This window comes from Mustela putorius, unplaced genomic scaffold (genome assembly GCF_011764305.1).
Source record: "Mustela putorius furo isolate JIRA1106 unplaced genomic scaffold, ASM1176430v1.1 tig00003845_pilon_pilon_pilon, whole genome shotgun sequence".
Lineage (NCBI taxonomy): Eukaryota > Metazoa > Chordata > Mammalia > Carnivora > Mustelidae > Mustela > Mustela putorius.
Genome location: NW_025421998.1, coordinates 37,400,511 through 37,472,599, shown reverse-complemented (window position 1 = coordinate 37,472,599; position 72,089 = coordinate 37,400,511). Strand labels below are relative to the sequence as shown.

General features: G+C 41.3%; 1 protein-coding gene across 1 annotated transcript; it reads right to left on the bottom strand.

The window, feature by feature from the left end:
- Nucleotides 1-13,060: 13,060 nt before the first annotated feature.
- On the bottom strand, nucleotides 13,061-48,733 carry COL1A2 (collagen type I alpha 2 chain). The gene is made up of 52 exons (XM_004767862.3): nucleotides 48,303-48,733; nucleotides 45,766-45,776; nucleotides 45,161-45,175; nucleotides 44,499-44,534; nucleotides 43,256-43,348; nucleotides 41,704-41,760; nucleotides 38,677-38,721; nucleotides 38,536-38,589; nucleotides 38,387-38,440; nucleotides 38,023-38,076; nucleotides 37,558-37,611; nucleotides 37,004-37,057; nucleotides 35,202-35,246; nucleotides 34,856-34,909; nucleotides 34,713-34,757; nucleotides 34,297-34,350; nucleotides 33,687-33,785; nucleotides 33,523-33,567; nucleotides 33,321-33,419; nucleotides 32,850-32,903; nucleotides 32,585-32,692; nucleotides 32,167-32,220; nucleotides 31,968-32,066; nucleotides 30,959-31,012; nucleotides 30,394-30,492; nucleotides 29,970-30,023; nucleotides 29,455-29,508; nucleotides 29,250-29,303; nucleotides 28,912-28,965; nucleotides 27,875-27,919; nucleotides 26,494-26,592; nucleotides 25,223-25,330; nucleotides 24,476-24,529; nucleotides 23,496-23,549; nucleotides 22,764-22,817; nucleotides 22,611-22,664; nucleotides 22,407-22,514; nucleotides 21,967-22,020; nucleotides 21,042-21,095; nucleotides 19,901-20,062; nucleotides 19,194-19,301; nucleotides 18,424-18,531; nucleotides 18,015-18,068; nucleotides 17,820-17,927; nucleotides 17,608-17,661; nucleotides 17,117-17,224; nucleotides 16,608-16,661; nucleotides 16,377-16,484; nucleotides 15,805-16,063; nucleotides 15,212-15,396; nucleotides 14,274-14,516; nucleotides 13,061-13,551 (listed from the first exon to the last, which is right to left on the bottom strand). The coding sequence occupies exons 1-52, from the start codon at nucleotides 48,370-48,372 to the stop codon at nucleotides 13,405-13,407; spliced, it is 4,104 nt and encodes a 1,367-aa protein (XP_004767919.1). The 5' UTR covers nucleotides 48,373-48,733; the 3' UTR covers nucleotides 13,061-13,404.
- Between the last annotated feature and the right edge of the window lie 23,356 nt (nucleotides 48,734-72,089).

Sequence of the window (72,089 nt, the reverse complement as noted above, 5' to 3'; positions counted from 1 at the left end):
TTTATTTTTTCCAATCACTAAAACAGACTTACCAGAGTGATATATGTGTTTCAGTGAGAAATTTCCTTTATTACATGAATGCATCTATGCATTTTTTATGAATGGAGCAGAGAGTATATTGCTATAATAGGTATTTTAATGAAATTTTAGGAAAGTGCATAAAGGATAGGAATTCAGGGGAGCTCAGAAGGCATCTACTAACATAATTTACTATAGACTCTGCATATTTACACAATCCATATCTAGATAGAACCTTCTTTTTTCTTTTGACAAGTACATTTTAATGTCCAGTTCAATATTAGGAGGTTGCTTCTGTGTCCTGTTCAATAGTCCCTAATAACACTGCTTTCCTGAGGTAGACTAGTAGAATTCTGTTGATTGAGACTTCCTGCACTCCACGTATGTTCTCGTGTTTCTGTCGTGTTTAGCAGTAGCTTGTTCTTTTGATACAGAGATTGTGCATCAAATGCTATATACTGCTAAGGATTTGTAATAGAATAAGGCTTGGTTTTAAGGATAGCATCTATGTTTTGTGAGTGCCAGTTAAAAACAGTCACTATTATTTTCTGATAATGAAAGCAATAAATGTTCATTTAAATTTTTTTTAAATACAGAAAAATAAGAGAAGAACACTTCGACAATACTCATCATCTCTTTAGAGATGATGGTTATTCAATTTTTGCATATACTCTTTCTGGATCATGTATGCATATCTGTATAAAATGAAAATTCTAAAGCAGTCTTGGACTTGTAGATAGTGATTTTATACAAATAACCATTACATACATTTAATTTACGTGAATTTTACTCTGTGTGCATATGAGAGGACAACAATTTAAATAGATTTTTAAAAATTTCCCCTTCATTTTGTTCACAAGTATATGCCCCAGAATAAGCACGAGATGGGTGATAGGAACTTACTGTTTCCTTAGTCTCTGTGTCTCAATTCCTGTGTATCTTTTATGGTATGTGCATCTTGCTATAGTAACCATGACTCCAGTGGTTAAAAATACATACTTTTTCCTATAACAGGGTCTAACCTCAGACCAGCTGCTTTGATGCTCAATCACAGACACAATGACCTATTCTAATGCTAAAAAGAAAAGCTATGATGCAGTTATGTATTTGCTCTCCAACCTGGAGATTTTCAAGGGTAATGTTAACTATATGAGATTTTTTTTTTCATCGTGATTTAAAAACCTATCTCCTGCCTGAGAGGCAACTTCACTGTAATCTACTTGTTTATTTTAGTATATAGTTATTAATTCACCCCATATCACTAAGTATTCCTGGAGAACATTCTTCATAACCGTATTGCAATCCATCATCTGGATGTGCCATATCTACTCTAACCAATCCACTATTATTAGACATTTGGTTAATTTCCAATCTTTTGCTATAATAAGGCTATGACAACTGTTGCGCCTGAGATGTGATACAAGAGTCGATCATTATTTTTGTGCAAGTACTTATGCTGCTGTAGTGTCTTTCCCTTAGGCCCTTCTATTATGTTCATGCGGATAGGATATAGGAGGCAGAGAATGTGATTTCACCGTAGCCAACTGGGGATCAACTTCAGTGGAAGAGGAGGTAGTCAGACATACATTTATGAGTACAACCTTTTGGTGTTTCTTGGAGACTCCTTACCAGGACACCTTCTGTTCAGATGACTGGATTGGCACTTAGGCATGCGAGCCAGTTCAAAGAGTGGATTTGCTGTGGCTTTTTTGAGAGCTCCCGGGTTCTGGTTCCTTCTGTCAGCTTCATGCTGCAAATAGCCATGGCATTTCTCAAAGTTTGAAGACTTCTGTGATTCATGGGCTTGTCTCTCACACGAGTATAGTGCTCCCTCTCCAAGCTTAGGTTGCTCTGGGCAGCTGCATGAGAGGACAGCTATGTGCTTAGATTTGGACAAGGGAAGAAAACTAGAGTCTCACTCTTCATACAAACTCTGCTTGCTCAAAAGTCTTTAGAAAAATTAAGGATTCATTTCCTAGGATACATTCCAGGGTATGGAATAATAACTGCTCAAAAGTACAAAAATATTTTTAAGGCTTTTGGTACATACTGATAAATTGCTCCCCAGAAATTTTGTACTGATTTATACTCATGCCAGCTGTACATAAGACTGATATTTTGGCTAAAGCACTATTATTTTTAAAAGAAGGATAGTCATTGACCAGTTAAGATTGTACTTTTTGTTTCTTTATTAGACAAGTTGAACATTTGTTTTGTATATTTAATGACATTTTGTTTTTGTTTTTGTTTTTCAGAATTCATGTTCTTTGCCCCCACCACCCAAGTTTTTTTGGTAATAGGTATGTGTTTTTTTATGTCTAAGAACTTTTTGTGTTTTACATTCTTATCTGAAGACAAAGTACTCAAACCACATGAAATAAGGTACATATTTTTCAGGAGGAAGAAGTGACAGGGAAAGAGTGAGAGGATAGAGAGGCTGCATACCTCCAAATAGAGATGTTGTTTATGGCCTTTCATACCCTTGGCCTCTTGGAAAAATCACCCCACCTATGGCTTCTGATGCCTAGGTGGCCAGGTGTTATACCACATGACATTAATGATCACCGTTGATGGGATGTCTACTCAAAGGTCATCAGTTAGTAGGCTGCCAGGGGATTTATGAACTGCACTGAAATCTCTTCCTAAGGAATTAGGACAGCAAGGGGAAAAAAAAAGCTGCTAATTAATAGTAGATCTAAAAAGACAAACATGTGGAATATGAATGAACCAGATTAGTGGGAGAGCTGCAGAGAAAAGAGTCACAAATTCCTGCTCCTGAGATCTCTAAAACCCCCTTAAAAAAAGAGGCACTTTCCAGCTCCAGTTTCAGCAAAGCTGTTTGCCTTTCCCACTCTATGTCCCTGCTGCATGAGCTTCCCTGAGTCATCTCTATTATTCACAATTAAGTGAACTTGAAGAAACAGAATGATTCCGAGGCAAAGTACCTGTGCTACAGATTTAATACTATCTCAGTTAGAATTCCATACATATCTCAGCAGAGTCATTTTTTAGTTAATTCTTTGATTTAATAATTTGTTCAGCATAAAATCATTGAGCATACAGTCTATATTAGATTTTGGGCTAGGTGATAAAGGAGATATGGAGACGAATCAAACAATCTCTGTGATCTTGAAGTATACGGTTCCATCATACTTTTCTACATAGTGTGGTCTTTCATTACTGCAGAGTGTCAGATCAATGGTGGCCAACTAGTTGCTAGGCAACTTGAAAGATAGGAATACAGATCTGAGGCAGCTCCATTCTGATATGTATTTTTCTTCAAAATGTTTGTCAAGAACTGTGGAGGGTCTGAAATTTTCTCTGCTTTAAAGCTGAGATGTTAGCCAGCTACAGTTTAACAAATGCTGGCAGAAGACATGCAACTTCTAGGTCAGAGACAAAGGAGATGTTACTCACAGCAAGGCAAGCAGCAGAAGCTTTATGTTTGCTTCCAGTTCCCTTGCCCCCAGGGCCTGTGGGGGCAGTGCAGAGCAACCCAGCTGGACCCACTTCAACAGAGGAACACAAAGCATAGGGAACCCGAATGTTTTACAGTGGACTGCAAGCAAACCTGCCAGACATTTGCCCTGTAGGGAGACATTATCTTTATTACATTGACAGTAACCTGTTCTCCACTCTGGAAGGAGACACTGAATCCTTCTTTCAGGGCTGTTCATTATCACTCTATGAACATCCTTGAGAAGATAGTCCAGAACAAATGTTATCAGTACCTTTGTCTGCAAGATATTTTGTGGCATTGTCTCCCTACAATATTTTTTCTCTGGTGAATGTTTTCGGGCCATTTAAATTTCTGGTTCTTGTTTCTACTAACTCTAAGTATCTCTTTACTCTAAGATAGCCTTACAGTCCTCTGTTTTTGCTGTTCACTCTATATCTGTTTACTAGGTGCATGAGTTAAAGGTTTTTGTTTTATGTAATAGAAATCAATTTTCCTCTAACTTAAGTGAAATAGATAGTGAAAGGATACTGGGTTATTTCATAATTCAAAGCACAACCCAAAACCTGCTATGGTTCTATGATCTCATCAGCAGAAGTTTATGGCCACCCCTAGAGTGCTGTCATTAGCATGACTCAACTTCAGGGGCTCCCAATCTCTGTCATTCTCCACTCCAAGTTTTACATTCTCAGGGAAAAGGAGTCAAATGGCCCAGGTGGCTACGTATCTGCCTCTTCTATTTTTTCAGTTATGGAAGAGGAAAGGGCCATAAAATCATAGGCCTACTAAATCTTAGCTGTTCCCAAATTAGGAGAGATCATTTTTCTGGGAGCTTTGGAAGCCTTCCCAATTGCTTTCTGCTCTGTCTGGATTTGTTTTGATTGTTATTCCATTGCTTGTAAGAGAAATATGGTTATTGTATGCAACTTCTTTTTTTTAAATCAATTAAATACAGTTTTGCTTTGCCTATTATTTTCTTGGCCATCTCCTGCCATTTCTCAAAAAAAATTTTTTTTTGAGTCATTTTCTAATATGATCTAAACCATTTTAGTGATTCAGGAGTTTTAGACAAATATAGGTAGCTTCTAGTGGTTGGAGACCAATTGGACTATCTGTCTTTTCTTGTCAATCTTATTATTAAGTGGCAGGCTGCTAGTAGAGCAAGGCTTAGCTCAAATTTTGTTAATATTAAATATTAAGTAGTCATTTATCTTAACAACCATTATTTCAACAGTAAAAATTTACTTTTCACATCTTTTATGCTAATTAATATATCCCCGATGTAGCTTTCAGCGATGCCCATTTGAAATGGCACAGCAGCCGCCTCTAAAGCTTGGGTTTTCCTAAGTAGGGTATCTCCAAGTTCACTCATCAGCCCTGGAGTGTGAACTAATATTACCTTATGCCCACACACACATACATACATGAGTTGTCCTGTGGAAGTATTTTTTAAAGTAAGTTACCAGACCACAATATAATAGGTCAGAATTTAGGCATTTAGTCATGCACTCATGCTAATTTCCATACTCCTTTGTAATTAACATTCCTCCTGACTGGATTAATTGGGTTTGCAATAAGTAATCACATTTATAATACTGCAACTGTTCCCAAATTAATTGCTCACCAGTTCAATGAGCCATTACATGTTCTCATTTAAAGCAGCTTAGAGCCCATGATTTTAGAGCTGTGGCCCTAAACATTTCGGGGAAAGGGTCACAGAATCATCTTAGAATATGTCAGTAATACAGTGACACAACTAAACCAGTGGTTCCCAAACTTTGAGAATACATGGGAATCACCTCAGTGATAGTCATTAAAAATGAAGATCCCTTGATTCCCCCCAGCAATTCTGGTTAGGTAGATACTGTACGGGCTCTGGAAAACCTTTAAATTGCATACCATCTTCCTAGAAAGAGGCACATTTGCACCCACTTCCAACTTCACCAGTGATCTTAAGGGAGCATTTCAGAACCCTGTGGCATTAGTCAAGTACAGTTTTCCTTACCGCGCTGGCTGCATATTACAATCACAAAGGGAGTTTTAAAACAATATTTCAGACCAATTAAATTATAATATGAGTGGTGTAGAGTGACTAAACTGTCTTCATGGTTTTCTCCCCCAACCCAGAATGGAGATTAGAGGTTTTCCCCAATGGATCAATCTATTTTACTGAATTAGATTCACTTGACAGATACCTAGCAAAAGTGATAATAAAAAGAAGCCCACCTACCCTGTAAATCTTACAAAATACACAGTTTAATTTGTGTATTGGTGAGAAGGCCCATCATTTTTGGCATTGATTTGTCTTTCTCTCTTCAAAGATTCAAAGGATTTAGTGGACTTTGTACTCTGTTTGATAGATAGCCCTCCCAAGCTTGGGAGAAGAAAAGCAAGACTCTTTTTATAATTTATGGTGACAAGGTGAGTGTTTATTGTGACATTTTAGTTGAGGATAATCTAAGAATACATGCGGAGCTTCACATTAGCCAATGTGAATATACTATATTGTAATATTTAACGAGAAATAAATATTCATTATGAATAAACCCAGAGAAAGGGTTATATAGACAATTTTCTAGATGTTATCTGAGTAAAGTCTTTTTTTACTCTTTTGATTAGGAGCATATCTTATGATGAGCAAAGTAGTTGATGGAAACTTTAATTTAGTGACATTGATAAGGCTTAAATTTTTTTAGACTTTTGTGTTATAAGGAAGAGGAGACCTATAATCAGGGATAGAAAAACCATGTTGGAAATGACTATAATCCAACTTCTTTGAAGGATCCACTTATAATAATACTCATATAGACATTCAAAGCACTGGCTATAATAGGTGATTTAATGATGTTTAAAGCCCTTGAGTAAATTCATATAGGCCAAGGAATTTCCCCAAGGGCATGGATTTAGTAATTACGATCATCGCTTGTGCTGATAACTCTTGAGTTAGAATTTCTGCTGCCAGAGACAAAGTTTTAGAAACTCGAATTGTGAAAATTAAGTGTCAGGAGTTTGGCTAATTCAACATGTATGTATGAGTTGTAGTCCATTGGTGTACAAGAACAGGCTTCCAAGCAAGCAAAGTGCCATTGTCTCTGCTCAGAAAGCTTTGTCTCCCAAATCGGAGGAACCTATTAGCATACAGCAGAGCCTAGTTGAATTAGAAAAAAAATTTTTTTCCAGAAGTTTTGTGTTTTTACTGTTGAGGTGGGATTGTTTTTTCTTCATAAAAAATTGAGAAGATTTTCAGGCTTCTAATAAAAGCTCAGTACTTTTTTTTTATTATGTTATGTTAGTCACAATACAGTACATCATTAGTTTTTGATGTAGTGTTCCATGATTCATTGTTTGCTTTTTTATTGGATTGTGGAGATGGATTCACCAGAACTGTGAGGGATTGGAAGTTTGCTGGAATCCATTTGTCGTGGGAGAAATGGAAGTGTCACCGAACTGAGGATGTGCTCGCGGTTTAGGCCACTGTCCTCAGAGAAGCGGGCGCTTCTGGAAGGGTGAGGGTGGTGCTCCAGGCTGCAGGGAAGATGCAGTCTTGCGGGGACTGGGGCTGAGGCCACAGTGGTGCTGCCTGCTCACTGCCCACCCACCCCCCACGCCGCTGTGCCTTCCTGTTTCCAATCCCAGCCATCCGGTGGGCAGTTAGTTCATCGTTATCCCCATCTTACAGAAGAGGAGATGGTGGAGACAGGGCTCATAGGCAGAGAGCCCTGCCACCCAAGCCCCTGTTCTTTCCATCACATCCTGTAGTGTCCATTCTGTGTAATCCCCAGACTCCTTGCTTCACTCCCGGAGTTACGCACTGCCTTGTGGGGCAACGTTAGTAGCACTGGACAGCTCTGCTCACCCAGAAGGCTATTCTCCCGTTCTCCCCTTGAGCTTACATTTGCCTACTTGTGACTTCCATTTTACCAGCTCCATGGGAGAGAGATTAAGGATAGATTTAAAAGGGTAAAAAAGGCGGGAGCATTGAGGACATGAAGGTAGGCTGCTACAGAAGCTGGAGGGAAGGCTGTGTGTCTGGGCAGACAGGAAATAAGCACAGGAGGCCATTCTATTTTCAACTCTGAAATCTGAGTTTTCTTTCTTGGATGGTGTGCATGTGGCTGCAGTCGAAGACTGGGGTGTTCTATTATCCAGTCAGCAGGGGGAGCAGTGAACTCAAAGTGACATCCTGTAGGGAGAGAAAGGCCATCTACTCAGCTCGGTGGTGTATGAGTAGGTGTTCTTATTCTGCCTAGCATTAATAGAGTCCATGAGAAAAATTGTTTCTGCTTCTCCCCAACCCCCATGCTGTTGATGATTAATTAAGTCATTGGGCACCAAGAGCAGTGCTACACTAGAAAAATTTTATTTTAGTGGCATTTTGTATTTGTGAATTTCTTTAAATATGTAATGAATTACAATTTTAAGGATGCCTTCTAGAGTCCATGAGGATTGTTAATTCTGGCAAAAATTCTTATAGCTTGGGGAAATAATAGCTCTGTTTAGAAAGAGCCAGATGAAGAGACATTTGGTTCTGGGGGGATTTGAAGGTCCCTGAAGAACATGTTCTAGTTGTCCTTACAGTCTTTTTATCGTACCAGGAATTACAGTTTCTTTGTGGTTAAACTTCGTTTAAAAAAATTAACATATGCATATTTTACCTAAAAAGAATAACTCATTAATCAGTCTCCATTATTGAATTTGTTTGTTCTTATTTGTTTGTGGACAGGTGCACTTTGATATTGGAAAGTCCAACTCTGGGTCGTAAAGCATCTGTCAGGCCTGTTAAAACGTGGGAGAGAGGGCCCATGGCAGGGAAGTGGGAGAATGAAAGACAAACCTCAATTTTAGTTTTTTAAATTTTTTTCAAAGATTATTTATTTATTTGACAGAGAGACACAGAGAGAGAGGGAACACAAGCACGGGGAGTGGGAGAGGTAGAAGCAGGCTTCCCGCCGTCCAGTAGGGAGCCCAATGTGGGGCTCAACCCCAGGACTCTGGGATCATGACCTGAGCTGAAGGCAGACGCTTAACAACTGACCCACCCAGGCGCCCAAACCTCGATTTTAATGTGGGTCGGGGCTGGTTGGTTCTCCCAGGCCTTAGAACAGGAGAAGCAGCATTTTCCAGGTGTGAGATCCAAAATGAGATATGAAAGTCATAGTTCAGGAAAGCCCAGGGTTTATTAAATAAGTAATCTGCCTTTGTGCGGTAGTTCATAAATGATTTTTGGTTATGAACCCTTTTGAGGCATCTGAAAAAAGTTGAGGATCCTTCCCCAAGAAAAATACACATACACAAAATTTAACACCCTATTTCAGGACTTCACTGATGTTCTGCTTCCCCCGAATCCCATCGTGAATCCTTGTTTAGGGCACTAGTCTCTCTAATAGAGGGTAGGGATAGGCATGCCAGTGGTGTGTAAAATGATCTATTAGAGTATGGAATTTCCTGTTTGTATTTATTTTCTCTCTTTTAAAGGCTTTTTTACCCCATATAGGTTTTACACTGCACATCGTATATTAGCACTGTAGTACCTAGTATGTGCATAACATTTATATATAAATAGAGTAACAAAATTAATTATAAGGGCTCACATTTTTTACTGATGGGGAGGCATGCTCAAAATTGATTGATTACCAATTTGAAGAGTGGTGCTAATTGAATTTAAATTTTCGACTCTGTTCTCCCTACATTGGAGGGCCAAGGATAGGAGATTAACTCAAGAGGTGACTGGAAATTCTGGACCTAATGATGGTATGTAACATTTGCCCCCACTTCACGAAGCACAATCGCATCTGCCCTGTTCAGTCCTCCCGGTGGTTCCGTGGGCTAGAGGTAGAGCAGACGCGCTACTGGAAATCTCTGAGAGCAGGCATGTTCACCAAATTCTTACAGAACTTAAGAGACTTTCCCACGTGCCCTCGGCCAGTCGGTGGTAGAGGTGGTGCACATAAACTCAGCTGCTGACCACAAATTATGTGCTTATTTGGCCCAACAGCAGGGATAAGTCAATCGTTATGGGCTGTCAATGGCCTCAAAGCTGCTGTTACCACCGCTCCCTGTGGACACCGAGTTGTTGAGTCCCTGGCTGATCCAGGCACGGGGACAGAAAGCACATTTTAGCTACTTGATCAGAGGGCCAGGAAGCTGAGCTAACAATTCAGCATTAGCTCTCTCCTGTTGGTACTGTAATACCAACATATTTCAAAACAGATAGAGGGCTCTGGAAGGGTTTAGATACATCTATGTACAAAAAAGATTTACAATGGGTTATTAAATGGGAGTTTTGAGGCTGGTTTCTCAGGAAGTGCCAACCACTCTTTCTCCCAAATTTCCCTTGGTGCCACTGTCAAAGGCGAAGTACTCATCCAGATGAACTGTTGTTCTGACCCAAAGTGACATTTCCAACTTTTCTTATATATAATCCAATTTCTGAACTTCTTTTTCAGTGATATTAAGTGGAATAGCAGAAAACAGTATTTTGGCATTAAAGATAATAAATGGGTTCTGCATTGGTCAGGTGTCCTTGCTCTTTGCCAATGCATTAGCTGTATTGATTTTAGAATTTTAAATGACCCTTTTTACCAGACTTGATTAATGTCTCATCCTCCAGTCTTGGCTACCTGCTCCTTCCTTCTCTCATACGCAAGCTTCTTTCCTCTCAGACTGGCACAAGTTAGAGGTGGCCGACCTTCATGGGACCAGGGGTCAGGAAATGTCGTGAGCAGGGTCCCTCGGGCCTGGTGATTAGCCTCTACAGACAGGGGGCTGGTCGTGCAAGGGTCAAGCCTTCAGTGCTCAGCCCAGGTCCCGGGAACACTCACAGTGGACCTCCTGGCTTGGTAAGTACCAGATGGTTCTAATATGTGGCTCCCAGAGAAGAAACCTCTGGCCAGATAGAGGCTTTGGAAGTAAAATGAGCTCTCTGGCAAAAGCTACCCAGCAAAACCCAAATGTTACTGTTGCTGTATGAAGCTAGGTTCATTTTCTGTGATTCCTTCTCATTAATTGTGTCCTCTGCTATCCTCAGAGGACACTTTGTTTAATACTGTGTTCACACATTATTTTATTCTCTCCCTACAGCCGTACTATGGAACCCCCTAAGGGTACTGCCGCCTGGAATGTATAGCTTTGTGCACCCCTCCCTGGGGCCCCACATGTGGCCGGGTCACAGTAAGTGATGACTCAGGGGCTGGGTTTTTCCTTCTCTTACAGAAGGAAAGTGAGTGGGAGTTGGACCACACTTGCCCTGGAGATGTCCACTCCTCAGCCACGGTTGTTTTCACTTATTTGCTGCTTATTTCTTTTCATTATATCTTAAGGGTTAATTTTTTGTAAATGATGGTGATATTAGAGCATTAGAGCAAATTTGGAAAATTTGGGCATAAAAGTCGTTCCTATCATTCCTCCATGAATGCACCTACTCTTAGCATTTTGATCTGCATGTTTGATAGATTTCTAATGACAGTGTACTTGAATGTGATATTTTAAAGATTATAACATTCCATTCTAAGCGTGTTTTTTGTTTAATCATCCTCATAAATTTTATTGAGATATCAAGATAGATTTCACTCTTTTCCTATTGCTGTCTATTGGACATACCATTATTTATTCCTTTTTAATATTGATTGGATATACCATCATTTATTTCCTCATTGTTATTTATCAGATATGCAGGTATATACTTATCAGATATACAATATATATTGTTTTTTGAACTATTTTCCTGTAATCCCACACTCAGGATTAAGTGATTATTAATGCATGTTGGCTTAAGAAGTCTGCCTGTTTGGATTCAGTTGGCAAAGCATTATTAACATCTAGTGTAGTGTTTGGCTCTCAGCTTGTACTCAGGAAATTATTTCTTCCTTCTTCACTTTAGCTTTCTTTAAGCTAGCTTTCTTGGACTGTGGACCTGAGGGCATAACAGACTGAAGAAACCCAGAGATTTCTAACTGGTTATCATATAAGTTTGCTCTGGCCATTTCAGTTCTTTTGTTGGGAGCACTCATATTCTTATTATTTGTGTCATTTGGTCAGGAATATTGCTTAATTCTTGCCAGATACAAACTGTTAGAACTTTGAAGGGCTGTGGAAATCATTGTGTCTAGTGGTTTCCCAGTGGATGGATGTACAACACAATTTTGCAAGGTGCATAAGAATATGGATTCCTTACTAAATCGTAATTTGTTGGTTGAGAACTGGGAATCTGCATGTTTAAAAGCATCCCTGTGTTCCGATTCACAGACCATAATCTGAAGTTACCATTTGGTTAGTAGACCTTGCTGGCTTTTTAGAGCTGATGTTAGGTTTTCACTATGTTCAGTCTTTTGCTTTTGAAATTAATTGAATCTTGAGATGACTTACTTCAGGAGGCAAATATTATAATCACAATTATGTTCTGCAACAGGAAATAAGCTCTAAATGAATCTTAACATTTTACTTGACACATTACTATGTTTAAGTGTATTAAAGATGTCATTGAAAGGTGCAGGGGAGGAAAATGAACTTGATTTGGCAGGTAGGTGTTCATGGTACTATTATCCACAGCTGTCTCTGCTGATTGACGGCACACACATTACCTCCTCACAGGCATTGTACTCACTTGCATCAGATTTAAGTGTATGGCATTGTTACTGAATATTTGAAACTGTTTTAGTTAATAGTATTAATTGTACATAGACCAACTTTCAGCCACTGTTTCAAAGGGCTTAATAGATAACAAACCAGAAGGTTCTGTGGATCTCCACATGAAATAAACTTAGGTCTGCAATACCATTTGCTTAAGTCTTAGTATTTTGAGTAAGGCAAATGTTTTATAGTTCAGAGAGGGAATCTCCCCCCATTTTATAGGTAGGGAACTGAGACACAGAAAGGTGAAGTGGTTGAGGTCACTCAGCCACAATTGTAGTCACAACTGAAGTTCAGATCTCCTGGGTCCGTCTTCTCTGCTCTTTCTACTGTACCAAATTGCCTTTTTTGCATAGTTTCTACCTAATGAGAAACAGTCTAATGGCTGGTAGAGATGCTATAATCCATTATTTATATTACAAAGAGCATTGAAGCAAGGAATTCTACTCAGTATTTTCTTTTGGAAAACCAAACATGCTTTATTTCATTTTTTTCACAATTTATTTAAACATCTCACATATACAAAATAGTGTGTACAATTTAATTTTTCTGCTTGTCTGAGAAACAAGGCTTCTTTTTGGTACCACGGGAGAGGATGAAAATGAGACTGGCAAAGAACAAATGCTGAATTTAAAGAAGAGGACAAGGTTGGGCAAGTAATCTGCATACTTTTATTTGGGAGCAAGATGTAAAATACTGATGCTAAATCAGATGAAAAAAGAATACACAATACAACTCATTACAGAGGATTATTTCTTCTCAAATTCTTCTAGCACCATCAACGGTCTTCAAGTATCTGAAATACTATTAGCACCTTTGTATTCTGAACAAAACAAAACAAGTACCTCAGCTCATCTCCGTCTAGGTCAGCACCTAATGATGTGGATCACACTCACAGGACAGTGTTTTGAGGTAGTTTCAAACCTTTCTCTGTGGAAGATATTCAAAAGCCACAAGTGGTGCAAATGTTCATGGTTTTTATTTTTCAGTTTTTATTTTGGTTTTCTTACAAAGGTTGACATTTTCCACAACAGGTTGTAAGAGTGTTGAAAAAAAAATTCCAAATCTTTTTTTTGGGGTGGGGTGGGGTGGGGTGGGGTGGGGGAGGGAATGAATGAAATCATATTGCACTATGCTCTGATCGATCCTCCTCCTTCTCTTTTGCCCACAATTTAAGCAAGTAGATGTGCAGAGGAAATGGAAGGACTCAGTTTTCAGTTAAGAAAAGAAGAAAAAGAAATGGCAAAGAGAGAAAGTTTTTTCAGATTTCTTTTCTTTTTTTTAATTTAGGTTGAGTTCATTTATTTGAAACAGACTGGGCCAACGTCCACCCTGAATTCTTGGTTGGCATCACCGATGTCCAAAGGTGCAATATCAAGGATAGGCAGACGGGATGGCTTATTTGTTTTGTATTCAAAGATTGTCTTTCCCCATTCATTCGTCTTTTTCTGTTTGAAAAGGAAAAAAACATGTGTATGAATATATAAAAAATATGTATATATATGTAGATGTGTTTATGTAACATATATTTTTATATATACACATGTGTATATATATAAATATGTGTGTGTGTGTATTTATATAAATAATGTAGCACTACGAGATAGTTAAAAACCACTTTGGGGCGTGTTCATTATGAAGTGTGTCCCAGATCATCATGTTCATCTTTGAAACAGAAGCATCAGGGGTGTCTTTACATATTCCAAGTAGGTTTATTGCTACAGTATCATTTTTGAGGGGTGTGTGTCTCGGTAGGGAGAGCTGGGTGGGTGTGTTGTGAGTAAATTTTCATTTTTCTTCAATGTATAGCATAGTATAGAAACAAATTATATGCAGACAATATTAACTCAAATAACGTGCATATCACTATAAATTATACCTTGGGACCTTTTAACCTCAAGTAATTTTAAGTTCCAGGAAGCCCTCATCATTTAACCAACTCATGTTTAAAGAAAAACTGCTAATGCACAGCCATGGTATGTAGTTCAGCTTTTCAGAGAATTTCCGAAGGCAAGATCCGATAAGAATTCCCCTGGAATTGCCATGTGAATTTAAATAAATACACTTATGAAAATGGATTGAATAAGGTAGGTCTCTCATTCACCTGTTCATGCAGTGGTCTGAGCTAGAACTGCAGCCCCCCCTTTCCCCAGATGTTGCTATGACTTACAGAGCAGCCGTCCACAAGCACAGTGTAGGTGAACCTGCTGTTGCCCTGGGCAACCAGTTCAACGTCATTGGAGCCTTGCAGAACAACAGCCTTTTTCAGGTCGCCAGTCTCCGCATCCATGTAGGCAATGCTGTTCTTGCAGTGGTAGGTGATGTTCTGAGAGGCATGGTTGGCCAGGAGGCGCATGAAGGCGAGTTGAGTGGCCATTTCCTTGGTGGTTACTCCTTCAGTGTTATACTCAAACTACAGATAATAAGAAATGCTAGTTAAGTGGAGAGGGACTCAGCTACTAAGAGTCAAAAAAGAGATGGGGGAGAAAAAGGCTGCTGTAGGGAGAAATGATGGACTCAGATCTGAACCTTGGGGAAAGGATGCTTCTACAAAGGAAACTCAATTCCCTTGTCTGTGCAATATTAGTTCCCTAGAAGGCACACAGCAACTACCAGGCTGAGGCAAGATGATCTCAAAAAGGCACCTGTTTTAGATAAGCCTTTAGCCTTTATGTGTATGTTTCTTCTTTAGAATAAGGGAGCAAGGAGATAGAGTCAGACCTCTTTCTTTTTCTGTTTCCCACCAGTAGGCATTCAATAAAGTTGGTGAAGACATTTGACTAAAAATTCAGAAGAGCACATGTCCTGAGACTACACAGGCATGGGCATATGTAGTATGCGGGCTGGCACTGCCTCATGCTGAATGGCATTAGTTTCTCCAGTGATTATCAGGTAAGTCCAATTTAAATAATAACTCTAGATTGTCTTGGATATGTCCAGTCACTCCATCTTTAGTGTGCAGTCCATCACAGAACCAAAACCCAAGAAGAGAGCAGGTTCTTTTTAATAACCCCATTTTGGTAAAGGATTAAAGTGCAGATCATTAAACAATGAACAACTTTAATATTCTTTAGTTAGGAGAGAAGGAGTGTTTGTAAGTTTCCTCACCTGGGTACCACCATTGATAGTTTCTCCTAACCAGGTATGCTTCCTGACCTTGGAATTTCTGTACCAGTTCTTGACTGGGATGTTTTCAGGTTGAGCCTGGATGCAGGTTTCACCAGTAGAGAAATCACAGTATACTTTGATAGCATCCATAGTGCATCCTTGGTTAGGGTCAATCCAGTAGTAACCTTTAAAAAAAAAAAAAAACCAAAAACCCAGCTCAGAAAGCCTCTCCTTGACTAGAGCATAGGTTCTAATGATTAGTAGAGAAAGATTTTAATTCCCATAAGTAACACTGTGTACCCCACATTTAAGAGGAAGAGGATGGCTATTTTTAGGATTAGATAGTTCCTCCTCTCCTCTCCTCCATGAAAAATCAAATCAGAGTGTATTATCACAAAAAAGGCAAAAATATATATGAAGAGGAGCCTGGGACTAGATGCTGGCTGGGAGAGGAAAAGGCCTTATTAATTAGGTATGATTCCAGATAATGCAATTTTTACCCCCAAATTTTTCACTGTAAATGTGCATGGGAATGGACTTCGCAAAGCCCAGCTTGTGAGAAGGGCTGGTCCGGCTTGGACATCCTGACTTACCGCTGCTCCACTCTGGGTGGCTGAGTCTCAAGTCACGGCATGTGCGAGCTGGGTTCTTCCTTGAGCCTTCAGGGGTAAGAAGGGTCTCGATCTGGTTGTTGAGGGATTTCAGAGTAGCATCAACTTCATAATCCTTGGGTCTGAGAGAAGGTGGTGAGCGAGGCTGGTCAGCCCTGTAGAAGTCCCCTTCGTAACCAAAGTCATAGCCACCACCGCTTGGGCCGGGAGGGCCAGGAGGACCGGGGGGACCAGGAGGGCCCTGCAAAGGTGAGAGCAAGAAAGAGGAGGTTTCATATTTGGAGGTTTCAATGAGAGATATCAGTGACAGCAAATTTTCAGCTGAGTATTACACACAAGCACATTCTAATAAGTAAAAAAGAGTAACTTGATCCCAGGCATACTTGCAGGGACTGTACAGCTCCTTCTGTATGATCTTTACACAGTTTAGAACTAAACATATGGAAGAGGGGGGGAATTACTTCAATGTGTGGTCACAGCCGTCTTGGGCTAGTCTGAAGAGAATATTTCTCAGGCCCGTGATGCTCTTTATTATTTCATGGAACAGTACTTACAGCAGGACCTTGGCTCCCCTGAGAGCCACGGATGCCAGCAGGTCCGACTGTACCAGGATGTCCAGTGCGGCCGTCTTTGCCAGCGGGGCCGGAAGGACCAGCAGGGCCCTAGGGAAGAAGGACACCAAGTCTGAGTGAGTCAGTAAAAACCCCACAAGGAAGGAGAAGCCTGGGCCTCCCTCCCTGCCATAAGCTCCTTTTCAGAGACCAAGGTCTTTTAGGTTGACCTACCCTAGGACCGGCAGGACCCACAGAACCAGGTGCACCTTGATCGCCATGTTGACCCTTGAAAGAGAGGACAGGAAAAATCACACTTTCAGAACACTTGCCGACAAACAGATTTTTTTTTTAATTGAATGGAAAACTTTAGTTTCAATGGACTCTGAATTGAGAAAATTGAAAATGTAAAATGGGGCTCTTTTCTCCCATTATGTCTATTATATTCAATTATATTTTTTCTACAAGCTATTTCAGCTGTGCCATATTAGTCATTCCTCTAATTATATTTATTTTAAGTGGGGTTGAAGGACATTGTTGCCAGGAGATTTTAATATATGTATATTTCAATCTCCCTTAACCCGCACCTTTCTGTGTTGGGATGAAATAGCATTATCTCTGTGAGATGAAGTCAGCCAGAGAATGGGAAGTGAATAGGAGTTCATTTTAGAGCAAGAGCAGTGAAAATTTGAGGAAGATCATCTAAGACCCGTATACATGCAGGAAGGGCGCACTTTACTTACAGCAAGACCAGGAAGACCTTGCAGTCCATTGTGTCCCTTTAAGCCAGGAAGACCTCTGGGCCCCTTGTCACCAGGCTCTCCCTTATCACCTCGAACGCCTTGTGGGCCCTGCAAAGAAAAAGGCGCACAGAGACAATTTACCTTCCTTTGAAAATGACACTTTCCCACAAACATTGCTTAATCTGTTTACAGAGCGAACTCAAGACATGCGGAGGGTTGAGAACCACATGGGTGTTTAGAGCCATCCATTCCCCTGATCTGCTTTAGTTGAGCCCTCCCTTAAGTGGCTGGATTTTTGTGATTATTTAATACAAACAGGCAGAGGAGATCTGGAATAGAAGAGACTTAGAAGCTAGTTGTAGCAATTCTCTACATGGACTGAATTTTTTGAAAAATATGAAGTCTAGCCTATACATTATTTTTTTCATGGACAGTCTGGACTGAGTTTCCTTAAATGTTAATCTGTGAAGAAATCTTCACCATGTACTTACACTAGGACCTCTTGGACCAGCAGCACCGACAGGACCCACAGAACCAGCAGGACCCTGCAAATTGGAGAAGCAAAACCAAACGGGTCAGCCAAGCCCAATCCCACCCACCACCCTCCTCCCCCGGCTAAAGCCCCACAGTTCCCGAGTGTGGGGAGGTCAGAGTGAAGCCTCCAAGGAGGAGAGCACAAAGGGACTGGTATTTACAAACTTACAGGTTCACCACGGTTTCCATGTTTGCCAGTGGGACCCACAGGGCCATGAGGACCAGGTGCGCCCACAGCGCCAACGGGACCAATGTTGCCAGGGTAACCGCGCTCTCCCTACCAGAGGCAAAGTGAAGTTTAGTATCCAGCTGGCCTGGATTCTAGTCACTTTTAAATTGGAGAAAGACAAAGAGGTGTGCTGACCTTGTGTCCAGGTTGACCGTCGCGGCCTGGGGGACCATCGTTCCCAGGGTTGCCCTGTGAAGATACCACACCAGTTAAGGTGCTCAGAGAGGCTCTTTACCTCACCAGCCCCTAGAGTTCAGCTCCCCTGTCTTCATCCCTCCCAGCCTGTCAGACCGACAGTTGGGACTGCCAGTTAGAACTTGCCAGGCTCGTTTTCTGAGACGTGTTTTAAAGAGCCATCCCCCACCCCCCGGCCCAAGTAATTTTTCATATTTTCAATAGCAGGAATGGTCAGGACACAGATATCATGGAGAAACAGACCGTCTTGTTCAGAGACTTGGAACAAGAGGAACTCAGCTGAGGACATGAAGCTGTGCACAGTGGAACACAGCTGGGTTTGATTGTCCAGACCACGTGTTAGACTCACATCACGACCAGCTTCACCAGGAGCGCCGTTGACTCCAGGTGCGCCCACAGCCCCAGGGGGACCACGAGCCCCAGGTGGACCAGCGATGCCGAGAGGTCCAGGTTCACCCTAGAGGCAAAGAAGACGAAACATTCCTCTTGTTGGACTGAGTGCAAATCTCACCCTCCCAGCACAATCCCGGCTAGGAGATACCAGCTGGAAAAGAGAAAGTGCAGTGAGGGAATGGGCCACAGAATGGCAAGAAGCATCATTCGTGTTCTCCTCGCCCTCCACACTCAGATGGCCAGCTTTGTGTAATTTTGGAATGTTGTCCCATACTAGGTGAGCCTGGTTGCATCTGATATCGCCAAAGAAATGAATTCACAAAGTTGAGAGAGTTTATGGAGATGAGAGGATTCCTAGTTGCTGTCATGTATCAGATTTAATGGAATGATTCAGAACTTCAGAGTTTCAGTCTTCCTACAGGATAAATGATGCCAGCATTTCATGCTGCAGAGGAGTAAATGCAATTAGAGCTTATATAGTTCTTAAGCATGTAAAAAGAAGAAAAATCATTCTGCATAATGTTAAGCTGTATCTTTATAGCGTGTGTCTAAGGAAGGTGGTATTAAAGCTTCTCAGATAAGTGACATGTGATCTGTATAAAGAAAATGCCATGAATAAAAAATCTTAAGTGGAGTTATTCAGTGATCAATCTGTCACATCTGAAGTGGCAGCTTTTAAAATCTTTTATTATGTTAATGAGAAGAAGAATGGTGTCAAACACTCACCACAGATCCAGAAACACCTGGTAGACCACGTTCACCTCGAGAGCCTGGGAGACCCAGAATGCCAGGAGCACCAAGGAGCCCTTGAGGACCTGGGGTGCCAGGAGGGCCCTGAAAAAGAGGAAAGATACTATCACTGGGGAGCCATGAGGTGGTAATACAGTTTGGCTTGGCAAGTATATTTCTTTGTACCTGGTTCCTCCCTGAGACCAATGGGACAAGAGTGAAAAATGTGACCGAGATTAACGAAGCCACCTGGGGTAGAGCAATGGACTTTTTACAGAATCTATGCCAAGAAGCAAGTTTTGACCTTGGCCTCTAACTGAACCCAGTCTCGTAAAGGCACATTTCCGAGTAACGATAATACCAGACGTGGCGTGTTTAAGACATCAGTAGCTTAGGGAGATTGATTCGTTTACAATAGGATGGCCATGGCAGTGGGATTCTGCTCTAATCCCAGGACCAGTGAGGTGCCATTCTGATCAAACAGTGAGTTCCTTCATTTATCGTCATCCCCGTCTAGTGCCTTCTAAGCAACTGCCAGAGCTCTGACAGCTCAGTATGTGCTGGACAGATTTCCTGGCTCGACTGAGCTCTCCATGAAAGCCTACCATACTCATCAACAGATATACGCCACCTGAAGATCTGTGTAAAGGCTTTACTGCAATTCAGTATGAGGTATTACCAGAGAAGAGCTTAAAATCACTTACAGCGGTACCAGGCTCTCCAGAGGGACCCTTCTCGCCGGCAAAGCCGGGGGGACCATGTGCACCGGTTTCTCCCGTTCGGCCTACTGGACCTTGGTCACCCCGAGGCCCACGGAGTCCTTCTTTACCAGCAGCACCAGGGGGACCAGGAGGGCCAGTGATACCCTGTGAGCAAATGACTGAGTCATTTATTCTGTTAATGGTTGCCGACCCAGGAGAGAGATGCTGAGGTTCTAGAGAGGAAGATGCAAATAGATGAAAGCAACAAAATGATATCCTGGCCATTCCGGGGCCCTGCTGAGGCTCTGTCACATTCCCTCTAATGGAGAGAAGCAACTCCCTGTCCTCCTCCTCCCAAGGCTGGGAGAAGGTGACTAATTGCGTTCGAGGCTGCGGCAGATGTCTGTGAGGAGAAGAAATGCTGTGCTACCAGGCCCCTGGCATCTTGGAATGAGAACTCTGGAGAGTGAGATGAGTGGGTCCTAAATGAATGGGACTTTGGGTTTGGGAGGACTCTGCTCATTTCTTTTTGAAGAAAACCAATACTGGCATTTTGTTCATAATTGAGGAATCAGATATGCTCTCAACTAGGTTTAATTAAATGCCTACAGGGAATGAAGATTTTTCTGTTATGAACCTGTAAAAGGATTCCAAGAAATCAACATCTTTGCTATTTTTTTTCCCTGAAACCTTAACCGGAAGACTTAATCCTTGGTAATTAATTAAATTCTCTTGAGTCCTGACAGGAGAGTCTGAATCAGAATTAAATTAGAGGCCAAACCACCTTTAAATTCAGGAACAATTATACCTTAACAACGGAGGCAGAATGTTGGCCATAAAGGGTAATTAGATATAGAAATATCTGATATGTGACTAAAACTGTTCTGTTTTTTTAATTTTTAACGAAGAGACCATGCCCCTAAAAGGGGACTTGTGTTCACATGAATAAAAGCCTCTTAAGCTAATCTTATAAAATATAATCTGTGATGGTTTTGCCTTAATGTTTCAGGAAAACTGATTTCAGACCAGAAAAGTAATAGCAAAATATTAGTAGCAGGTTTCCAGAGAGTTTCTTGTCAGTTTCTTACTAGAAACAAGGCCTTTTGGCTAGAGTATATGACATATTTTGAAGTGATTTACTTACAGAGGGCCCAGGAGGACCAGTCCGTCCAGCAGCACCAGGGAAGCCAGTAGCGCCCTAAGAAGCAAGCACATTCAAGTTCTACAATCAACACCAACTCTAGGGATCTGGGTAAGATGGAAATCTCTCCTCTGGCCAAGCCTTAATACACGTGACCGAGGACGGACCAAGGAGCACGTAGGGCAGCCTCATACAGGGTATTATTTAACAAGGACTCCGAAGACATCCATGTCTGCATCTCCCTCCAGCAACACGCCCCTGTCGCAACACCCATATTTTGCATTAAGGCTCTGATGGTCCTTTTTGAAATGCTACCATATAACCTGACGCTTCTAAGAACAAGAAGACAAGACACCATGCCATTATTACACATTGATGTGTAATGTCTTATACCACGCTATCTTAACCACCTGGCTGGGTACGAAAGAAATGAACACTGGAGAAGTACTTTTGTTTCCAGAGGAAGGTACAAGAACAGACCCAAGAGTATTAACTATGGTCCAGTGAGAGCAGGAAAGAGTGAGTGCGGCTCATTCCTAGGGAGGTTCGGGTCCTGAAGGAGTCAGTGTAACAGCACTGGGCAGGTCAGAGAAAGGGCATGGTCAGGCAGGAGAAGGGGGGGCATCAGCAAAAGGACAGGGGGTACCAGAGAAATTATTTTTAACCATTTCACAATTCAACAACCTGGGGTTAACTTTGGTTATCACCTTAGGTGAGGCGGTAGCAACATGCACTACATGAGTTCCAGTTGGGATTAGTAACCCACGATCTAACTTCAGTATCAGAATTCCTCTGAAAAAAAGTGAACCTGGATCTCAAGAGTCTCCTGAGTATAGTTCAGAATTAACCAAAAATCTCCAAACTTTCAAGTTGTTTTAATAGATTCTGATAACATAGACATGTTATCAGAGTCCCTTGAAATACTCACAGGGGGACCACCATCACCACGACTTCCAGCAGGACCAGGGGGACCATTTGGACCCTAAATGGAAACAAACCAGAAAGACATGGGGTGTGGTCACAAGACATTTCCTATAAATGTTGCTTTTTTTCTTCAAAGGTAATCATTCCCATGTCTATTAGAGACCAATTCAGAAATTAAAAATGATGATCATCTGTGTCATGAAATAAATGTCGTTGCTTCAGTTCGACCACCCTCATGGGTTATACTAAAGAAGTAAGAGGAGATGATGTTTATGAAACTTCACAAAGTATAAAGTGGAATGCCAACATTAGTTCTTATTTTTTAAATCATCTTCTATCCAGTATGTCCCTGGTACACAGCAGGGACTTGATTGACCTATGCTGAATTGCAAGAGTTCACGGGTAATGACACAGGCCATGTCGACTACAGTGAACTCAACTTACAGAGGGGCCAGCGGATCCGACAGGGCCTGTGGGACCAACAGGACCGTTTTCACCCTTGGGCCCTTTGGTTCCTCGCTCTCCTTTAGCTCCAGGTTGACCAGCAGCACCCTGTGAGAGAGGAAGAGTTGTGTCCAGGCGTCCCAGCTCACTCTACTCGCCAGCTTGAGGAGGTTTTCAGATTAAGTTGCGTCCTAGCATACTCACAGCAGGACCGGCAAATCCATTGGGGCCAGCGGGACCGACCTCACCACGTTCACCCTGGGTGGGGGGAAGGGAGATTAAGAATGGTGCAGCAGTCTTAGGTTCATTAGGGTCGAAAAGTTAGGAGTGTCCCGGATGACCCAGGTTTCCACTTACAGGGCTGCCTCGGGGACCAGCAGGACCAGCAGGACCAGCAGGACCGGCTTCCCCCTATAATGGGACCAAAGAGGAGTTTGTCACATCCGTGCTCCCAGAGGCGGTAAGGAGAGGACCGGTGGTGGAGAGCAGAACTTGCAGTTGTGTCCGAAGAGAAAATCAATGCGCATCTCAGGGAGTAAGATAAAATGGATTCTTACTGTGCTTCATATTGTATTCATTTTGGGGGGGAAGTGGTATTGGTCATAAAAACACTATAAATCAGTGCCCACAATATGAGGAGGAGGACATTTTAATTTTTAGATGGACACAGAGCTGATCTATTTGCTGCAATCTGTGCAGTACAATAAATAAGGTCTATTTTAAGTGGACCGTTCGATGTGAAATGGGCACACTATGTATTTTATTGATTTTTTACAATTGAAGGCTTTGAGGAGGCTCAGCGCATTAGGATATTGTTAATGGGCAATGGGGAAAGTCTTTAAAACAAATGATAGGGATTAAAGTATAGATCAGATAGCTGGCACATGTAGAGGAAGGGAAAGAGAACTTTAAACACACAGCATTTGTTTCCTGCGGCCCCATCACAACAGATAGGTTTTTAAATAAGTAGGCTCTACACCAAGCCTTAAAAATGAGTTGCGGGGGCTCTCTAGGGTGGGGGCAGACAGCAAACCTGCCGAAGCTGCTAGTGGCTCCCAGAGCCGTGACTCCATGAGAATGCATGCTTACCCGGTCACCAGTGGCTCCCGCGGGACCAGGGGCACCTACAGCACCAGGAGCACCCTAGCACCGAAAAGAAACATATCTTATTAATTACACCCCTAGGCCATCAAAGGTGACCCCTGCCATTTCCCCTCGCTGTGCTCAGACCGTGACCGAATGCTGTCACTGCACACTCGGGATGGACATGGAGAAAGCTTTTGATGCACTTCAGTTCTAATTATCAAAACCATTAGAAGCAGCTCTCGGGAGGAAAGCACCCCAGTGATCAAGGTGACAGGAATGTGGAAGTCAAGGGCACGTTAGGAATTGGAGAGATCTGAACTCGCTGCTCTTGGCAGGCTTCCTGGAGAGCAGCCAATGAGCAGCCTTGTTTGAAACCACCAGGGCTAGGGGATTCAGAGAAAGGACGACTTTCAGTGTGCCAGAGGGAGGTGTCAGCTCTGAGGGAGTGAGGTGAAGAACCACAGCCAGTGGCCTGGAAGAGCCACGTTGCCAACTCTCCAGGGAGGGTTATTATCCCTCCATGGCATGATCTTTGGCCTCTCCATGGCATTAACAGCTAATCACGGGGGCTGCTCTTGGAGGGATAAATTCTTAGGACACATATTTGAATAAACGGCACCTTGGGTGAGGTTCTGGCTTCTTAAAATGCAGGTGTTACTGGTCTTTTTCCAAAGTCCTATAATAATCACTTAACGTTCTATTAAACCTAGAGCTTCTGGTGTATAGTTTGTACTCAGTAGAGTTAACACTGAGGAAGGTAGAAAGTCATTCAGGTTATGCTTTTCAAAGGGATAACTTCTGTTCAGTCTTTCTTTTGGAATATGTTAAATGATCCTACTGTACATAGACCCAGGAAGGAAAGGAAGATTCTAACTAAACCCGGGTCCTCCTTTCGTAAGTTCTGGCTTGGAAAGCTGCTCAACTCAAACCGAATGAAGTGGAAACACAACAACAGTCTGAGTACAAACAACAACACTACTCACACGGGCACCATCTCGGCCTGGGTTACCAACTTCACCTCTGAGACCAGTTTCACCCTGAAAGTATAAAGCAAGAGCAACTTTTGGTTTTCCGGCCCAATTTTTGGATCAAAACGAATCCGCAGTGCTTTTACAGAAAATCCCACACACCTCTAGTCCTGTAACATTTAGTCACGTCTTGAGACCCTACCCTTCTTTAGGTTGTGGAATGAGGGGGAAAAAAAAACGTAAGGGAAAAATAATTCAGGGCCCTCTCCAGATTATCGTGAAATATATTCTTTTCTAATTTCCATACTCTCCCCTGCAGCATAATCAAGCAAGGTACACATTCACGTGGACAGAATTCTAAGGCGACATCACAATGGGCCTCGGTGCCCGATCGCTCTTACGGCGTAACTAATGCAGCAGCACGGCTGACAGCTGTTCAATATAGCGTCTTCCCATTAATTAGGGCAGGATGAGGCATTATTGTTAGTGGCATTAAAATGAGCCTCATGTATTACTCAACACCATCTGTTTGCGTGAAATTCCATGGTAGCAAGGAATTTTGCCAGATTAGTGAGTTTAGAAATGCGTAGGTGCTAGGTGGCAGAGGGAAGTGTGTAGAGAGAGGTCTCAAAACTCTAGCAGACCACCTCCCAGGAACTGTTTTAAAAAAAAAAACCCAACAAAATACCAGGCAGCCCTGGGCGGCCTGCTTGGCTCGAGTTCCTCAACAGCACGAGTTAAGGTGCAACAGAGAGAGGGTACCTTTTCTCCCTTGCCTCCGGGGACGCCGGCAGCGCCCCTCTCTCCTGGGAGCCCGCCAGGACCAGACGGACCCGCCGTGCCCGGAGCACCCAGCACACCAGGCTCACCCTGGAATCAAACACACGTGAAATCAATTATGTCAGCGGCAAGAAAAGAAAATGAAACTCGAACTCTTGAAGGATTCCAATTTCAACATTTAATAGGTCGCATTCTTGCCTGCTTAGAGACACAAAGGAGGGCCATTGAAAAGCAGGGAGGCTGTAACCGCGGGAGACGCGATTAATGACGGGGTGGCTGAAGAGAAGTGGGAGTGGGTGGCCGTGAGCTTTCTCTAACCTGCTCCCGATCCTCTTCAGGCAGGCAGGCAGCCATGGAAAAGGGGAGGCCCGGACAATAGGACGCGCAGAGTGAAAAATGTTGGCCCACAAACCTTTCTCAAGGATAAGTCGCTCAGCCCACGCAGGCGATATGGAGAGAAACCTCGTCAGCTGGGGAGATGTTTACATTTGAATCTCCTTAAGAGCAGGGAGTACAAGCTCCCACTTTATATAAAGACCCTACAATTCCATGTACTTCAGACCTATTGACTAACTTCTAAGAGAAAACCGAGAGTACTGTCCTCTGGACCAGGTTTTCTTTCCCGTTTCCTCTCTCCCTCTTAGCTTTTTTTCTAATATCCTTCCACCTCTCCAAATAGCTTTTTTAATAATCTTTGCCCCCCCCCCCCATAAGTGTCACTCCATCAGGAGTCACAGGAATTGCCTTCTCTTTACTGTGGTCAAAGTAATCCATTTTTTAGAAACGTGTCATTCCACCTATTTTAAAATGCAAACCAGATTCCGGTTTGAAACCCAGCTTGTCAAGCTTCTGTCTGGGAGATGAACGTATTGTCCAATACGTTCCTCATGAAAACTTAGACCACCTCTGGAAATTTTTCTCTCTGAAGTAGGAGAAGGTGAAACTTTGTTCTTAAAAATAGGGTCCAATTGTTTGCGATGTTTCTAGATTAAAATCCAAGTGTTCGGAGCACAATGATGTGAGAGTAAGAACCATACTAACTCATTCATGGCTGTAGAAGACTGGGACTTCCCTTCCTCTACACTAATTCAGGTCCACTGGAATCAGATTGTCATTTACTGAGATGGAAATCCTTACGGAGTAGGAAATTAGAAAAAAAAAAACCTGAAAAACAATTCATTTCCTGTTGTAAATAATCTCGTTACTCTAGAGCATACTGGGCCAAAGCAGCAATAGAGAACAGAAAATTTTACCTTATTTCCATCGGGCCCAGGAGGTCCAGAAGGACCTCGGCTTCCAATAGGACCAGAAGGACCAGCAGCACCACTTTCTCCAGGGGGCCCACGCTCCCCCTGCGAGAGAGAAAGAGAGAAAGAGAGAGAGAGAGAGAGAGAGAAATTAAACTGTTGCACTCTTCATCGCTTTCAGAGATTCCATTTTACACATCAGAGTTCTTACTTTTTAAGCCGTTGAATCCTATTTCTGCCATTATAAAATTATAACTACTTTTCCTTAATTTCTCTACTAAGCAAAATGAATGGATCTGAGGGTTGTGAAGGGGCGGGGGGGGTGGTGGGAGGTTGGGGTACCAGGTGGTGGGTATTGGAGAGGGCACAGATTGCATGGAGCACTGGGTGTGGTGCAAAAATAATGAATACTGTTATGCTGAAAATAAAAAATAAAAAAAAATGAATGGAGGGGATGAGATAATCTCTAAAGTTTCATTCAGCTTTAATATTCGGGGGCTACAACTCCTAAATGTTTTTCTTCTAGAATATTCAAACTTGGAACTCGTTTTTTTTTTTTTGTTTGTTTGTTTTTTTGTTTTGTTTTTTTTGTAATAGATCCATAGGTAAAAATAAATGCCAGTTATGCATGGTAGTCATAGGGAAAGACTGTGTCATTTTAGAAGAGCAATGCAAGGTGTAGATAGGATTAGATATACTCATACCCACCCTCCCTTTTGTAATCTTATGCATTAGCAGTGTAACAAAATATTTAACAGGATATACATGTGTATGTGTGTCTGCATGTGTATATCAATCTCTCTACCTGTCAATCTACATTTGTCCCAATTGCATGTCAGCCTCACCATGACAGGGTACTCCACGGGCCAGAATATTTAACATGTATGTAGTCCACATTGCAACTGTTTCAAAGGCCCTTGTTATAATTATGGTTGGGGCAGACTCATCATTCCAGTTATTCTAATGACCACACACAAATTAAATCTATTTTTTTAAAATAAGAGCTGATTCATGATTTCTGCTTTAGACTTTGAACATCAATGCACATTGCAAAAGTGACTTAAAATCTTAGTAAGATATTACTTTTCCTTGGCTCAGTTTGAGCCACTTTCATAAATATAACTTGTCTATATAAATAACTGAATAGAATACATATATTAGCTCATTTATGTTTCTTAGAACTGTGTGGTTTGGGGCTGCAAAATAGGAGTAATTAAATTAAAAAGTCTACTTTCAATTTAGAAATCAAATGTTCTCTACAGATTATGTTGGAGTACAGAAGAGTGTCAGGAACTTGTTGCAAGATCAGTAGCTTTTAAGAGAAAGCACTACTCATTTTAAAAATACCTTGACTGAAGTTTATGAAAGTAAATTAAATAATACTTACTCTTGGGCCAGCAGGACCAGGGAGACCAAATTCACCAGGGAGACCCTAGGCAGAATATGATATAGAAATAAATCATGAAATGTATCTATGTTCTTGAAATCCATTTAGGATTAAGATATTTAGATAGCTTTTGAAATAGCTAAACAAAGCCAGCTAGGCTCTAGCTCCCTGAGTGTGTAAAAGTACAGCGCTATTAGGAACAAGAGAATTTTCAGTTGTATACGGACAGATACAAAAAGTGAGAATTCCACTGATATCAAGGATATTTCTATGCAAGAACCTGGTATCAGAAAATTTAAGTTTCCATTACTTAGCTTATTACTTTAAAACAATTTATCTCATTTTATAATATGATAAATAATGATGAACAATATCAGACATTGCCTATTTTTAGTTATATAACAGACTGCTTTCTTAATAGAAATGATCATATTCTGCACATTACCTAGTTAATCGTATACCCAAGTGTATCTCCTTTATTACTGACCAGCTGTCTCCTTAATGTGCCCCACTGTTGACAAAGGAGACCAGGCCACAGAATGTAACTGAATTGAGGCACATTCATCACAATTACCAGAGAAAATGACTCAGAACTCCTGCCCTGATTGTGGCTAGAAGTGTCATGTCTGAATGCCAAGAAAAACATTAAATGCAATTTTTCAGGGTCTAGTTTGGTGGAAAAGCAGTGCATTTACTTTTTCACTATGGGAAAGGAAATAATTTGCATGTTAACATTACCAAGAACAAGACAAAAAGTAAGGCTATTAAGCAGAATATTCATTGATATATTTTCCTTTCATAATGCAGTGTTTCATTCAATCTTTAAAACAAAGGAGTTGTTATTCCAAGACAGTGCAAGTAACCGGGTTTATTCTCTCCAAAGTACCAATGTAAGTAGAACACTATCATTAACATATGAAATACGAAGTTTCTTTTTGCATATTATAATTGCAGTGCAGTCCTAGGTTCCCTGGGGTGGGGGTGGGGGGGGGGAAGTCCCAAATTTCCGTGAGCCTGCTATCCCTTGTTCTACTCACCCTTTCTCCTGGTTTGCCAACTTCACCAGCTGTACCTGCGGGGCCAGGCAGACCCTAGATGAAAAAGACCACAAATCTCAATCTTGTGCCTCTATTCAGAGGATTTGCGAATAATTGTTTTTTTTTTCTGGACGCTATCTGATATCGACACGATCACGAACTATTCTAGGTTATTAAGGAGTTACACAAAAGTTTGCCTTGAAAAGGTGGACCCTTCCTTACTTCAGTTCTGAAATCGTGCTCTGTGCTGGGGGTGGGGGGCGCGGGGGAGTGCTCTGGGGATTTACAACCAGCTAGTATGAGCAAAGGCAATATTCTGTTTGTCTCTGTTGACTTACCTGGAAGCCTGGAGGACCAGCGGGACCTTGTTCACCTTTTCCACCTTGGACACCCTGAAAGTAATAGTAAAGAGGGCCTAAGTAGAGATGTACGCCACCATTGCTGTCTGGCCAGACAACTTTTGCACAGGAAAAAGGAGACGGTCATTTGGGAGGACAAGCTTCGTTTGGGGCAGCAAAGGACGAGAATGGGAGAAATACTCACTTGTGGCCCAGGAGGCCCCTGAGCACCATTGTTTCCATCAGGACCTGGAGCCCCCTACAACAGGCCACAGAGAGGTACAGCATTACCTGTGAGTTTAAGAAGACTCGAAACCTCATGCATTACTTTCTCAACACGTCCCATCTTAGCATGACTTACTGTGGGTCCCCTGCCCAAATGCCAACTTTTGGTATGGCTTGTGGGAAGTTCACGGATGGAGGGCAATTTATGAAGGCCAGAGAATGCTACTAGCATCTGCATAGCTTTTTAATCATAGATTAAATAAAAATTAAATGCGCCCATAAATAATTTTTACCTACTATACATTCTGATTTGTTGGCGCTCCACTGCCTTATAAGTGTGGTCGAAAAAGAAAAAAGATATTCTGGGACTATAAAAGGGTCTTTGGGGATGCCATTTTGCAAAGACAAGGACAGAATTCTATCAGATGGCCTCAGAGGACAGGTGTTTCCAGAGGGAAAGCTACGTGTGGGCAGATATGCAAAGTCAGCACCTACCCGTGCACCAGCAAGGCCAGCGTGACCTTTCTCACCGGGTTTGCCAGGATCACCCTAGAATAAACATTTAAAAAAAAGGACACAATGTCAATTTCACCACGACAATTCTGAAAGGTCAATTTCTTGCTTGCTTTGCTTTTCTTAAGGTCCTACTCTTTGAATTCTGTCCGCTAGGGCACGTCCCACCATCTCACAACTCCAAGTGCAATGAGGCGCACCTACGTCCCCAGGGGCGCAAGCTCCGGAGGCAGATCCCCATCAGGTGTGCAGTGGTAGCCTGGAGAGCGGCTGCCACTGCGCTAAGGGGCTTGTAGTGTTCTTGTGCTGAAAGGGATGCCCCGCCCTTGAGGTGGAGTGGACTGAGGGCAGCCGGGAACCCAGGATTTGGTGAACGTGCGGAGGAAAGAGGGTGTGGTGTGCTTACGGTGGGGCCTTTGGGTCCAGGGAATCCGATGTTGCCAGGCTCTCCTCTTGCTCCAGCTGGGCCGATCGGTCCCGGCCTGCCATCAATACCAGGGAGGCCCTGAAAGCAGAGTTTATTTAAAGTTCACTCAGCATCGACTGGAGTCTCCCGACCTCAAGCTGGGGATGCTCCCGTAGGAAGAAACAGAATCATCCTCGGAACACACAGAGCTTCCTGGTATAAAGTGTCAATGAATTATGAATCCATTTTCCTTTTCTAAATCGGATGTCAGTACACACACAGCCAAGTCAATCTCAGATGTACCCAATTCCCTCCTTCCCTCCCTTTCCAGACCCTCGTCACCCTCTTCAATTTTCCCTGCCATGTTTTTTTCTTTCCCTTCCCTCCTTCCCGTCCGGCGTTCATCTGGACTCCATAATTACAATCTATTACTTTGCGTTCCCAGATGATGTATGTGGCTGATATTTATTTTCAGTGTGTTCATGTATAAATAAGCCGCAGAATAGACTTGATAAGAGTGCAAGAAGTGTCCTTGAAAATATAATGGAAAATGAGCAGTTCTTACCATGGGACCTTCTTTACCAGCTGGGCCAATATTTCCAGGGGCACCAGGAAAACCCTATAAAGTAAATGAGGATGCTTTCATGTCGGCACTTCAACTTACATACTCGAGGCTCCAATTTATGAAAAGCTCACAAAGCGCTTCCCCTCACCCCACCCCCGACTTTTCGTTTGTTGCCTAGGGTAAACCATTAGGGGTATTAGCCACTAGCTGGGAGGTATGAAAAGAGCTCTGAATCTTTCTTCTCTCTGTTTTTTTTATTTTATATATATATATACCTTTCCTTTCATTGGAGTTTAGTGCAACGGATTCATTTATGGAGATCTCAAGAAACTGGGAAGCAACATACTATACAGGCAAAGTGTATCATGTTCTTTACCCCATAGTAGAAAAACAAATACTTTCAGCAAGCAATTTTCAAAGTGGATTTTTTTATTGCTACATTTGGTGTCTTTATTACTTGTTTATGGTACCATTACAGATGATATTCATCCATAAGAGATAATGGAGGCAAAAAAAAAAAAAATCACTCTATTGCTATGGATTAGAGTGTCTACGAATCTAAAGGTCATTTCTCCATGGCTAGTGTGATGCTGAATACATTAAAGCATTTTGTGATTGCTGGAAAAATGATTTCACTTATGAATCTAATACACTGATAATGTATAGTCCTAATACGTTTCATGGACACCTTATATAAAACTCACAAATTGAGATAAAAGATTCATGCTGATAGGAGAACCAACCTAATTTGGGTATATTAAAATAAATCTATTCTTCAAAAAACCTCACAACCATTGGATCAAGTAATAAATAAGAAATTGATGAACTAACCAAATTCGTAAAAATATCTCTGGGCTTTGATAAAGTTAAATTAAAAAGGCAACCATCAGCAAATCTACTAACAGATTTACTTTGGATGATTCTTTTTTTTGTCTTCTAATATTAATCATTCCTTTCAAAAAGGAAACAGTGCCAGGTATGACTTGCTCCAAATCAATCTGAAACTTACTCGGGGTCCCATGAGGCCAGGCTCTCCAGGGCGACCAGAATCTCCATTGGGACCTCGGACACCAGCAGGGCCGGTTGCACCACGAGGGCCGGGAGGACCCTATTCAACAGAAGGAGAGGAGAGGATGCTAAATCGAATGACAGCCCCACCAAAAGAAGCATCGGATTCCTTTCCCGGGAGTGAGTAATGGACAGCTTACCATGACACCAGCTCTGCCATCAGCTCCAGGAAGACCACGGGAACCAGGACTTCCCTGTAAGAAAGTACATTAAACAGGAAGGATTGGGAAAAACCCCTGAATCCCATAGGGCAGCGTTTACTGAGACATGGCTTGCATGCAAGAAATCTTGATGCCCTGAAGGGAGAGATACAAACAAAAAAACCAAGCCAGAAAACTTCACCCAAACCTCAAAGGAATGCGTAGAGGAGGCATTCTACAAAAGTAGGTCAGCATTGTTTCCAGACCAAACTGAGAGTCACTGATTTAATAAAGGAGATGGAAAGCAGATGCTCCCCTTGTCTAGAAAATGCATTCAGTGGTTCTGACCAATTCCCAATGAAAGGGTGTCCTCAGATCCCTCTGGTATGTCAGGGTGTCAAGAGCATCTGGAACCTACTCTCAGCCCAGGGGGTCCAGAGGGGCCAGCGGATCCAGCTTCACCATTGGGGCCTCTCTTTCCTTCTTCACCACTGGGACCAGGGGGACCTTGGGGCCCAGCAGAACCCTGTTTCATGAGAAAAGCAAAAGAGGAGAGAATAGGAAAAATCAATTTTATGTCATATCTAGCCAGAGAAAAAGTAATCATTTTTTTAAAGTAAAAGTAGGACTTTTTAGATCAAACAAGTAATAAATCCATAAAATTCGATCATAGAACTACTTACAGGTTCACCCTTGTTGCCACTCTCTCCTTTGGAACCAGCTGGACCAGGTTCACCCTAGAGTTCAATACAAAATGGCAGTCAAAGGAAAAACAGGTGTCACAGCTCTCTCACAGACAAACATCTTGGAATATTTATGGATCAAGATAAAGAGAAATGTGTGTCCAGGTTCACATTCAAATAGCTGACAGGGGACTGGCTTCACTGAACAGACAAGAGCAATATAGAAATCTACCTCACTGACCTCTGGGGAGTGTTCCAGGATAGCAGGAGGGGTATGTGTGGGAGAGAGAGACACACAGACACATAGATGGACCAGACATGTACAGGCACTCTCACAGAAGTAATACACACTAAAAATGCTCAGGAAAGAAAAAAACAAAAATGTGAAGACCACAAGAAGTTGAGATGGTGACAAAATGACAGCTGAGTCGGCCTTTCAAGATGATGGGAGCTGCAGCCACGACCACTTACCACTAGTCCCCTGGCTCCAGTAGCACCAGCAGCACCAACAGGGCCGGGAATTCCACGGGGTCCAGGGAGACCGGGAGCGCCAGCAACACCGGGCAGGCCCTGTGGAGACAATGTGGCGTGGTGGGTCCTGAGGTGCTGGGCAGACCAGGGTGTGCCCAAGTGTGCCTAAAAGCACAGTGGCCCAGGGTGGCCAGATACTCACAGCAGCTCCTTTAGCACCAGTCAGGCCATTGGCTCCAGGGTTGCCCTGTGAGGAAGAAGAGAAGAGGAGGTCATCAGTCAATGGGAATGTTTCTGTTCTTTGACCCCACCTTCACTCCTTTCGCCTGCTTCCACTCCATGAGGCTGATGATGGTGGCTACTTACAGGAGGTCCAACGGGGCCGGAGACACCTGGAAGACCCACTTCACCACGGGGACCCGCGGGACCAGCAGGACCAGGGTTACCAACTGGTCCGAGTTCACCCTAAGAGAGGGAATGACACCAAGGCATTGGTCTGCAGATCATTAAACAGCGTATCTCCATTTTTAAGCCCCCAAGTTCCACGAACTTTCTTCAGAACTGCAATCATTTCCCTCATCTCATTTGGTACCATAGATTTGGACAGGGGTTCCTATTTTCCTGGCCTTGTTCTGCCATCTTGGTTACCTACCATCTTCACCTACCTCTGTCTCTCTGTGATAGACACTCTGGTTCTCAGCTAGTCAGTCCTCAGTAGTTTGGGAGTATATCCCAGAGGGGTCCCATAAAATAAAGTTCTTTGTTGGCTTCTGTATCTATGTTCCTGAGCTCAAGTACAGAGACATGATCCACATCAAGCTTTAAGTGAGAAAACGGATCATTCTACATCCATTCTGAAAGGGGCGCTCATTAAGCTCTCTGTGGTGTAACTTCCTATCTGCAAATATAGGGCCTGTCTTTCACATCACAGTAAGAAATGGATCAAGGTAATGACAATGGTTGGCAGTGTTTTTACCTTGGGGCCAGGAGCACCAGGGAAGCCTGGAGGGCCAGCAGACCCAATAGGACCCTGAAACCGAAGTAGAATATGGTAAGAAACTGCTTCCCAGCAAGTTAACAACACAACAAGACCAGAAAATTAAAGTGGCTTAGAGTGGCTTGATCTTATTTAATACTGGCAAAGAGAAAATGGACAGTCTGTTGCCATTAATACCAAAGGGGATACATTCAAGGTATCCAAGGGGAGGTAGATTTTACTTTTTGAAGCAATGAAGAGCCCTGGAGACCACAGTACTTATAAATAGAACCTTTGAGAAACCACATAGAACATTTGGTAAGATGTCTAAAATGGTATTATTTTTACAAATTAATAAAGATATTTTCCATCCCAAATTCTCAACCCTTCCCAAATTCTTCAGTGTCAAAACTTACAGCAGGACCCACAGGACCCACACTTCCATCACTTCCACGGGCACCCTATGAAGAAAATAAGGAAGACAAAGTCAGAGGAAAGTTCAGTGGCCGTTATTAGAACAATTTTTAAAAGGATAAGGGACAAAAACGGAAGCACTCACAGCTGGACCAGGGGCACCGACACGTCCTCTCTCACCAGGAAGCCCACGGGCTCCCTAGAAGCAGAAATATTTTCAATGAAATCCACAATGCTAATTTAAAAAATGTCACAGGCATCATTTGCTTTGTCCAATTTCCAACATGCGCAAGAATCCACTAGAAATAAATAGGTCTTGTTCTAATTCCAACTAAAAGGTAATGGATTTCAATTAAGTATGCAGAAGGTTATTAGAAACATATCAAAGAGTACAATGCCGAGGGAAATGGTAATTAGCAAAAACATGAAAGAAGTTCCAGCTTACACAGAGGATATATATTTAGATTTACAATCAAGTCATCGATACTTACTGTTTGACCTGGTGTTCCATTTTCACCAGGGGCACCGGGTTCACCCTATGTGGAAAAGAAGGATTGAGGTTTTGTTCATTTCAGGGTATCAGTTTGTTTTTTTTTTTTTTTTTTCCCTGATTGGGTCATTTTTACCCTATTATTTTTTTATTATTATTTTTAAAATTTTTAATTTATTTGACAGAGATCACAAGTAGGCAGAGAGAGAGGGGGAAGCAGGCTCCCTGCTAAGCAGAGAGCCCAATGCAGGGCTCAATCCCAGGACCCTGAGATCATGACCTGAGCCAAAGGCAGAGGCTTAACCCACTGAGCCACCCAGGCCCCCCTACCCTATTATTTTAATTTGAACCATTTATATATTTTGTAACATTTCTTACACAGATAGACTTTCTCAATTACGCCAATCCATAAAATTTTAAATTTCTAAAATATGCGTTTTTAATATAGATAATAGCAGATACCAGAGTACTAGGGAGATGTGGTCATTTGAGGATTATGTAACCCAGCTCTAATATTCCCCCTTAGATTTTGGGTATCATTTTGACTAGGCTTATGTATCAGGAATGATATCATAAAAAGAGATGGCAGAGAATAAATTGCTTTCAAAAGAACCGTATTTACCCTCTTTAAAGTTATTCTTAACAGTCAGTATTTTCATTTTTGTAAAATATACATGGAAATTTAAAGCTTTGTAATATTTTTCAAAGCTATCTTATTTATTCCCAACCCATATTCTTATCTTGAGTAAAAACCATGGTACCGGCAGGGGAGGGGGAGCAGTCATTTAATAAAATGACACATGTGAAGGAACTTTGTTACTAAGGAATCTGATTCGGGTCTAGAAGAAACAGATTTCACAGACCCTTTCGGAACCATTCATTTCTAGGCTTCTATGTCAAGTGTATTCTTTGGGAATAAGCAAAAAGTTGTTCTTTGCGAGTCAGAACTTCTAGTCTCTGTCCTCCTAACTGCTAGATGTGTGACTCTGGACAAGTCACTCATTCTCTCTGTGCCTCAGTTTCCCTCATGTGCAAAATGAGCTCCTTTCGATGCTAACATTTTATGATGCTGGTACTAGTAGGCTGAGCTATTACATTAGGCTCTAGGGAGAATGAGTTTGACCTTATCCATTTGTGTGGCAGCTGGAAAGTTAGAACAGATTCTCCATATTCATGTTCATTTCTAGTCCCGCTAGTATTCGTTACTCATTAATTTGTAATTACATTGGTATTCACTTTAATATCACATTATCTCCTTAATAGGAGAGAGAACATTTTATAGTTGAAAATGCTGTCAGAGAAGAGCCTAGCCAAGAGATAACACACTTCTGAGACTTTAATTACCTAATTAAAAATTTTTTGAGTGTGCACAGATAAATCACAGGAAAGAGGTTGAAAAGTGTATTGTGACATGAATGTACCTATCTAATTAGTGCATGGCAAAGGAGAATTTACAGTTTAAAATAACATAGCGTTCCAGTATCTGATTATATGTTTATTTACTTTTATTTTGGCTACAGAGATCAGCTGAAATTGGAGGATAGGAAATGAAGGAAGAAACTATTGACATTATTTTTATCTCAACTGTTTAACAGCTATTGAATTAAAGAAATGGTATTAATAATTGGACTTTTGTCACAGAATCCCATAGCCTCACCACTGAGGCTCTGAAGTACTGAAGAGGAAATAAGATATTCTTTGGAATACGAGTAGTCTTCACTAAAAATATCCCTTCTGATGGTCATGGGGAATTTAAGTCAATTTAAAACAACCACAACAACCATGTTCTGGCTTAGTATTTACCTTCACACCTGGAGCGCCGGGCTGTCCCTTCAATCCATCCAGACCATTGTGTCCCTGAAATGCAAATCCCTTATTATTAAAATGCAATTCCATCACAGTGCTTTGTCAAATCCTGCCCTCCCCCAGGGATGACCCCTTCTGTGCAAGGGAGGGTCCAGCCAGCCAGGCCAGGCGGCTGCAAGGGGCAGACTTGCTCCACTGCCCCAGGTAAGCTTCCTCTCTGCACTTGGATGGGAAGGAAACAGAATTAGATGTTCTCTCACAGCCTCTCCCTCTTAAATAATTATTACCATTTTCAGATGGTTTTAAGTACCTCTTCAAGTCGTACGCCTTTTAGACAATTTTCTCTGTAGGGATCCTCATTTCTTGGAAGCTGGGAGCACACTGAGAAAAGTGCATCCCACCATACTTTTCAGCCATCTGAACTCTTCTCTAACTCTCTTTTCTCTGGCAAATTCCAGGAATTTGGAAGCAAGTATGTGTCACCCAGGAGTTTAAATATAGTCGAGGCTGTTCCTAAAAGCATGTACTCTCTGGGTAAAGAATGTGCTCACCCGAATGCCCTTGAAGCCAGGAAGTCCAGGGGTCCCAGGGAAACCACGAGCACCCTTAAAAGCAAACACAGAAGAGAACAAGTCATGTTTTCATTCTAAATTAGAAAACAATGATTTCTTCCCTCCAAAGTATTTCTTCCCATTGAAGTTCAAACTTGGACTAGGTTCAAGACTAGAATATTTTAAGCGCATCCACTTGCTCTCACTCGAGTAACACTAGGCTGTTTGAACAAAACAGGGTTTTAGCTTAGGGCCAGCTTGCCATCATTAAAACGACATCCCTCGCACTAACAAACACTGTATGCATTCTTGACTGGGCTCCCTGCTTGGTCAGATGCTTTCAATGAGTGGTACAAGCAATCCAACATCTAGGTGACCGTTTAGACGGATACGGGTTTTACCATCCACCTGGCACGGGAGACGCCTCTGACGTCTGGGCTGGAGACCCCGGGATAAAAAGCTTACCTGTGGTCCAACAACTCCTCTCTCACCAGGTCGTCCAGGTTTTCCAGGGTGACCCTAAAACATGAAAGCATCGTAGGGTCAGCCTTTTCTTGCTAAGCGGTCAGATCAAAGTTGGAACATCTTGGTTTTAAAGATGAGGGGAAAAGGCATTCTACAAAGATGTGGGTCCGAATACATACTTAATGGACAATGAATTTCCCAAAATACAAACAAAGATTTCATTAAAATAACATCTTCCACATGGATGAGTTATGTCGGGCATATCCAGCTTTTGGCAGAATACTTCATTTGAATCCAGAAAGTCTTGTCGAGGAGGGAGTGTTTAAATGGCATTTTGGAAATGCTTATGAGTGAATATACTCACATCCTCCCCAGCCTTGCCAGGAGGCCCAGGTGGACCTCGAGCACCCGCAGGACCCTGAAGAAAACAGGAGACCAATCATTTCGTTGAGGTTGTATTAATAAACATCTTGAAGAAACATAATCTACCACAACGGGCGAAAATGTACTCACAGTTTGACCAGGTTCACCGGGCTCACCAGCAGGTCCTTGGAAACCTTGGGGGCCCTAAAAGAAACCAGTACGTCATACTCCACACATCTCTCTAATTCTGGCTTTTTCCATAAGAAAGGTTACCAGCTGTGGGTTACTTACAGGAGCGCCAGATGCACCAGGTGGCCCTCGAGGTCCCATCAAGCCCTAGAAAGAGGACAAGTCTTAGCACTGAGAAGTTATGGAGGCTTTGGTTTGAGTTGGAGAGCACTGGCATAGTAGTGCCACCGACGTTTTGTGATAGACAAACAGGACTGTCCTGGTTTTATTTCAGTTTTTGTTTCTGCCAGGGAGGCTCTTACAGACCAACATTTCCTCTACTATTTCTCTGTCTTTGCTTCTGCCTTTTCTCCTACCCAAATCAGCAGAACCCAATTGGGTGGGTGGATACAGGTTCCTTAAATTTGCAGACAACTGGGCTGATTGAGATTGTTCTAAAGCAATGAATTGGAATCATGTGCACAGTATGGAATATACAACCGCCTTCTGGGCCGTGGGTGAAGCATTTCCATTCGGAGGGCCTCGATCATAGGTCATCTCCCCCTGTCATATTTAGCGAAGAAATTGATATTTTTTCTTTCTTGCCGCAAGTGGCATCAATTGAAAAGGATCAACAGTCCTTCTTAATGATTAGAGGGAGGTTTGTTATGTAACCTTATAGCTCCTTTTAGGGCTGCTGGGGACTGATGAAAATGTCAGACCAAAGCTGAGGTAGTGAGGGGTGAAGGAAAAAATGAAACATTATTGAAATATCCTAGAAGGTTCTAATGTTATTACTGAAAATGTGGCCCACACCCACAGCAGATGCTCCTTCCTTTTGTTTTTCCTTCTGTCACAGGCAAGTAGAGCGAGACAGTGTTACTAGTTTGTGAGTTAAATCCACATTCTTGACTCCCCTTTGCAGTAAGCAGGTCTGTGCAAGATCTCTTGTAGGGGCCAGCTCCTTCATGCTGAAAATATTGCATAGGCAAGTCTAGGGTAATTTGTTCATGACACATCAACCATGGGGACTCTGCAGGCAAGTCTGCCCCACGGTATTAATGCCTAGAGTGAAATAATATGGATTTTATTAAAAAGCAGCTCATCTTAATTATAAGAATTATTTGTTTGGTTTTAGAAATTGCTTCCACATTAAAAGAAACTGTCACTTTTCAATCAAAATAATTTTTTAGGTATACATTAAAAATAATTTTCTTTGACACCATGAATTTTTAATTATATTTATTCATTTTTCTGCATATTTGCAACAATTTCATTTACATAAAAGGTAGTTTATTTTGTGGAGGCTGGGAGACGGACTATGATTACTCATTAATTCAGAGAAGAACCCTGTGGGGTTTTAGAGTTATTGATTTTCCAACATGGAAAATTATTTTAATACTTTATTGCTGCCTATCTTTCTTATTTGTGAACCACATATCTGTTGATTACATATATCTGTGACTGTGTGGGGATGGTGCAAGCTTAAATTATATTTCATTGATATTTAAAAGTAAAACACTCTGTTTTGTGCCCCCCAGAAAATGTTCCAAAGTCAGGGGAATCTGAAATCCATATTAATTTTCTGGGCTTATGTAGGCTATTTAATTTATTTTTTTTCCCCTTTAGCTTCTTCCTGAGACATAGGTACTGCTTTAAAGCTGACTAATGTTCAACATTAGCTGAAATGGCTAATTTCAAATACCCAATACAAACAAAGCCAAAGAAAATCTCTACTTCTTCATTTTAGATATGGATGTTTGAAAATTACCAGAAAAATCAGGAAATTGGAAATCATCAATTAAAGGCACATTACTTCTCAAATGAGAGTTTTAATTTACACAATTTACACAGTGGATTAGCTTACTGTGGACCATTAGGTCCAGCCGACATCTTCTTTTGAAGACAGAGCACTGAATGCACTGTCCAGGTGAAATTTATACTTTACAGACCATGTTAACGTTACATTGCACTGTTTAATTAACTGAATATTCTTAGTTCCAGCCATTTTTGCCTTTATTTTATACATACTAGTATATATTGTGCATGCTCATATTATTTTTTTTCTAACACATCTTATTAATGCTTATTGGTTGCTTGTTAAAGATACACCATCATCATCGTAATCATGCAGGGAGCTTTTCTAGCTATTACTCAAATTATAGGATATGTTGCTTACTATTTGTGCTGAGTGATATGAATGCTAAATTACACTCTTATTCTCTTCTGTATGGATTTATAATAGACTAAAAAGGTATTAATCAAAAGGTATTAAAAGAAACATTTCCAGTACTGTTAACTCCTTGAGGGAGGGTGAGATTCTGCCATATTCATGGCTACATCCCAACGCCCTAGTACAAGTGCTATTCTGAAGAGCTCATTGAAGGTGTCTAATAAATAGTTGCTGAATAAGTTGATATTTTATTCAAGTACTAGATACGTGAAACACGATGTCGTTGATTATCAGATATCCTGCCTGAAGACAAGTCCCAGTTTTGTCATTAACCACTTCTATGGCCCTAGAAAAGTTTAAACTCTCTCGTATAGGACAAATGGGTGGGGGCATCTGGCTGGTTCAGTCGGTTAAGCATCCGACTCTTGGTTTCAGTTCAGGTCAAGACCTCAAGGTCCTGGGACTGAGCCCCGCATTGGGCTCCATACTCAGCACAGAATCTGCTTGTCCCTCTCCCTCTGCTCTTCTGTTACCCACTCAAATACATATATAAAGAAACAAATCATTATTTTTTTAAAAAATGGGCTGGACTAGAACTTGCTATTCCTTTCCAGCAAGTTTATAGGACTTAATAGCTCTGCATCTCTACAGGTTGCTTAAGATTCTGAGCAATGTTAAAGGATATAAAAAAATTAATCAGAGTGATCACTCTTTCAAATTAAATTGATTTATCTAAGTTATAGTTACTATGTCCAGAGATTATTTACACACTGGACACATGTTTGTAGAGAAAATTCAACCCCCAGATCTAGAGTCTTGTAGATCTGAATACAAAAGGACTTGTTGCCTTTATCTGATCTAAGTATTGAGTGTTAACCTAAGGTAGTTAAGGAAATGGCAATGTGAAATTTTTTACAAAGAAACAAATTCTCTATTCAGTAATTTTTTTAGCTGAGATTAAAAAGAGGGAAGCATACCATTGGTCCAGGTCCAAGGCCAACTCCTTTTCCAGGATCATACTGAGCCGCAAAGATCTAGAGAGGGAAAAACACATTATATAAAAATTACCAGCTCTGTAGTTCATTTTCTCATCTTACTTGTACAGATTTTTATGTTGTTATTTTAAAAAGGGAGTGATATTTTTATAAACTTATTAGTTTATAATTCCATATTGAGCTAACTTCCTAAAAAGTCAGGAGAGAATGTAAGTTTAAAATGGAGTCCCCAGGGGCGCCTGGGTGGCTCAGTGGGTTAAAGCCTCTACCTTCGGCTCAGGTCATGATCCCAGGGTCCTGGGATCGAGCCCCTCATCGGGCTCTCTGCTCAGCGGGGAGACTGCTTCCTCCTCTCTCCCTCTCTGCCTGTCTCTCTGCCTACTTGTGAACTCTCTGTGAAATAAATAAAAATCTTAAAAAAAAAATAAAATAAATAAAAAAATGGAGTCCCCACCTGGTTTGAAGTGGGAAGCTTCCTCACCTCATTTTTTCAAACCCTTTCTGCTCTGCCAGTCACCTCTCCCCTCATGCACCCTCTAGTTCTACACTGAGAAAGGGGAGCTTTCTAAACTTTAAGTCCTTGGAGACTCCTGAGAAATTGAGCAGAGAACGAGAGGTCACCTTTGCATTTCCACCTGTTGTCCTGCTCCTCCAGAACTACACAAAAGTGACTGAGAGGCCTTTTTCTTGCTGGAGTTTCAAAAAAGGATATAAAGTTTTCAAGTTTGGAGGAAAATTAAATTAAAATGCCCCTTGGAAGATTAAACTTTTAAAAAATAGTTCACAGTAATAACTTTACTGTTAAAGATCTCTCTTATAGTAGTAGATCTATTAAAGGAGGTGCTTTTTAATGCACTCAGTAGATAAGCAATCATAATAAGATCTTCTGGGGGAGAAAGGTCTTATTTTACTGGCATACAGTTGGATATTAGAATCAGGCTCCTGATTCATAGTGCTAACCAATTAAGCAAATATGTTTTCCTTCCTGCAGTGAGGCCATTTGGCACTCATACCATTGTTAAAGACATAAAGCTAAAAGAAGATATTAATGAAAAAGGGAAATGTACTTTTCTCAAATTAGTTTCAAGCAAATTAAACCTAAAACTACTTTGAATGTTGGTTCAGCAGACTTCAAGCCAAGGAGAATAAAAAGAGTAGGATGTTTGTGAAATTGCTGAAGACCAGGGATTTCACTTATAATTCAATCTAATCAAACTCTTTAATAATGCAACACCTCTTATTTGTGCCCTACTGATGAAAGATATTAAATCCCCAAATTAAATAATAGTCGTGAGGGCTGCAGTTACCTTCAGTGAACACAAAGACCAGTTCTGTAACTGACAAGGGCTCACAAAGAAACCAGGCAAAGCAAAATCTTGAATGAAGAAACCAAAGAAATGAATAAAATGTACTAATATCCAAATAGCAGATTCTCCCTTAACTGTTAAAAATAAGCTCCACAATGAGCCTTCTTTCAATAGAGGTAGAAGACACTGAAGTGAGCTAAAAGTTAGCAGTACTTAAGACGCCTTACCCCGCCAAGACCAGGGGGGCCAGGAGGTCCAGGTGGACCAGGAGGGCCTGGGATACCATCGTCACCATCTCTGCCTGGTGGGCCTGGTGGACCCTGTTTTGTAAAAAGCAAATTCGGTCATGGTTAGACAGACCCCCATAGAAACCTATACATATAAAAGGAGACCTAATATATGTGGTAAGATCAGTGGTTCAGACCTTTCAATGTGCAAGGGGTAAGGAAATTTAATATGCCATATTTGTCATCGATTGAACTTCACTTATGACATGGGTCTTTCTTAGAAGGAGGTTTAGTTACTGATACACAAAGAAGACACTGGGCAGACTAGTTCCGCTGGAAGAGGGACAGCTCAGCCTTTGAATATTAATTCAAAATGGAGCTCCAGAATTCAAATAAAGATAGAAATTATAGCTACCATTTATAATTCTATAAATTTCACATGGAGATCAGTACACAGTGGTGTTCTCTGTATACTGATTGTCAGTTAAGACTGATGAACTTACTCAACAGTTTTGGTATACTATGTATGAATGGTAGATTAATTGATAGGATAATAAAGTCACTTTATCACAAGGTAGAAAATCCTGCAGACTTCCTACCGTTAACACTATTCATGTCGTTACAATAATTTACTGACATAATGCGACCTCTACTAGACTGTTGGGAGTAGAATACATTTTAGACTGCGCTTCCCAATAGATATTAGATATAGGTATTTATATATTGGCAAAAGTGTCATATAATGTAGCTGTACATGCCAAATAAGCAGAGCAGAGAGATCTAAGAATACCATGAATAAATCGCAAACCTAACTTGCACATTTATGAATTTAGGCAGAAGCATGTTGTTGACTGCTGTTTTACTACTATTCCCGCGCTTTGTAAGAGATCTTGCTTGAAAAGCAAACAAAACGTGCAAAGAGAGGACTGTGGGGATAGGTAGATGCATGTCCATCTACCTACTTATGCATAATGATATGTGTAAGTTGGACAAGTCTACTGAAAACGAAGACAAACTAATGCAAAGAACATGGCTGGTTTTAACATCTTGGCTTTCTAAAAAGATAATCTTGATCTAGAAAAATAGTGATTATATATGATAATTCTAATTCTACTCTTCTGCAGGGCATTATCTGCTTAAAAGTTGGTGCAAATATCTCAACACATAATAATCCTATGAACCGTCTAACCAGTAGTTATTCAAATATGCTCCAAAGCTTTTTAACAGTTCAAAAATCACGCACCCTTTCTCCACGTGGTCCTCTATCTCCAACTGGGCCCTGTGAGGAAGATACAAACAGCAGAATAATAAATGTCTAAGTGATTTCCAATGAACGAGAAAGCAGTCTTGATAATAATTAGTTGGTAAGACTGATCTAAACACTGTATTATTAGAAAGTAGCTGTAAAAATGGCATAATACAATAGAAAATATACATTGTTTTTATTATAATTACATGTAATGTTTTCAACCTGGGAGACTAGAGGCTGCAGTCTCCAGTCATTAGGCCAATATATAACTACTATTTTTAGAAATATGATTTCTGTGGATAAAGTTATCATTTTGTTACACTGTTAACAGTATATTTAAAAAGGCCTTTAAAATAAACGTTCATTTACTACCTATAATTAACGTAATACTCCTTCCATCTCCAGAATTAAGTCTTTTTTTTCTTTAGTATGTAAATCACCAGTTTGTATAATATAATTAGAGATAATTCTGAAAGATAATGAAACTTGGTTATCTTAAAAATCAAAGCTGCTTTATTTTATGGTTTACTTAATGCATATCCATGTGAGCAAAATCTTGACAAAATATTTTCCTTCTGTAGTTTACTATAAATTTAGTTAAATTAGAAGATATTTCTGATCATTTCAGATATTATGGAAAAGTATTAGACTCTTACCTTTCTTGCAGTTACCTAGAAAAGAATCAGAAATAATTATGAGAAAAATTGTGTATTTTTTTAAATGGCTCCCATTTCTGTATAGTGTACAAATAGGTCTATGGAGTACATACATCATGCATACCATTATTCCAAAATGTCAAAGTATGATTTTAAATTTTACCCACAAATTAAATAACATGTTCAGAACCAAAATGCATCCTTATCTCTAAATATGCCTCAAATTCAATTCATGAGCTAAGAATTTGTTCCTAATACTCTTGCAAATGATTCCAAGGGAGTAACAAGATTCTCTAGCTCTGTGAAGTCTCCTGCTTCGTGGTAGTGGATGCTTAAAACCCAAACTTCCACTGGATTATTTATTCTGTTTCTTATGAGCATTCTTGTAAGGGTGGTCTCATTCAATAGCACCGCCCATTTTGGAAATTGGGGTGGGTACTTTCTAGGCAGCCAGCAAAATTTGACTACCATAACTCTTGAGGATTTTCTTGGAAATCCAAATTGTTCCACACCACTGTAACCTCTTCCTTGCCTAGAGAAGGCATAAATGCGGCCAAAAACATTCCCAGTATAAAAAAACAAATTCTAAAAGTAATTTTACTCACCTCTTGTAAAGCTGTAGAGGAAAGGGAAAAGAGGTAAATAATCATTAGCATCATTTCATTGATTCGTAGCAGCAATTAACAAATAGACATATTAGCCTATAAAGTTGACTTAGCTAATTAAAGGATCAAGTGTATTTTTTATTAAGAATATTCTAATGACTTGGAAATTATGCAGGTCAAAAGTATGGCAGGGATCAGCAGGCTGATTTGTTTGCAATATTAATATGTAAATATATTTGGAATTAAATTGTTAATTATTTACTATTTTATAAATGCTGTGAAATATTAATGTGTCCAAAGGATATTTCCAATGCATAGTAATTAAGTTGATAAACTGAATGGGTGAGTCGCTGAATGTAAGACCAGGACGCTGATGAGGAAATAATTTATGGTGTAGATAGTTTTTGATACCTAAAAATCTAAAAAAGGGAAAACTTCGGGAACTTTGTTACCTAAATATTTTATTTTTTATAAAAGTTACCTAGTGCTTCATTGAGTTTATACCATTCTTAAAATCCTTTTTCAAAAGGTCTAATTTGCGAATTAGTCACTATGAAAATGGAGCCATTTAGACATCTGAAATTTTGCTTTACATTGGTTCACTTAAATTAGGTAAGGTCATTTTACCAATATATATCTCTTTTGTCCCTGAGAAGGAATTGCTCTGTATAAATGGAAAAACGAAAGATCTTGAGAAGTAATGGGAAAAACACACTGAAGTAATATCCCCCTCTTTGCCATAATTGCTCTAAGACCTTAAAGACTGAATTCCTCTCCTACGGTAGAAAAATTATAGGTTAACACAGGATATGAGGGTGGCCAAGCTGGCAACGAGATGAATCACCCCTAAAAATTGCTTTAATTAGGTGGCCAAGAAATGTGTCATTTGGAGTGAGAACATCTGTTGCAAGAGTCACAATTCAGGAGGGTGGACCACATCCAGCACTGATATTTAAGGGCAATTTATGAGAATTACTTTTAAATAAGGAAAATGATATGTTTACTTCATTGTGTCCATCAGTAGGAAGAATAATTATGCCCAGGCCTGATTAACGGAACTCCTTATGATTTTGGAAATTTGCCTTTTCATTACTCAGACTGAACCATTTTGAAGAAACGTGTGTTTGGTAACTTTTATTCCAGACTGACGTTGGCTGTTGGTCAACCCAAATTGCCCAGAGGAGCAAAGGTGAGTTGCCTTTTTGTACCTTTAGACTTCCCTAGGTCTGTTTTCATCTTTCCTTTAGGAGCCAACTTTCCCCCCCATCCTCAGATCTCATAAAAACAAAATTGGTAATGTGAATTTGTTCCTTACAATCACTCATTAATATCCACAGTGTGAACACTGAAAGTGGACAAAGGGAGAAACACACACATACACACACACATAAATGCATTGACAATGATGCAATGGTAGACACCGTGGCATGTGGGTGGAGCAAACTTTTTGGAGTGCTGGGTGTGGCCAGACACCCCTCCGACCCTATCAAGTCAGTATCTTTGGTAATTAGGCAGCCATTTTCAAGAAGGACCGATTTTCTTCTATCTTGACACAGAAGCCTGGTCATGAAACCTTTGTCTGAAAGTAGCCTCCGCGTCCATCTAATCTGCATTCTGCATTTTAGAAAAGGCTCAGTAGGACTTGCCCGAGGTCACATGGTAAATTAGTGGCCAAGTCATTGGAAAACCCTGGGTCTCTTGAGTTTCAGATCCGTGTTGATATTTTCCAACTTGCTGTGTTCAGAATGTCTGATTGTCATTAAGAACATGATAAAAAGGTAACTTGCAGGCTCAACAAAAGGCAAAACAGATTTTAATTAAATAATGTCACCATGTCCATGACCAGATAATAAATGGAGAAGCTAATTCTACTCTTCAGATTGTATCCATTCCAAGTAACATCATTTTCCTTCCCAGGACACACTCACTAGCCACCGGGAATGGCTTTCATCAGAAACGCAGGTCACCTCCCTTTGTAAACCTGTAGGGGTCTCTCTCATGGGGATTCCATCCGCGTAAGGCCTGGTCCCCTGTGCTTTCACTGTCCTCCCTCCAGAGGGCGCCTCGTAGTTATCATCATCCTCCAGGCAAGCCCAAACCGCCCAAAGAAGCAAAGCCCTTAGGGGGTGAGTTCTACATGACTAAATTCAAGGGCTTTCTAAAGCAGGCCTCAAGTTTCCAAGGTGGGCATCAGTGCAGCCATGGGCCCGATAGTTGTCAATATCTCACCCTTAGGAAAAAGACTTTCTGTTCTCTTTTGAGCCTCACGGATCAGAGGATCCAGATAAAATTAAGACTCACTTTGAGTTGAGAGAAAAGTTCCCTAACTTCGGGGGAGGGTTGAGTCTTTTCTGTTTTCATTTCTAAAATAATTTCCACGTTTCTCATACATGCCTGCCTTTCTCCACATGCCAGGGAGCCTTCCCTCCAAGCTAGACCTAGATGTGACTGTAGGATTTCATTTTTCAGACCAGGGTGCCCACCCATCTAAATTTTCTCCCCCCCTCGGGCAGCCCAAACAAGCTCAAGGCACTTACATTGGCATGTTGCTAGGCACGACGTTACTGCAAGCAGCAACAAAGTCCGCGTATCCACAAAGCTGAGCATGTCTACCACTTAGACATGCAGACTCCTTGTGTCGCAGAGCCCCTGGGTCACGGGCGGAGGTATCACCTGGCGGGCGCAGGCATGCAGTCGTGGCCGGTACCTCCAACTTAGCCGAAACCTCCTGCCGCCTTGATGCTAAAATAATAAAGCCCGGATCTGTCCTATTTATACGGCCAAAGTTTCTCTGGCCGGAGGGTGCCTCCAAAAGCGCCTCCACCAATCGGAAGGCTGGGGCTGGGGGCCCGGGCAGCCACAGCTGGGAGGAGACTGCGGGGGCGCAGAGGAGGGAGTGAAGGGGGGAGGGACGTGGCCACGGGGCCGGCTTCTTAAATTGGTTCCATTCTTTTTGAGGACGTGGACACTTTTGAGGCTTTCAAGGGGAAACTCTGACTCGCTGTCTGCATACCTCCGCCCTCCCCATCCCCCCGCCCTTCCCCGCCCTTTCCAAGTTTGGAAACACTTTTGGACACGTCGGAGCGCTCTGCAGACACCAACGTGGGCACACTTTGCAGATCTCTGGGCTGCCAGGCAGCTGTAGAAAGGACGGGACACCGGAGATCAAAGCAGGAGCTGTCCAGCCCTGTCTCACCTTGTGCCCTGCAGGCCACCCGCAGGGTGGAGGGCGCGCAGCGGGCGCAGAGGAAGCAAGGGAGGAGGAGTGGGGGCTCGACAACGTGGCGCAGCTGGAGGCCGCCCTCCCTCCGCCCCTGCCCCCCGCGCCCGTCCCCTCCCCCACCCGCGCCCAGCTTTTTCCAGCTTTGGGGCGTGTGTGCCCCCACTTTTTCAGCTGTAACGCTCCCTCCTGGCTCCGGGAGAGGGTGAGAGGGGGGTTCTGTCTGTGCAGGGTTGGGTTGGCGTCCGAGGGTGCCTGCCATTGGGGAGGAGGGGGGGAACACGTGAAGGGTAGCGTGGCACTGAGCACTGGGGAGGATATGCTTTGCGCACACCAGACTGGCCCCAGCCATTCGGGAAGTCCTTCGTTCGACCTATACTGAGGCCACTCTCGGCTTCGGCTTTGGAGATTATCGGGCCCTGCAAAAAGACTGCAAGTGACCACCTGGACGCCTCTTACGGGATCTCTCCTTTCTGAGATTGCAGTGGAGAATCCATCCTCTACCCCTTCAGGTTTCCACTCTCCACCCTCTCTTCTCCACTGATGCCTTGTCCAGATTCATCAGCTTCATGAGGAGCCTGGACTCAGATAACTCTCCAACAAGACCCCCAGTGCCCCGAGCTCCCCGTGTATTCACTGACCCCACTCTTACAGGTAACGCCCAAGCAAGTTCTTGGCTTCCTCATGGCTCCCCTCTGCACCTTGGGGAAAACACCCAGCCCACCTGGAGGGGCTTCCAATTCCATTCTGAGATGGGGCAATCTTCTCTGGTCACACCCCAAGCAGTGTCCTCATCAGTGTGGATATTAACTCCCTCCCGAACACCCAACTTCCTTCTCCCCTTTCAGCCCCATCCCATTCTTAGCTCCCCACCATGCAGAGGAGAAACTGAGATCTTCACCCTGAGCTCAGGACTGAGGGTGAAAGCCCTCAGTGAGAGCTCCTGAGAATTGTGAAATACTGGGTGCAGTCAACTTCAGTGGACCGCCCTTTTTCCAACTCTCTTGAGATGTCATTCCAGGCCCATAAGGCTGGGGCTGCATTTCTGCCTGCTCTGCATCCCCAGTGAGGCAGTCATGTGCTACTCAGAATGCCAAGGGCTCCTAGAAGTCAACATAAAAGGGACATCTTTAGGTCAATTCCCTCTGTGCCAAACAGAAGTGAGTGGGCTGCAATTCTTCCTTTCCCCAACCCCCTTCTCTTTTTTCCCCATCTCTCCCTTCCTTGTTTTTTTTTTTTTTTTTTGGCTGTGCTTTAAGGAAAAATTTCTGCCTAAGTTAACTCCATCAGCAGCTGCTATAAACCAAAGGGACTGAATAGTCTTAAAGTGGTTGCTTTCTCTAAACTTAAAAACAGGTAAATGGAAATAAAAGGGAAAAAACAGAACTATAATAAACCCTTCTTTTATTCTACTTAAGGACATTGACTTGGGGGATAACTCAGAAAGACTTTTTGAAGTAATGGGGAGGGAAGGAATTTGAAAGGGTATCTGGTCAGTTTTAGGAGGCTTTTTACAAGGAGGAATCCACAGTCAAATCTGATCTTTTACACGGGAGAGCATTTTGTGGAAGCATGACTGTCATTTCTTTTTTACTATAAAAAATGCTCAGCTAGTTTTTGAAAACTAGTGAAATATCAGTTCAAGCACACATTTATAAACTTAAAGGAAAAACAACTCTGCAGAGTAAACTGATAACTTGAAACACATTCCTGGAAACTGATGCAAATACCAAATGCTGCCAGGCTCCTCCCCTGCTGATGTGGCAGGGTTTGAAGCAGGCAGTCATCAGCGTTTGGTGGGAGGCCCTGGGACTAGACAGAATAATGGAGATGGTGAAAACCAAAGGGGGATTTTTCTTTTTTAAGCAGAAGACTGATTGCCATCCCAGTCATTTTTAGACATGATTTTGACTCCTCCTTCCTCACCACTCATTGGGGAAGTGAGTGTTTACAGTTAGATCTCTGTTAAATATTTTGGGTCTCAGAGAGAAGCTTTTTGTGTGGATAGGGGAGGGACTGGGAAGGGAGCTGATCCCAAAGCATGGAGGATGGTCCTGGTGATGGATGTCTGGTGTGTGAGTGTAGGGGGCCTGGTGTGGTGGCTGGTGGTTGAGCAGGAGGAGAAAGGAGTGAAGGAGTAGCAGGGGGAGCCACTGAGGGCTGAGGCGTGGAGGGGTGGAGGAAGGGAGGCAGAGATCAGTTAACACCTGCACTCCTATTCCTAAAGTATTCTCTGTTGAACACAGATGGTCTCTTCAGCTCCCTACACCCCACAGATTTGAAAAGGGGCCACACCTTAAATTTAGGAGGACACGAGAGTCTGCCTGCTAAAGGGATGCGAACAGTCTGATAAAGCCTTGTTGTCTTACACTTTTCTTCCTTTCTTTTCTTGGATCAAAGCAAGCATTGGAATGATGTCTCCTTTTGGACATTTGTTGAGGCTCCACCCTGTGGAAAGCCCAATACCATCCTCTCTCATTCTAGTTTGAGTTTGAGTTGAGTTGCTGTCAAAGAATTGCCACGAAGGGATGAGCTCATAATTAAGACCGTAGCTGGAAAGGTTTGAGGGCTGCCTTCTCGCTGTGATATTTGGAAGGCATGGAGCTTCCTGCCCTACATCCTCTCAGTTGGGTTGCTCAGTTCCCACTGGCCATTTCAATGTATAATCATTTAAATAATATTGAGTGTTGTGCCAGCCACTGTACTAGTTGGGGGGTTTATAACTGGGAAACAGAATGACCGAGTCATTGCCCTAAGGAGGTTGGCTGATAGTCTGTTGCAGGATAGAGAAGAGTGTGGAGAGGACTGCCATGGCAGAGGACAGGATGTTTTTGTGTTTATGAGGGGATTTAAGATGGACACCTTATCTAGACTTAGGTGGGTAGAGTCAAAGAAGTCTTCCTGGAGGCTGCAGCAAGCTCAAGCCTTAGATATGAATATGATTTAGAAGAGATGGGGGTGGGGAGAGACCCAGGTAAAGAGGCATTAGAAAATGTGCCAGTTCTGAGGAATGGAAGCATTTGGCATGGGGGGGATGGTGGGGTTGGGTAACCAGGGAGGAACCGTGAATAGAGAAAGGAGCTGGAGATGAGATTGGTGGATTTGGCAGGAACCAGATCAAAAAGCAAAAGCATGTTTAAACTGTATTCTGGTGTTTGTGTTTTCTAAACTGTGCTCTGGGGAGTGTTTGTATAATTTTAAGGATAGAAATTATGCAATGAGAGCATGCATCTAAAAAGATGGTTTTGGCTGCAGAGGAGCCAATGAGGAGGCTGCGGCAGTAATTCTGCCCAAAAGCAATGGTGGTCAGGACCAAGGTAGTGCTGTTGGACTTGGAAGTCATCCGATAGTTGACTGTGGGCACTGAGGGAGAGGGAGGACTGGAGGAACGTCACCAGGTTTCTGTCTCAGGAACTGGCTGCCTGGAGGCCTAGTCCATTGAGCCGGGAAACATTTGAGGGGAAGAGATGAGGTGAAGAGAGGATGAAGAGGCCAAATCTGGGCAAGTTCAGTGTTGAGTGACTGTGCTCCCCCCCCCAAGCTGGATAGGTTCCACAGACAAGAAGTCCAGAACTTACACTTGGTCTAGGTTTACAGACAAAGGAGTTAAAGACATTATGTTACTGATGTCATAGAAATGGGTGAAATCCCCCAGGCTGTATGTGTGCGTGGAAGTGGACAATAGGAAAAACCCAGGACAAAACCCTGAGGAGGCCCAGAATATTAAGCCATGGACAGAAGAAGGGGAAAATGCATCCAGGTGACTGAGAAGGAACAGCCATATGGGATGGGGGTAAACCATACTGTCTCCAATCACAGAAGGCAAGTAAACAGGTTGTTTGGGGGAGGAGAGAGCAGTTTTTTGGGTGTCGAAGTTTCATGTGTTTCTGAGAGGTCAAGGAAAATTAAATTAGCAATCCGGAGGTCACTTGTGATCTTGGTGAGGTGGTTTCAATGGAATGGAATCCAGCTAGGAGAAGGTGGAAGGGTGAGGTCACAGACACATCTAGGGTGGAACTGAAGTTATACTGGGAGTATAACAGGAATCAGGAAAGAGGGCGATATAGTGTAAGGATGATGTTGGGATTCATATGGCAGAGAATTATGTGTGTTAGAAAGAGACCATCTGAAGCAGATTAACCTTAACACAAACCCCATTCTAAAGATTTCCATTGAAATGCTCTTCTCCTTCTTTAGGAGGAGAAGACATTATGTTCACCCTCATTTGCTTTTTAGCATTGAAGCAAGGAGCAATTAAGTGCTTACAGATTTTTTTTTTTTTACTTGATAGTGAATGATCATTCTTTTTTCAGGAGTTCTCTTTATGATACGTAGACACAGTCAATTTATCTCATAGTTTATGAATCCCAGCTTAATCTGGGATTCAGTGCCCCATTTTTCAAGTTTAGAAATATGAAATAAACAATCACTATTTCTGCAGGACTCCCAGGATTCTTGTGTACAGATTGTATGGATATATTTGTTTGTGGTCTCTTGTGATTGTCTATTCTAAGCCTGATAATTCCAAAGGAATATATTAGGGCACACAAATTTCAGCTTTCAATCAAGTCCACCTCTTTCTTTGAGAAGATGCTGATTATATTTCTTCAGCTAGTTCCAAATCTATCCTTAAATTGAAGAGCACCAGAATGCTGATGCCTTCCAAAAGTCCACTCTGGCTTATTAGAACTTTGGTTGGCTTGGTTTCCAGGTTCATATTTTTCAATTCGTTTCAAGTAGCTGGAAAAAATAAAAAGACTTTCACTTTAGTTGCAAGAAAGATCTGGATGGTGGTGATTGATTTACCCATTAAGTTGAATCGAGATACATCCTCTTTGGTTCCTGCACGGCATACAGAATAACAATTATAAAGACTTAATTATATATGATACCATATTTAGAATTTGTATAATTTATATTTCATCTTTTAAAAGTAACTAGCAAATTAAGTTAGCAGTATTATTGACGAACTCTTTAGAGTTTAAAATTCGATCTTGACCTTTGGGATTCTTAATTTGCATGGATAATCTTTCAGTTAGTTAATGAGCAATCATAACTACCTATTATATTGTGTGTTAAGTATTTTGCTAGGAATTTGACATAAATTATCTCAAACCTCTAATAATCATTATCTAAATCTCGGGGAGAGATATGTTTTATTATTCCCGATTTTATAAGTGAAAAACCTAACGCTTAGAGAAGTGAAGTGACTTGTCTAAGGCTTCCTGGATACCTCAGAATGAGTCAAGTCTCCATTGTATGTTTTCTTTTGTTGTTGTTGTTGTTTTTTAAATTTCCAGTGTAGTTAACATACAGTGTTATTTAGTTTCAGGTGTACATATAGTAATTCAACAATTTTATACATTATTCAGTGCTCATTAATAGAAATGTCTCTTAATCCCCTTCATCTATTTCACCTGTCCCCCCCCCATCTACTTCCCCTCTGGTATCCATCAGTTTATTCTCTTATAGTTAAGAATCTTTTTTGGTTTGTCTTTTTTCCCCCTTTGTTCATTTGTTTTGTTTCTTAAATTCTATGCATTTGTTTTTCTTTGCCTGACTTATTTCACTCAGCATTATACTCTCTAGATCCATCCATGTTGTGGCAAATCCCAAAATTTCATCTTTTTTATGGCTGAGTAATATTCCTGTGTGTGTGTGTGTGTGTGTGTGTGTGTATACACGGGACGTCTTCTTTATCCACTGATCTATCAATAGATCTTTGGGCTACTTCCATAATTTAGCTATCATAAATGTGCTTCAATAACTGTAGGGGTACATATATCTTATCAAATTAGTGCTTTTGTATCCTTTGGGTAAATACCCAGTAGTAGAATTACTGGATCATATGGTTAATCTATTTTTAATTTTTTGAGGAACCTCCATACCATTTTCCAGAGTATGCACCAGTTTGCATTCCCACCACAAGTGCACAAGGGTTCCTTTTTCTCCACATGCTTGCCAAAACCTGTTGTTTCTTTTTCGATTTTAGCTATTCTAACAAGTGTGAGGTGCTATCTCATTGTGGTTTTGATTTGCATTTCTCTGATGATAACATCTTCCTGTTGTACATTTTCTAATGCCTTGTATTTCTAATATCTAGTAGCTCTCACTATGACAATTGATTAATTAATGAAAGGAGTTAATTTTCCATTGACTAACCCCCTTAAATATGAGGTCATTTTTTAAAAAGATTTTATTAATTTATTTGACACAGAGAGAGAGATCACAAGTAGGCAGAGAGAGAGGGAGAAACAGGCTCCCTGCCAAGCAGAGAGCCTGATGCGGGGCTCAATACCAGGATCCTGAGACCATGACCTGAGTCGAAGGCAGAGGCTTAACCCACTGAACCACCCAGATGCTCCAAATGTGAGGTACATTAGCATAGCAGAGACAATGCCCATTTTATTCACACTTCCAACCCTTTATCCTAGCATAGCACCCACTAAATATTAGATGCTCAACAACTGTTTGCTCAGTTAATGAAGACAGATTTGGCATGATGTCACTGGAAAACAAGGACCTTAAATATCAGTTGTGGTTATTTTCTTCATTGTTGGTTTACCATCTAATCCACACACTTAAAATTTTCTTTTTATTCATAGGCAAGAGTGGCAGTCAACACATGAAATTTATTTGAATAATACATGAATGTGTTTTAGCCTATTCACCCAATAGTAGCACCTAAGTTTTCCTTGATATTAACATGTTGAGTTTAATTACTAAAGAACAAAATGATCAAAAAACAGGAAAAGGCTAACTTTTCTCATTATGAAGTCAAAAAATTTTAGAGTTGAAAAACAACTAAGGGTTCATTCAAAACATAACCATAATTCTAAATGTGTATTGTTTTCTACCATACTTTTAATGTCTGGCTAATGTTAGACACATTAGGTATTCAGTAAATTTTAGTTGCATGATTAATACATTTTATAAATGCACAAACAGGCCTGAAGAGGTTATAAGATCAGCTGCCGTACTATAGACTATGACCAGAGGGTTTCCTGATTCCCAGTATCTTGATTTTTCCTTTAAATAAAATAACAACTAGCATTTCCCTGGAATATTTTGCAGCATTTAGCCTTTACAATTATCTGAAAATTAATTATTTTAGGGAGGATAAAATTGAGACTCAACAAAGTTAAAGGTCTTCAGGTCAAGGTTCTCAAAATATGGTCCCTATACCGGTAGTAATATTAGCATCACCCCAGAATTTGTTAGAGATACAAATCATACTCCCTGTCCCAGACCTACTATATCAGAAACTCTGGACATGGGTTAGCAGTAGTCTGTGTTTGAACAGCCCTCCAGGTGATTTAGTATTGAGGAATATAACTTATGGTTAAGCTTGAATTAGATCTAAATCTAACATCATGGAGAATAGAGGTGAACATGACAAGATAGAAAAGTGGGAGAGTCCAGTTAAGAAAATCATAACTCCTTTTCTCTATTCTCTTTCACTATAGAAAGCCCCCCTCACATCTGCTTTTGCGCCCTTTCCAATATATCCATGACTTGCTGCTTCTTTTCTTAATTCTTCTTGGTTAAAGGGAATGGGTAGCTGAACATTCTGAAAGGCAATTATTTTTTTTTATTTATTTAAAGTATTTGTAACATCAAAGGAAGACCGTACTTCAATCCTGTTTTGCTGATCCAAACTCTATTTATTTGGATAAATAGCATTTATAGTGGAAAATGTGTGAGGAAGGGTAGATGTGAACTCTTGGGGAAAGCTGAGTGTGGCTGACCTCATAGTTGGAACTTGGTGCTAATAACGTCTGGGCTGTAGCCACAGTCCCTCTGTGGACCAATTAACTTCTTCCTGTTTCACTACCTTGGAATTCACCACTCTGTGGTCCTGGATGTAATTCCCTGGATAATTAGTTCAGGTGAGGCAGGAAAGATTCATGGTTTACTGCAAATCCATGACTCATTCTGGACAATGCGTGCCCCCTCAAAGGCCCAGATGATGTTTTGAAACATTTTATTTATATATTGACATCACAGACATATGCTTCTATTCCCTATGGTCCCCAAGTCATGTTTTGATACTTGAATTAGAATGACACTTCAGAGCCTTAAAAAATGGACTTTCCTTCTGAAGCACCCAAGAGAGTAAGTAAGCAAATAAATCTTCCTATTCAGAGCTCCAGAATGTGCATGATGCTAGACTAAAGCCGATGCAGAAGTCATTGTTCCTGCCTGGAAGTCCCCGCTGGATTTCCTGACAGGGTCCCAATTTTATAACTGTGGCCACTTATGCACATCTTCAGATCTCATCCTACCCAGACTCTGTCCTTGGATAAGATGAAATTAAGAAGCTCCAGTTCTAGCATTTTCTGTCAGTCTTTGGATTTGACTCTCTACATTGTTCCTTTTGTCTGGGCTTAATATAGCTAAAGCCCAGTCTAAATGTATGACCAGTCTTACAACATAGATTCTGTCTCTTCTTGTACCCAAGTTCCTCTTTTGATAATATGCTTATCTCCTCAATGACTGGTTTTATTCACTCCATTCATTCGTCACTCGGTGGATCTGTTACTCTCCATGTAGGACAGAGTGCTGGGAGCTGGCTGTGAGACATGCTCCCGGCAACCCTCCCCTGACTGCCCTTTCCTGACACCCTAAAGACCAGAGTCCTGCCCCTAACTTCAGCACGGGGTCTCTACCTTCCTGTCTGATACTGTTGCAGACCTGCCTGCTTGGATCTGCAATAGTGATTCCCCAGGGCTCTATCTTCCAACATCTGTGGCAACACCTGCATTTCTTCTTGCAGGACCTCATTGACGGCAGTCCTGGCTGGGCCTGGCACATCCTCATTATCTCTGTGCTTTCCCTGCTTCTGACTTCCAGCTACTGCCTGCAGCTGAGTCCATTCCTGCCACGCCTGCTCCCAATCGCCACTTTTCTCTGAGTCTCCATCTGAGAGAAGAGAATGGGTTTTGCCGGTTCCTCTAGCCGCATCTTGTTTTGGATTGTATGCTCAACAGTGCTGGAGTTCCAGTTACGTGCCAGGTGCAGATGTGGGGATAGACAGAGGGATAAGGTATAGTTTCCAGTCTCAGGAGATGTCACAAATACAGCAGATTCTCCCCAGTTGTGAGGATAAGGAGATGTATCGGCTCAAGGTACTTAAGATGTAGGGGCAAAAATAAGGTTTTGGAAGGACTAAATGCAAAACCTTATAAATCTTTGCATCATCCTCAAGTAGAACCATCAAGACAGCATGCTAAATAAAGAGAGTATCGGTAACATTTTTCACGTCTTAAATTACTAATAATGGTTATGGTACAATTGCTTTCCATTTACCATCTCTTGCTCAATAGAAATTTCTCAGGGTCTCTCTCCCCTGCCATTTCAATGAAATGCCCATAAATTTGCTTTGCTTTGCTGAAGATAATATGCATATGAAAGGCATATTTTCTCCCTGTATCTAGTTCTCCATCCAAATGTGCAATGCCTTTCTGATTTCATGATTTGGAATTGTTGACTCCCGAATCCTCAGTCCCAGAGATAACTCCCCAAAGCACATACCATCAGGCCCCTCTTACACAAATATCACTTCCCTGCTTCCTTGCAGCTGCGGGAGTGCCATTTTAAGGTCCTGGTTGATGTCTCCTCAGATTCCCTTATTTCCTAAAGCCTCAAGGCAAAAACCTCTGTTACTGCTATGCCATCTGCTTTACTTTACTTTTTTATTCTTGACACCCAATTTCTTTCTTTCTTTTTTTTTTTCTAATTATCCTCAACAGGAGTGACTTACAATTCTTATATATGGTAACTAAAATTTTGTGCTTGGGAAAAAGTATACGAAACCAAATCTGCATACACTGAAATCCCTTGTTTACTAAAATTTGAAATAGGGGCAATTTACGCATGGGGAGAAAATGCCTTACATAGCTGGAGAAAACTACACATTCGCTCATTAAAATAAAGATATTTTGTGTTTATTCAGTGAACAATGTAGTAAGATCTCAGGAAGTCTCTAGGAGGATCAAAGAAGAAGTAACTGCTTCTGCTGGGGATGGCTGACTAGGGGAAGGAAGCACTAAAACTGACTCTTAGAGGAATTCATCAGGCCAAAAGGAAAGGCAAACCTTTCCCAGGGAGGTGGTACAACATGTGCAGAGACAGATGACATTTACCATAATCCCTATTTAAAAAATAATTAATACTATAAAAATTTCCCTCTTGAATACTGGGTCTCAACCTGGACAATTCTGGCCCCAGGAGATTTGGAAGATCTGGAGACATTTTTTTACCATCACAGGGGTTGCGGGGGGCACTACTGGCATCTCATGGATAGAGGCCAGAGATGCTGCTAAATACCCTCCAATAAACAGGACAGTCTCCATAACACATATTATCCACTTCAGATGTCAATACTGCCTAGCTTGTCTTATTCACCCCAGTGTCAACGGACAGGTAATACTGACTTAACATTTGTTGAATGAATGGAGGGGTGAAAGAGAAGGGGACATACTGGGGGAGGGGAAATACATGTGCAGAGTTAGAAGTTAGGGTATAATTAAAGACCAGTGAAAAAACAAGACCATTGTACGTTAAAGAAAAACTATAGGGGCGCCTGGGTGGCTCAGTCTGTTAAGCAACAGACTCTTGATTTCAGCGTAGGTCATGATGTCAGGGCCATGGGATCGAGCCCTGCATCACGCTTTGCCCTCAGCTCAGTCTGCTTGTCCCTCTCCCTCCACTCCTCCTTCCTCTCTTATTCTTTCTCTCTCTCTCTCCCAAATAAATAAACTCTCAAAAAAAAAAGAAGAAGAAGAAAAACTATAAAGAGCATCTTGTGCCATATTAAGGAGGCCTCCGCTAATATATAGTGTGCGAAGAATCACTGGAGGGTTTTCAGCAGCAATTCGATACCATCCGATTTGTGCCCTATCAAGGAGCAGTAGAAAGAGCCAGGAGTCCGGGCAGTCATTTAGATAGGCATTGTAATGTACAAGGATGGTAAAGGCCTAAACTAAGGCTGAAGCAGTAAAGATAGAGAAAAGAGGGCAGATCTGAGAGATATTCAAGACTTAAAATTAATTAAAATTAAAATTAATAGGACTTGATAATCAGTTAAATATGGAAAATGGAGAAGTTTCTGCCGTGGGCTACTAAGTGGAAATTGGTATCACTACTGGAGATGAGGAAGACAGGAAGAGAAGCATGGGATGTGTGTGTGTGTGGGGGGGGTGGGTGTTTATGAGCTTGTCTTTGTATATTCTTTAAAAACTTTAACTTACATCATTGTACTCAACAGATTTTTGATTAATCAATTATCCAGGCACTGAGGATATCAAAATAAATAATTCCAGTCCTTAAGAAGTTGACATGTTCATAGCAGCTCTGTTCACACTAGCCAAAAGATGGAAGCAACCCAAATATCCACTAATGGGTGAATGGATACGCAAAATGTGGTATATCCATACAACAGAATTTTAGTCATCTGCAGAAAGGAATAAAGTATTGATACATGCTGCTACACGGATGAACCTCCAAAGTATTATGCCAAGTGAAGGAAACCAGACACAAAGGGGTTACATAATGTATGATTCCACTTATTTGAATTACCCAGAATAGAGAAGTCCACAGAGGCAATTTGGTGGTGGCCAAAGGGCTAGGGGGAAAGGTCAACAGCGAATGAGTACTCAGTAGGTGTGGGTCTCTGTTTATGATGATGAGAATGTTCTGGAACTATACAGTTGTATGGTCTCACAACACTGCAGAGATACTAAATGCCACTGGATTTTACACTTTACGGTGATTAATTTTATTTTATGTGAATTTTACCTCAAGCAATTTTTTTAAAGTAAGTTCACAATCTCATGAGAAAGAAAGACAAATAAAAAATATGGCAAATCAATGTGAACCATCTATTATTGTCTCAAATAATACAAAATGTTCTTCAAGCTGAGGAAACTTTCCAGATAAAGCTTCAGCAGGTATGAAAGCCCATGTCAGAAGCAAGGAGCAAAAAGGGATTTAAGAGACCATTTGCTCTATTTTTACAGGCCTGATTACCACACTTCATGTGAAGCATAATGGAGTTATTCCAGAGACATAAAGTGGTTCCATCAATGTCTTGTGACCAGACAACGACAAAGGTCTGAAATAGTATAGTTCACTGATTCTTGGAACTCAGATCTCTTGCAGACTTCGTCTCCAAAATATTTGTAGAAGGTGAAGTCAGAGAATGACAGTGGTAATTCAAAGAATTACAAATAGAAAAATAATTCTTTAAGAAAGAATAGTGGAAATTTACAACACAACTTAAAATGGAATGACCTCTAATGTTTCAGATGGATTATTTTCCCCGAAGAGTATTAAGGAAACTCCACTGCTTCAGTTGTTTTTAAGAATAAAGAAAGGGTTAAAAGATGTACTGTAGTGAACAACAAGGAATTGGTGGAAGAGTCTCACAATTAACTGAAGGTATATTCATAATATAAAGTGACTATATTAACACTTTTATTGTCCATATCTTTAAATACCTTAAAAAATAGACTATTGCTCCTTTTATGTTTATGATGCCTTTCAAAGATGGTAATGAGGAACTGGAATCACTGAATAGTTAGGATAGCTCCATCCCTCCATATTGGAAGAAATATTACTTAACCTACTTCTTTCTCAAGTGAATCATTTATCCATTTATTCAGCAAACATGTTTTGAATCATAATCCTGAGGAGAAATGGATGCTTAAGATGATAATTGCCTTCGAGCTGCTCATAATTTAGTGGGGATGTGTGAGACAAAAACAATACAATTTGACAGAGGTCTTTCTATAGGGAAACAAATGAGGTATCTAACTTTGTCAGAGAATATTAAGGTGGAGCTCCAAGAGGAAAAGATGATTATTGATGGGTGAGGGTTTAAACAAGAATATGTAATAAATAAGAATATGTAAAAGCATAGGAGTATGGTGCAATCAAGTTATTTATCCATTTACTTATTAAATACTTTATGTCTACTATACCTCACTCAGTATTTTATGTCGACTACGTCTCAGGCACCGTGGCAGGCACTGATAATCTAAGGCAAGAGGGTTCCTGCTCTCATGATCTATAGTCCAACAGAAAAGACAGAAATTAAACAATTCTGCACCATAAACTGTGACGAATCTGACAGGAAATATGTGGGGTGCTATGGGAGTACATGGCAGGGGCCCTGATCTAGCCATGGGACATAGGGGAGGACTCTGGGGAAATACCAAACTCAGAAAGTCAATGGTGACTTAGCCTAGGCTACCGTTAACAACATACAATAGACTGAATGGCTAAAACAACAGACATTTATTTCCCACTGCTCTGGAAGCTGGGAAATCCAAGGTCAAGTGCCTACAGATTTGGTTTCTGGTAAGAATCCACTTTTTGTCTTGTAAATGGCTGCCTTTCTTGTTTTATCTTCATATGGAAGAGAGAGCATGAGAACTCTGGTCTCTCTGCCTCTACATAAATGGATATTAATCCCTTCATGGGGGCCTCACCATCATGACCTCATCTATACCTAACAATTTCTCAAAAGCCCCATGTTTAAATACCATCACATTGGGGTGTTATTCATCACAGCCAAATTTGGTGGGGACGCAAACCTTCAGTCCATAACAAGTGGCTGCCATTTAGGTAAGGGAAGGGAGATGGGTGAGGTATGGGTTGAGTTCCTAGACGTTCCAGATTAGCCAGAAGACAATTGCCCCCAATTGCCCCGCGGGGCGGGGCAGGGTGGGGAGTGGTTCTTGAAAGGCATCTCAAGAAATTTATTCTAGCAGCAATGAGAATCCACTAAAGAATATTAAACCCTAAGCAAAACATTAACCTAACCTTCTAACTCTAACCCTAATCAGATTTTTGTTTAGAAAGACAACTCTCTGTTCTCTTGAGAATGGACTGGAGAGGGCTGAATGGCACAAGACTCTTTAAGAGAACTTTAAGAGATACTTCTGGATGAGAGATGATTGGTAGTGGGGTCTGGGGTGATAATATTGGGGATGAAGAGAATTAGGTGGATTTAGGATATAAGAATCAGGAAAAGAGAAAATCAAATGTGACTCTGAGTTTTCTACCTTGTGATAACATTCCTTTCTTTCTTTTTTTGATTTTTTAAGGTTTTATTTATTTATTTTCCAGAGAGAGAGCACACGCACATGCAAAAGCGGGGGGGTGGGGAGGCAGGCAAAGAGAGAAGCAGGCTCCCCGCTGAGCAAGGAGCCCAATTAGAACCCAATGTGGGACCCAATCCCAGGACCCTGGGATCATGACCTGAGCCAATGGCAGACACTTTACTGACTGAGCCACCCAGGTGTCCTGTGATGACATTTCTGAGGCAGAATCCTGGCAGAAGAGTGCATTGAAGCCTGAGAAAATGGTAAATTCCTCTTCAAGCATATTGTTTTGAAATACCTGTGTATAATTTCCCATGGATGGAACATGAGAGCTGTTTATGGTAAAGAATCCGAAGAGAAGTAGCAAGTAGGCAGCATCCATGTCATGGAGGACAAAGGTCTATCTTACAGGGAATGGAGAGTTATTGAGGGACTCTCACTAGGGCAATTCTGTGGTTTGATTTGTGTTTTAGAAGAATTATTCTGGCAGTGGGAAGGATGGACCTTGGGGACTCGAGATTAGAGGCAGGCAGTTAAAAAGCAATTGTATCATATAACATGGTGGTGGTGGGCTGGACAGGAGGAGAAGGAAAATTGTGTTTCAAGGGCAGGTTCATAGAATTTGCCGAGAGAATACTGGGATTAAGGGAAGAATTGTGAATAGTTCCTAAATGTCCTTTGGAACACTGAGTGGATGATGGTGTCTAATAAATATGGGGAAAGAAGGAAGAAAGGCAGACTTGTGACTCTAACTTATAATTGTACCTGGTATATTTTAGGACATTATTTGCTGATGACTGGTAGGCAACTGCTACTGGTTTCTGTGAAATCACCACAAGTAGCCTTATGAATATTGACCCATTTCAATTTCCCTCTACAACCTCTTTCTTTCTCTTGATCCCTGTAGATGGGTCTTCTCCCTTCTCTGTACACTATTCCTGTGAGAAGATCTTTTAACGGGGAGGTAATTGAATATCATCATTCTAATATAAACACCACCATTCAATGTTGACTTTTGTTCTATGAACTCAATATTAGCCTTAAATATACAACTAATTCTGGGTATTTCTATTTGCATGTTTTGCCATCTTCTCAATTTAACATATTCACATCTAAGCTTTCCAAAATTCTTCCATTATGTCCAAAATCTTTGCATTTTCCCGAGTCTCTTTGTACCACAATGGTCTCTCAGTTGTATATCTTGAAATCTCAGTATCACCCATGATTTTTTCATAGTCTTTGTTCTTAAAATTCAGTCAATTGTAACATCTTATTTTTTTTCCTTTAAGATGCCACTTGCTTTAACCTTCCTAAATTACTATTCCAAATGTTCTAGTTAATAAAAACAGAAAAGAAAAATATGGATTAAGCCCCATACTGTGTGTCAGATAATCAAAGCTGCTCAGAGTGTAGTACCATTGGAAATATAAATACAGAAGCCAACAAATGCCATTTAATATGATGTGGAATTACTGTAGAGTATAATGTATAGTGAAGGCCACAATAAGAGCTATTAACTCAAACTGTGAAAATCAAGGAAAAGTCAGTAAGAGAAGCAAACTTCTCAGTGAGTTTTGAAAGAGGAATATGATGGCATGGTAGATAAGAAGAGAAAGACAAGATATAGAGGTAGGGGGTATAGTATGAAACAGAGTGCTGAGGCAACCCTCCATGGTTAATGGGGTTAGGGTACAAATTACGTGGCAGGAAGTGGTGGGAAATAAGGCTAGCAAGGGACCAAATCCCTTATCCTAAAGAAGCAATGCTTCACACAATTTGCAGATTGCTCTTCCAACTTTGTAGTTGCTTTGATGCTTCTAGGCTCTCCTTCGTCTGGCTAATAAGAATTTATTTTATACGGTATGTAGAATGAGCTTTTCCAGTACTGTCTGTGTATGACCGAGTTAGCCAGCACAACAATCCCTTGAGGTAGTAGCAAGCTCAGTAAGTTTTTTTATATCAACAAAACCAACTTTAGACCCTAGATCTTTTATATCAGATTGTCAAATTCTTGCCATTCATGTATGCATTTTGTGTGTTTCTGCCAAACTCTTTCACACAATGCTGGGATTATCATTCTACTCCTCAAAACTTTCATTTACTCCCTACTATCCTGTATCAGCAGAAAGAGCCATTATGCTTGATGTTTTCAAGGCTCTCCAAAATTTGGAAACATCATACATATTTAATCTTATTTTCTACTACTCAACAAAATTTGCCATTGTGCTTTGGTTATCTACTGCTGCCTAACAAATCAGCCTGAACCTTAGTGTCTTTAAACAACAAACTTTTGATTTGTGGCTCAGATATTCAAGTGAGGCTTAGTTGGGTGATTATTCTGTTTTACTTTTTATCAGCTGAGGTCACTCAGGTTTCAGCCATCAGCTGCTCTGGTCCAAAGGGTCCAAGATGGCTCTGTTCGTATATGTGGTTACATGTGTTGCCTTAACAGAGGTGACTGAAAGTCTGGGGCTCAACTGGGACTGTTGACAGAAATGTCTACATGTGGCAGCTCCAGCACAGCAGTCTGTTTTCTTATTTGGCTCCCACACAATGTTCTAAGAGACTAAAGCAGAAGCTGCGAGACGACTTCTGTCTTAGCCGTGGAATGGAGGTGATGCAGTGCCACCTACACTACATCCCAAAATCACAAAGAGAACCTCAGTGCCAACTGAGATTCAAGAGGATGAGATGGGATAAGGTCTGATTACCTAGAAGCATGATTTATCAGGGAGTTACTTTTGGAAACTAATAAGCACACTTGGCTTTAGTCCAACAAATCCTCAGTGTACATGCACATGCCACACTTACATCCATATCTGCACCTTTACCCATGTTCTTCCCACCAGATCCCATTCCATAGCTCCTTTCACTTACTGAAAGTCTCTTTGTCTTTCAAGGAGTGTTCAAGTTTCATCTTGAGCATTTTGAGTATTTTTCTGAATACTCTTGTTCTCAAAAAATCTTCCCCTTATTGAAAATGCAACATTATGTCTAGCCTGGTAGTAGGACTAGGAAGGAGACATCTGGGTGGAAGAATCAACAGGGCTAGTGGGCTGTTAGTGTAGGAATCAAAGATGATGTTGTAGCTTAGAGCCCCAATGGATGAGAGGATGGAGCTACTATTTATGAAACCACAAAACACCATGTGAGTAGTGGACTTTGGAGAAGAGATGAATTCCCTTTTGAGTACGTTGCTTTGGGGGCATAAGGGAGGAGCCAGAAGAGGGAGTCTTGCAAATACTAAAAGGTGAGGAATGGAGATGGGACAGAGGTCAGAATTAGAAGAATCTGGGAAGAATCTTGAAGTTATGGGGTTGAATAAGCTTGCCAGATGAGAATTTGTGGAGATAGAAAGTACAACAGCCAATGGCAGATCTAAGAGGAATTTTTTGCAGCAGAAGGAATATGAGAATACAGAGAAAGAACATAGAAAGAGATAAGAAGACATCTGAAGGAGTGCAGAGCTCCTAATGCAAAGGAGTAATGGGCTTCAAGAAGGTGAAGATGGTCAAGTATTAAGGCTGAAAATACGTTTAAGAAGGAAGGGACTAAAGAAGACCACTGACCACTGATCAAGGAATCATGAGGAGGAAAGCTAGATTATACCCACTAGAAGCGGGCAGTGGGGTTAAGAAGTGGTGAGGCAGACTGGCCACTCTTTCTAGAAGTCTAGCATAAAGGAAAAAGTGGATATCTTCTGCAGCAGAATTCCAAATAGAACTCTTAAAGGTGACTATTCTTCTCTGATAGTAATCACTAAATGGGAGGGTGTGTGTGTGTGTGTGTGTGTGTGTATAGGGATACACTATATAGCAGAGTTTTCCAAGCCTCGTTCTACTTAAAAATCACTGGAAGACCAGTTACACTTTGCAACGCCTCAGATCAGAATGAGAATTTTTAGGGGTGGGGCCCTGGCATCTGCAAGTTAAAAAAAAAGTTTACGGACACTGATTTAAGGGTTTGGGTACATCGAGGAACCTTGGGCTTCACAAAACAGTTGGTGTCTTCACAGGAGTAGGGTGAAAGGGAATTAAGTTAAAATGGAAAACTGCAAAATGAAAACCACAGTAAGAATTCAAGGTGTATAAAAGAAGGCAAATATCTTTAAATTGAAGACAAATATTTGGCCCCCAGAGAAACCCCATGCTTTAGATTTATTATTGTTGTTGTCGTCATGGTCCCTGTTTGCCTCAGCAAGCAACGTGGACAATTTTATGAAAGTCTGTCATCAGAATTCCAAGCCATTTTCCTTTTCCTCTTTTCATTTCTTTTCTTTTCTTTTTTTTTTTTTTCATTTCTTTTCTTAAAACTGAGCTGGGGGAGGAGGGCAACAAGAATGCGGTCTGTGAGGCAAGCTAAACCTCAGGAATTATTTCAAACCAAACATTTTTTCTAACTATCTGAAGCCTGGAAGTCTGGATATTGGGGGTCGGGGAATGAGCACAACTTGGGCTGTGGAAACATCTGTCATTTCCTGGGAGGTGCCCTGGAATTAACTCTTGAACACACTTTTAAGATGTGACCAAGGTCAGGTCCAATCCTAGACTTTTTCTTTATACTTTTCAGATTGGTGTTTTCTTGGTCTACATCTCAGTGGGAAAAGGGTGGCTTTTCTTGAGAAACCAGCAAACTGCCGCGCCATTGGGGATGTCAATGATACCGACACTGCTCAGTGCCTCTGTGTTCTCGCACTTCTCTGTGGTAATCCGAAGTGCAGACACAAGTAGTGTCACATTTTATGAATCATATTTAAATATGAATTAGTTTAGGGTGTTATGGTGTGTGTATGTTTTCAAGGGAAAAATCTTTATCAGCACGCAACGTCTGGCTTTTGTGTTGCGCTAGTATGCCCAGGAAAGGGTTACAGAAGCCTGTCTTCTTGATGTATAACAGCTGTTAAGAAAGCTCTGCTTCACGCTAACTCACCGCCATCACCAACCCCCACTGCCTCTCTCTACTTAGTAAAATTCCTCGCAAAGTTGAAATCCAGTGGTAAGCAAAGGAAGCAGCGTTGGTTCATTAGTTTTGAGAGGACTAAGGATGAGACTGTTGTAGTAAAAAAGGAAGTTTTAAATGCACCAACTGGTATGCAGTCTCCAGGATTCGTGGTTGGGAGTGTTGATCCTGAAAAGGAATCATTCAGGATAAAGAGTAGTCTTGGATTTATTGAGAGCCTGAGCTACAATTGGAAGCCCCAAACCAAAATCACAATCAAGTCTGAGAGCTCAGCATCTTCAATTATGTGAACACCGCTTGGCAGTTTCTTGCTGTATGCAACTTAGAGCAGATAACAACTTCCATTGCCTCTCTAATCAGTGTCTTACAGAACTGCGCTTGCTCGCTACAAATAAACAGGGACACACAAATGAAGTGTCCACAAAATGGCACACCCTTGGGTCAGCATAATAGCCACTTAGGCTGTGGAGAAATCCACATGATTCATGAGGTCCTTAACTAAACACATTAAGGAACTATATATTACATTTTCTCCAAGTCAGAATAAGTGCTTTAAATAGCAGTCAGGAAGGAGAGGTCGAAATGTCCATCTCAGAATGCCCCCACCCCCGTCTCTGTGTGTCTGTGTGTGTCTTTCTCTTGCTTTATCTCATGAAGGTCAAGTGTCAGTGTGTAACCCCCATCTCTTGAGTAACATGAAGTCCCCAAGGAAATGAAAACAACTCATTTCTCTGTGAAATCCAAGGATCATCTGGATGGACCCGATACACTACAATGCTCATTGTTGAGAGCCACGAAACTGATTTAAAAGACAGAAGTTGGGAAATGAAAGAGAGAAAGAGACGCTCAAGTTTACTAAATTCATGAATACTGCTAGAGAAGGGGCTGGCTGGCTTCTTGGCTGGGAGGCTGAGGGCAAAAGCCTCTGCTGAGCCACGCTGGCTTCCTTCTGGAAGGGCGGGCTGTGGGGCCGCAGCTGGGCGGGGCTCCAGCTGGTCAGCTATGTGGCACTGCTGCTATTGTTGAACAAAATTCTTTCCTCATTACACATCTCTCTTCTCAGTTTAATAGAAAGTACAGTTCTTGGGATTTTTCTCGTTGTGAACTTGAAGAAAATCAGAAACAAGCAGCTTATTTTCCTCTCATTTAACAAGGGACGATTTGCTGGATCTGTGGCTTGAAGCCACTTTCTATGAAATTAATTCTAAGGACAGAGAAGAAAGAAACAGAAATTTGATCAATGTGATAGGATGAATATTCAAGCAGAATCCATAATTTACGAATGGAGAAGTCTGTTCGGGCTGATTGGCTGTTTTTAATGGACCTTAATTCTGTGGCGATTTGCTTTAAATTGCTTGTGTGAATTTAATGATCAGTCCGATATTGTTTCTATTACATAAGTTAAGAGAAACTTCTGGAGCTGGAACAATAATCTTTTTTGGAAAATTATTAAAATCCTGGAAAGAACAAAAATAAAAGAGGGGCAAGATCCTTTTTGAGCCTCATTTTTTAATCTGTAAGTTGGGAGTAATACTTTCTCGGCCTACATACATAGAACAATGAACGGAACCATTATTTGTGAATTCACCAATGCTTTGGAAAATCAAATGCAGAGGCTTTGCAAATTATGAATCCGTGATTCTCAACTGGGGTAGGAAAGCTGGAGGAATATGATTGGTAGTCACCTACATTTTTAACTTAAAAGAAGACTGTAGCCAGATTTGAGGACACGAATTCAAGATCTTTCCCCTTCAGTTTTAGCATCTGATGCCTCTAATTCCTGGTTAATATGGCCTCACATCAGATAGAATTTTACACGATCAATTATCATTGAGTTGGTACTCTTGTGTATTTAACAGCTTGGATAATTCAGGCCAAAAACAAGATTGAAAACATAAATAAATCCTGTTTTTGCCAAAAGCCAAACTAAAAAAAAAACTTTTTAAAACTAGAACTTGGTGCCAAATTCCCTAATATCATAGCTGTGACAGTCCAGCCCAGTGATTCTCAGCGTGTGATCTCTAAAGCAGTAGAATCAGCCTCACTTGGGAAACTTTTAGAAATAGAAATTCTGGTCCTCTTCCCCAGACCTAATGACACAGGATCCCTAAGGGTGGGGTCCAGCAATCTTTGTTTTAAGAAGTCTTCAGGCAATTCTAGCTCACACTCAAGTTTGAGAACCACTCATTGATCTAATTCTGCTGACTATTTGGTCACATCCTCGGACCGACAGTTTAAACAATTACAATGATTGTTGTCTCTCAATCTCTACTTCTCTTTCCTTCTAATCCCTCCTTTGCCTTGTCAGTACTGATCTTCCTCAAGCGCCATATTACTCATATCCATTCCTTCTCTTAAATTGTCTCAGTGGATCTTACTACCTGCTACGTACATTTATGCAGATACCGTAGCTAAAAGGGGTCCTCACTATCAAATCCAACCATTTGGGAGACCATTCTAAGGCAGGGAATGAGGGTGGGCAAATCAGACGAGAAATCCCTGACAACTTTGGGGAGTGAGACAAAGTTGGTGCTATGAGGCAGCAACATGCTAATTGGGTCTAGGATCCAAGCTTTTAAGTATTTGAGATAGCCAGACCCCTTTTTGTGTTCTTGGAACTAGCTCATAGGGTGTGTTAGTTTGCTAGGGCTGCCTTAACAAAGTATTACAAACGGTGCGGCTAAACCATAGAACTTTATCAGCTCGGAGTTCTGGAGTCTGGAAATCAGAGTTCTAGGTGTTGGCAGGATCAATTGCTTCTGAGGGCTAAGAGAGGGAAAAATGTGCTCCACGCCTCTCCCCTTGGCTTGCAGATGGCTGTCTTCTTCTTCCTGTGTCTTCACATCACCTTTCCTCTGTGTATACCTCTATAACCAAATCTCTCCCTTTTATAAAGACATCTGTCATATTGGATTACAGCCATCCTAATGACTTCATTTCAACTCTTTAAACCTTTCTAACTCTTTAAGAACTCTATCATCAAATAAGGTCACAATCTGAGGTACTGGGGGTTAGGACTCAACCTACAAATTGGAGGTGGAGAACACAATTCAACGCATGACATGGGCTTATTCCCACCCTTGGATGGTCCAGTGTGATGATCCCAGAAGGACTAGAGTGAGGAAGAGTGCTGAGTGAGCAGGTGCCGTTCAAAGCCCCCTCCCCCCCCAACCTGGGAAACAACTCTGGTGTTAGCTCTAATTCTAGAAATGAAAAACGCTAACATTGGAGAGTCTTTTAGAGAACTTCTGGCCTGACCTCATCATTTTGAAAGAAAAGCCCACTGATGGAAAGGGTTTCGCCCACAGTCACAAATCAGGCTTCTGATTTTAACTACTGTGCTGTTGAGTATCCTGCATCCTTAAGTGATGAGGCCACTGACCAAGGTCACAGCAGACATGGGACAGCCAGACTCAGTTCTTACAGGACTCTATGCCCTTTACTGGTACTGCTGAGGGGTAGATATACTTCTGAACACTAAACATTACGTAACACTTGTGGGCATAACCATGACTTTCTACCTGAGACAGCTATATTACAGTGACCTAGAGGAGGTTGCAGCTTCTTTCCATCAAAATGAATTTCTGCCACATTTTTACTGAACAATATTCGCCTGAATTCATATTACTTCTCTTAGTTTGCTTGTTAGAACTTTTGTAATAATTGGTACAGCAGAAATAAAGAACAGACTAACCTTATGGGTCTCTTCAGATCAAAAGTCACCTATTTCCTGCAAATTGTCAGAGAAAAAACAGATTGAGACAGTTTTTTTTTTTTTTTTTTTTTTTTACCTCTTAAGACACACGACTGCAGAAAAAGAAAAGAGTTGCTGATCAGTTTCTGCCCTTGGTTGGGGGGGCGGAATACTAGTATAAAGCCTCATTAATTTAGACTTATTGTGAGTCTGTGATTATATGAATATATGGAATCATGTAAATAAGATCATAAGGGGAAAGATTAATTAGAAGAAAAGTTTTTCCAGTTATACAAGATGCAATCAGGTAAAGAAGCAATTCTCTCTTGTTAACCATTCTATC

Bases quoted from the DNA above. Each gene is read 5' to 3' on its own strand.
- COL1A2 (XM_004767862.3), bottom strand. From the start codon at position 48,372: ATGCTCAGCTTTGTGGATACGCGGACTTTGTTGCTGCTTGCAGTAACG. The intron at 38,077-38,386 runs GTGAGTATATTC...TTCATGTTTTAG, and splicing joins CTGGCAAGGCTGGGGAGGAT to GGTCACCCTGGAAAACCTGG. The intron at 22,665-22,763 runs GTAAGTGGAAAC...CCCCCCACCCAG, and splicing joins CTGGTCCCCGAGGCAGCCCT to GGTGAACGTGGTGAGGTCGG.